Source organism: Lactuca serriola, chromosome 9 (genome assembly GCF_051521515.1).
Source record: "Lactuca serriola cultivar US96UC23 chromosome 9, Lser_US96UC23_V15, whole genome shotgun sequence".
NCBI classification, from domain to species: Eukaryota; Viridiplantae; Streptophyta; class Magnoliopsida; order Asterales; family Asteraceae; genus Lactuca; species Lactuca serriola.
Window position 1 is genome coordinate 26,184,813 of NC_136416.1, and position 72,089 is coordinate 26,256,901.

The 72,089-nt window shown below is 38.9% G+C and overlaps 1 protein-coding gene and 1 long non-coding RNA gene across 2 annotated transcripts; one reads left to right on the forward strand and one right to left on the reverse strand.

Annotated features, from left to right (window-relative positions):
• Nucleotides 1-20,436: 20,436 nt before the first annotated feature.
• On the forward strand, nt 20,437-21,929 carry LOC145074105 (uncharacterized). The gene is made up of 3 exons (XR_013691703.1): nt 20,437-20,571; nt 20,660-20,817; nt 21,346-21,929. It is a non-coding gene; the product is annotated as an uncharacterized LOC145074105 (long non-coding RNA).
• A 1,279-nt stretch (nt 21,930-23,208) lies between these two features.
• Nucleotides 23,209-25,160, reverse strand: LOC145074533 (uncharacterized). Its single transcript, XM_079020889.1, has 3 exons — nt 25,005-25,160; nt 24,039-24,087; nt 23,209-23,896 (listed from the first exon to the last, which is right to left on the reverse strand). The coding sequence occupies exons 2-3, from the start codon at nt 24,068-24,070 to the stop codon at nt 23,446-23,448; spliced, it is 483 nt and encodes a 160-aa protein (XP_078877015.1). The 5' UTR covers nt 24,071-24,087; nt 25,005-25,160; the 3' UTR covers nt 23,209-23,445.
• Nucleotides 25,161-72,089: the final 46,929 nt, after the last annotated feature.

Consider the following 72,089-nt stretch of genomic DNA (forward strand, 5'->3'; position numbering starts at 1 on the left):
TCTGATTTATTCTCTATGAAATACGTGTTATGTGTGTATGCCTCATCTGTTATGTGGATTATGTATTGATTAAAGCATGCTATACAGGTTTTTAAACTATGTATAAAAATGTATATTTTATCTACTAATATGTTGGGTAGAACATGGGTAGATAATTGGTGTGTAATAAACAGATGAGAGGCCTCGGTGTTATTGGTGTTATTCTAGTCATTCAGCAGAGTATGGATGACGACCACAGACTATTCTAGACTGTCCTGTGGAACACTAGCAGGCTCATTACCTGTAGGTGTTGTGAACGACGTGTTCACCGGTGTACTCTATCCCCCACATGGTTGCCTTTAGGACACTTATTGTTGAGGAAGCCCCTCTGCAGTAATGTCCGTCCCGATGAAAATCCTGAATTAGGTTCCTTATAATATAAGTTATTTTAGGGACATAAAGTGAGGATAACGGGAATGGGTAATCGGGTTTATTGTGGATTGTTGAAATTAAATATAATTATTGTGGATTGAAAATCCTATATGCTCACCAGGCTCCCAAGCCTGACCCACTCAGTTGATTTGTTTTACAGGAAGTGGCGCAAGAGCTTAAGATGGGCGAATCATCAAGTTGTTTTGTTTACAAGTCTGTATATATGTATATACTTGTTGAATGACTTATAATGCTATCGTTTATGCTTTATATCGAAACATGACATCCAGACTTTTGATTATGAAATGAAATCATATTTCTTTATGAAATGTTTTGATAAATATCTATTTTATCATGTTTTGTTTTTGGGAACAAATTCCGCATCTCTTTTAAAATTATAAGGATTTACTCTGAAAATGTTTGAAAAGCAGAAATGAAATCGGTCTTTTTTGGCCGAGATTTTGGGGATGTCACACATATGAATATGTTTTGTTATATTCACATCTGAATAGAACATATATAAGTCATTTTTGTTGTATTTACATTTGAATAATGTGTGTATGACAGCAAGTTATGTTTTATATTCATATGTGAATTCAACATACATATTCATGAATGAATATTTTGAATAAAACATATGAATATGTTTTGTTATATTCACATCTGAATAGAACATATATAATTCATTTTTGTTGTATTCACATTTGAATAATGTATGCATGACAGCAAGTTATGTTTATATTCATATGTGAATTCAACATACATATTCATGAATGAATATTTTGAATAAAACATATATATATATATATATATATATATATATATATATATATATATATATATATATATATATATATTCATATGAATATGTGTTCAGAACTAAATAAAACTTATATTATTTACCTTGTTGATATGTTCTTGTTTTTCGTTTATTTGTATGCGTCACCGTTGGTGTTGTTTCTATAAGTTTAAGAAGAAAACATCAGCAAAATGTGAAGTATCGTTCGTATTTTGACAAAATATTTTTTGAATAAAGATGAAAAATGAAGAGACGATGTGAAATCATTTGTATATCAACTAATAATCGATGATTCTTACAAAAATTTCATGTAAATAGAGTAATAACGAAGGAGGGTTACGAGAATGATTGATTATCACAAAAAATTGAAGTAAACAACCTTTTTTGAAGAATGAACAGTATGAAAACAATATTTTTAGTTCTAAATCAACTAATAGTTATCGAAGATTACGAGAAATGGTTAGAAATCGTTAAAAATTGGAGAAAAAACGCCGATGGTTACCTTTCATTGTTAAGAGTGATGTAATGGTCTCGTTCATGTTTTCATTTGAAGACATTTCTCTTCGTTTATCTTATTTGATGCTTCTGTGTAACAGCTCAGATTCCCAGGTATTATTTATTCATATATTTTTGGTGTTTTGTGAGGGGACTCGGCGAGTTGGAGCTCAAACTCGCCGAGTAGGATCGCGGTTTTGGACGCGGGTTCGCGCCTGGACTCGGCGAGTCCAAGGAATGGATTTGGCGAGTCCACGCTGTTTAATGAAACCCTAATTTCCCGGTCCTAAGCCCTATTTAAAGGACCTTATGGCCCTTCATTGCGGCTACCTTCGACCTTGAGAGCACCAGAGCAGCTGAGAGTCCTTGTGAGTGAGATAAGAGGCCATTATTCACCAATTTTGTGTGTGTTTGCAAGAAAGGAAGAGGAAGGTCAAGCTAGGAGAGTTGGGGAGCTTGGATCTACTTCCATTTCGGCAGAGGAAGCTACTTGAGGTAACATTCAGAGCTTATTCTCGTGTTTTTCTTGATATGGTCAAATCTAGGGTTTCTTCATGCCTTGTTTGCCTTGTATTTGGAGTATGAGAGGTCCCATGGGGAAATGGTACCTAGATCTGGACCTTAGTAGGTCCAGAGAGTCCCAAATGCCATGCTTTATGCCTTCCCTCTTGAGTTGGAGTCTTAGGTTACCATTTTAGATGTCATATCATCAAAAGAAGCCTTGTAGGCGTTGCATGGTAGCCAAGATTGTGACTTTACGTGATGAATGTGCTTGGGAGGGCTAGATTCATGAGTTGTTGGAGCGGATTTGACCTCAGAAGCGAGATTGAGTTGATGCATGGCATGGACTCGCCGAGTCCGAAGAACAGACTCGGCGAGTAGCATGAAGATTGTCCTTAACCACTCAGCGAGTGGTCTTGCCGAGTTAAGGGTTGACTCAGTGAGTCAGGGAGAGTTAGAGAGGGTTGACAAGTGGACTGAGTCGAGCTGGAACTCGCCGAGTTGTTCTTGAGACTCGGCGAGTTGAGTCGTGGTGGCCCCGCGATTCATGCCAGGTGGAACTCGTCGAGTCAGGGAAGTACTCAACGTGTCAAAAGGGGATCCTAGGGAGTCAGTGAACACGTATAGACTCGCCGAGTCGCTCTAGTGCACTCGCCGAGTCCGGTCAGAGTTTACCGTTGACCGTTGACCAGAGTTGACTAGTGTTGACTTGATAAGGGTAGTCAACCTTAGTTGAGAAAGTGTTAATTAGAGATATATTGTGTTATAGGAGGATTATAGCTCAGAGGATCGAGCGCGAGTGATTTCCGGGATTTGCGAGTTATCGAGATACGCGAGGTGAGTCTTCTCACTATACTTTACCTTGAGTAGGTAATCAGAGTTATGTGACAGAGTATTTGTATGCTATATGTATGTTATGTGTTGTACTGCATTATTTCTATGTGATTTATGTTGTGCATGTTTATAGAGTTGGAACCGGAAGGTTCCCAGAGTTAGAACCAGTGGGTTCACAGAGTAGGGTCTACGGACCCACAGAGTTATAGCCTCGAGTGGCTAATATGTGTTATGTGTGGTATTTTGGGGAACTCACTAAGGTTTGTGCTTACAGTGTTAGTGTTGTTTGTTTCAGGTACTAGTGATGACCGTGGGAAGGCGCCGGCTTGATCTGTACACACGCATGGGATTTTTATGATATGTGATCTTGGGATTTTTGTATGATATGGATTGGAGTCTTTAAACATTGATGTTTTTATGAAAATTAAATGAAAATGTTTTCATATTATGCAAAAAATTATTTTGAAATTCACGGTGTTACAAGTTGGTATCAGAGCCTTGGTTTGAGGGATTCGAGTACACCTTCGGGCGTATTTGAACTCAAACTGAGGATTTGAGAAGTATTTTCAAGAAGAGTAAAAGATTTTTGGAAAAACGCAGAGCAGAGTGTGTGTACGATCGGTCCGCGCCCGAACGGTGATTTCCCAAAATACCCTCATGTTATGTGATATTGATATTGATATGATGTATTCGCATGCTAGAGTAGGCTAGGTATTCCTATTAGGACTAGAGTGTCCTGATTTGTGATGCCTTAGCCTAGGAAGAGGTGAGCTGCTATGAGATGCTTGAGAGTGAGTAGGTAGCAGCGAGGGGCTTATGAGAGATCTATTAGAGAGTGGCCTATGCATGATAGAGTACTTGGAATTTAGGATCCGAAGAGGAGGACTTGGAGTGTATTCTGATACGGTGCGGACAGTAGTATTGGGCCCGTACTACTGAAAGCACCGGAGCGGTGTACAGCCCAAGTAAGAACCTTTGGAATACCAAGGATCAAGGAGGGATGAGTCGTTGAGTGTGAGTATGCTCGAATGGATTCTAATTTATCGTATGTTGTATTTCAGAGGTAGATCATGGTGAGGACACGTCTGATGCCTGAGAGCAGTGAGACCGGTGATGAGGAGATCCGTCGGATCATCCACGAGGAGGTGGCTGCAGCCATCAGGGCAGAGATACCAGAGATGTTCGGGTCTATTAAGACCATGCTGATTGAGACCTTTGACGAGCGTTATGCCGCTCTTTCTGACGCTGCTGTTGCAGCGGCCACTGCAGCTATTGCTGCCGCGAGGCCGCAAGGTGGTGATGCGTTGCTGTTCCGGGAGTTCAGCAACACAAAACTGCCAGAGTTTGATGGCACCCAGGACCCGGTGGCAGCTATGAGGTGGATTTCTGATATAGAGGGGTGTTTCTTCACTTGCTCATCTCCTGAGCATTTGAAGGTTCGGTTCGCGTTGAACCAGTTTCGCTTGGGAGCGAAGGACTGGTGGAAGTTTGTGACGGCGCACTTTACGCCTGCTGAGCTTGCGGCAGTGAACTGGGAGAGGTTCACTGCCATGTTCCGAGATGAGTACGTTCCCCAGGTGGAGAGGGAGCGTTTGGCCATGGAGTTTCTGACCCTCAAGCAGGGTACTGAGTCTGTTACGGCGATTACCAGGATGTTCCATGAGAGGGCGATGTTCTGCCCTGAGCACGTGTCCACCGAGCAGGCACGTATGAGCCAATATCTGAGTATTTTGAGGAGAGACATTCGGGAGTTCGCGGCGAACTCCTCGTACCGGACATTTGCCGAGCTTCAGGCAAATGCCCGGAAGAGGGAGATTGAGCTAGAGACTCAGGCTAGGGAGGAGGCGGAGTCTCAGGGGAGGGATCGGCGACCGACACAGTCTCAGCCGGCAGCCAAGCAGGCCAAGCCTGCTGATCCCAAACCAGGGAGCCAGAAGGGCCGCACTTGTGGGAAGTGTGGTAAGGGTCATGATGGAGTCTGTAGAGCAGGATCTTGCTACAAGTGTGGCAAGGAGGGGCACATGGCCAAGGACTGCCCCAAGGGGTTTGCGGTGTGTTTTCACTGCAATCAGACCGAACACCGGAAGGTAGAGTGTCTGCAGTTGCAAGGATCATCTCAGGGAGCACCTCAGGGATCTGCCCCTGCCGCCATCAGAGCTACCGAGAGTCGTCCAGTGAAGGCCGAGGCGCCGAGGGCACGAGGGAGAGCTTTTCAGCTGACCGCGGAGGAGGTCCGTGCAGCGCCCGATGTCGTGGCTGGTATGTATTCTTTCGTGTATTTATTTTGATGTTGAGATATTATTCTTATATTATGTTATGCGTAGGTACTTTTCTTGTGAATTCTGTACCTGCCTTGGTGTTATTTGACTCAGGTGCGAGTCGGTCTTTTGTATCTTTGGCTTTTAGTCAGCATATCAGTGTTAGTCGTGAGGCGTTGAGTCGGCCTCTGAGAGTTTCCATAGCTGATGAGAGGGTGATATATGCCACGGAGGTTCTCCGAGGGTGCGTAGTCGAGATTTTCGGTGTTGAGTTCCCGATTGATCTGGTTCCTATTGCGATGGGTGATGTCTGTGTCATTGTGGGCATGGACTGGTTGAGCAGATTCAGCGCGGTTATCGACTGCGAGCGACAGTTGGTGACCATACGAGACCCTAGTGGGGGAGTTCTTTCGGTGTACGGCGAGGGTACACGTTCAGGATCAGCATTTTGTTCGGCCGCTAGGGCGAGGCAGTGTCTACAGCAGGGCTGTAAGGGTTTTATGGCGTATGTGATGGATACGCGGGTGGATTCCGATAGGCCGAGGCTGTGCAACCTGAGATGCGGAAGAGGGAACGGGTTGTTGGTTTGGTTTCAGAGTTCGTTACCGATGGTCGGGGGCTTATGACATTTCAGGGGCGTATCTGGGTGCCGTTTGTGGGAGGAACGCGTACCATTTTGATGGAGGAGGTTCATCGGTCGAAATTTTCGATCCATCCGGGGGCCACTAAGATGTATTTGGATCTGAGAAAGGAGTATTGGTGGCCCTGTATGAAGAGGGATGTCGCGTGGTTTGTTGAGAGGTGCTTGACCTGCCGTAGGGTTAAGGCCAAGCACCAGAGGCCGCATGGTAAGTTGCAGCCATTGGAGGTTCCTTAATGGAAGTGGGAACAGATCACTATGGATTTCATCACCAAATTGCCAAGGACTGCCAGAGGAGTTGATGCAATTTGGGTGATTGTGGACAGGTTGACGAAGAGCGCTCACTTCCTTGCTATCAGCGAGAATTCTTCAGCAGAGAAATTGGCGGAGGTGTATGTGAGGGATGTGGTATCTCGGCATGGGGTGCCGATCTCGATTGTTTCAGACCGTGATGTGTGCTTCACTTCCATATTTTGGAAGAAGTTTCATGAGGAGTTGGGTACTAGACTGCATTTTAGTACCGCATATCATCCCCAGACAGACGGCCAGAGTGAACGGACGATTCAGACGCTCGAGGACATGCTCCGGGCATGTGTGTTGGATTTCGGGGGTAGCTGGGATGCATATTTGCCCTTGGCAGAGTTTTCCTACAACAACAGCTATCATTTGAGCATTGGTATGCCGCCCTTTAAGCTGTTGTATGGGAGGAGGTGTCGGACCCCCATTTGTTGGGGAGAGGTTGGACAGCGGATAATGGGCAGTACAGAGATCATGCTTCAGACGACAGAGCAGATCCAGCAGGTCAGACAGAAGTTGTTGACCGCTCAGAGCCGACAGAAGAGTTATGTAGACAGACACCGGTCCGAGCTTGAGTTTCAGGTCGGCGACCTTCTACTCCTGAAGGTCTCTCCTTGGAAAGGAGTGATTCGATTCAGGAAGAGGGGCAAGTTGGGGCCCCGATATATTGGTCCTTCCCGAGTGATCGCGAGGGTAGGCCGAGTAGCCTATCGTTTGGATTTGCCAGCAGAGTTGGGGCAGATTCACGACACTTTTCATGTGTCGCAGCTGAGGAAGTGTATAGCCGATGAGTCGGCAGTCGTTCCATTAGAGGATATTCAGGTGGATGCGAGCCTTACTTGTTAACACTTATACTTCACGATACGCTTATACTTCACGATACGCTTCTACTTCACCATAAGCTCCTACTTGTTAACACTTATACTTTGGGAAACACTTCTGCTTCGTTAAATACTTAAACTTCGTTAAATGCTTCTACTTAGTTAAATATATGCATGTGCTTGTATATATATATATATATATATATATATATATATATATATATAAGTAATGTTTAAAGGACTTAGGAAGGCTAGTTCGCCCTATTTCCTTTTCTTCGTTGAGATGTGGTCTGGTGGGATCGGATATCCGTCCGAAGGTCGTTCGATCATTAGTTATATATCATGTATACAAGAATAGACATATAGGTTTACATTAGTCAGTTCAGTTGTGAGTCTCTATCATCAGTCCAGTACTTTACATCAGATCTCACTATACGAGATACATCTTCAGTACACGGCCTTCTCCGTTGTCAAGTTAGTAACCAGAGTCTCTTGTAGGGAAAGTGGACATTGTGTGTATAGATCTATACGGGATTGACACCCCCGCGACCTGACTTCTAGCTACAGTCCACGGCCTACCAAGCCAAGGGGTGACAAATGTCACACTTACACAGACGCTTGCAGGGCGTCTAGTTCTCTAGTGTCTATCAGTATGGTTACGAGTATCTCGGGGTTACCTTATAATTCATGGCCTTAAGGTAACAGGTTTTAACACTGTATTCACTGTATACACTGTATTCCCTGTGTTCACTGTATTCACTGTTTTTAGACCTTGCTAGACGTATCATTCATTTGATACTGTCTGGGGTCTGTATTCATTGTTTTTAGACCTTGCTAGATGTATCATTCAGTTGATACTGTATGGGGTCTGTGTTCAATGTTTTTGGACCTTACTAGACGTATCTTTCATTTGATACCGTCTGGGGTCTGTATCTCCTTTTGTTAGACATTGCCAGGCGTATAGTTCATTCGATACTCTCTTGGAGTCTATGATTTCTTTCAGCCTTAGTCAGCAGTCTTCACTGCTGAGGCATATGTTATTTTCCCTGATATTCTCTTACTTCCTTTAAAATCAAACACCGTATTTTGGTAATGATAGTGTTTAAGGGAAAATTACTTTTTACAACATAACTATGTCGGGTCTTGGTAGAAGACTACTTTTATTTAAGAAAATATAGGATTTTCTGGAAAGGACTCTAATACACTGTTGATTCCAAACTACTACTTTTAATTAAGTTATTCGAATAAAATGACACTAAATACTTATGAACTCACCAGCATTTGTAAAAATGCTGATACTCACTTTTCAAATAACTTGCATTCTCAGTTCAGCATTAGACAGGTACATTCCAGGAGCTTCTGTTAAAGACGGTTTGTGCCAAGCTGCATCTATACTAGTTTCTGTAGTACTTTGATGATTCTATAAAATGTAAACCGATGTAAAACTATTACTATTAATTCAATGATTGTTGTACTTTGATTACTATACTGCATATGTTGTGATACTTGACATGACGTCATCCACCCCAGAACGTTTCCGGCGTTCCGATTTTGGGGTGTGACAGATTGGTATCAGAGCCAGGTTTATAGTGAGCTAAGTATATCAATTCATAAAAGATATACAGCCTATAAATACATAGGGATAAAACACTCTAACCAAGAATTATACTTTAAAATATAACCATATTTTACCAAAGTATAAGAACATCTAGAATCTAAACACCCGAACACAAGTATCACAAGAAGAACAAGAATAAAAGTCTTCGGATGTTGAGCATTACCGTCTAACCTGGGCAGTTATGTAATCATAAGCTGGAATAAATGTAACCTGATCAACTACATTTATTCGAGATGCGATGAACGTGTGCTTGGGAGTGATAGTGGTGTTGCAACAGGTCTGAAACTTACCAACTAGGAATGCTAGAGCCAAACATAAAGTTTAAAATACTATAGGAGTATTTTAGAATACTAAAAGACTTACATTAATCCCAGAATCATAATCAGAAGATAAGAAACAAACAAGAATTAAAATACCGTAGGGGTATTTTAGGATCCATAGATAACCTTGTGTGAAGAACTAAAAAGATCCTTATTGATATACCTATAATTACAGAGGGTATACTCCCAAGGTTATATGTAACAAGGATCCCATAGGCTAAGAATGTGTGGTTTCGCCCTACTTCCTTTTCCTCGTTGGGATGTGGATATAGAGTAGTATCACATATTCGAAGGCCTATCGGATCTAAGCTATATATGATTTGTATACTCTGTGTAATCGTAGCAGGACTCGATATGGATCACACAGTGAAATGTTAGTAATCTCTTAGGATTCTTTAGACATTTCCATTCTCGCACGAACCCTGTAGAAAACCCTATCCACTTCAGTACTCGGCAGAAGAGTTGAATTAAGACCCCGAAGAGGTTCATTGAGAAGATTTCCGGTTCGGAAATAAATGAACTAGGTCGAGACTATTGAATTCACCAAGTCCCTATATCTTTTAGGGACAGCGGTGAAGAAATTCGCCTAAACTTCCGAGATTTCCAGTCATCCATCATGAAGTGATGACACCCAGAGTCGGATTCGGAAGTAAGGCGGAGTAGAAATTCAATATGTCTATAGGAGAAGAGAACCCTAGGTAACTACCCGAAGGAAACCAACACCGGTCCAGTCAAAGATACGAGGTAGACAGAGGGAACCAGTACATGGAACCCGAGAAGAGTCTTTTCCTTGTGTTCGTCACGCTAATACACCCATAAAATAATACAATTTAGTGAGTTAGTGGCTACACTACTCACGCTATGTGTTAGGTAAATCGCCTTTTTCCCGTTCCAAGTAATACGCTTAGAGCGGATCCCCACACCTCTATTGAGGTTGTTTAGCCATAAGTCTTCATGAGCTTTTCTTCCGGCGGTCTTCATTCCAAATTGTTCTCAAATCTTTCCAAGTCGGAGAGTGAAACCTTTCCCAGTATAAAGGTAACTTAGTAGGAACGACTCACATCTTATGGCTTTTTCGATACTCACACTCCTACCTTGCATACCAGGACTACATCATAGGGATGTAGGTCGACACTCAGACAACCAATACCCGGATCACGGGAAAAATTTAGGCCTAACCTAGTAAGGATAGATATGTCCAGGGCTAACCATCGTCTCTCATCCGCTTGAGTTCCTTTCCGTATAGGGAAAAACCATGCCTCCGAGCAAGCGTAACCAATCCACTAGCAAGAAACCTACTCTCCTACTCGATGAAGCTACCTACCAGACTGCAGTCTCGGCAGCCGTAGCAGCTGTCATGACTCAACTGAATGCTAACAATGCCAATGTTAGCAAGAGCCCTATCGGAAATTCCGATCCTAGTAATGGACAGCAGCAACAAACCTCTGTATACCCAGCCAACCAAGAACCTCACTCAAATCCACTAAAGAGGAAGATCAAGATCGAGGAGGGAAGTACGTCGACTCAAGGACCTTCCGAAGGGCAACGAGCTGAGACGGTCAAATTCCCTGCCAACCCTTCCATCCCTACACCTAGGAGACCATACCTAGGAAACTTTCCCCACTGCAGCAAGTGTAGCTACCATCATCATGGTGTACGCCGGGAGCTCTATGGTGCTAGGTGCCATATGAAGGGCCATGCCGCTCGTGTCTGCAGAACTCCGGTTGAGTTTATTACATCAACCGCCAATGTGGCAAACAACCCAGTTTACCACCTATGTGGTAAGGATGGACACTTCAAGAAGAGCTATCCAAACTGAAGGAAACAACAAGGACTCAGGAGGAGTCTGAATCTAATGCTTAGGGAGAAGCATCCAGGAACCCGGTAGAATTTTAAGTACGTCTCTCAAATTCAGATAACTAAGTGAGAACATAAAAAGGCTAATTCTAAGTGTAATTATTTTCCATTAAGGCGAAAGTCGCAACACTGTTATAAAATTTAAAATTCATCAGGTAAAACTATAATGGCTAAATATATATGTTATGGCCATGTATGATTGAGATAGATAGACCTAGAGTGAGTGAAGGCCACCTCATTTCCTGTTCCTCGTTTGGTTGTGGATTTAAGGCGGAGTCGCTCAGTCAACAGTCGTCCCCACCTTAATTATACATGACTAGTATATGTGAGGCGATTATAGAAATGCCTCGTGAGAATCCATTCATAAAAAGGTACTCTACTCAGAAACACTCAGGACCCTCTATAGTTTCGCGTCGACTCTATCGGTCCAAGTATCTGCGACAGTGATACACGGGACGAAACCCGAGACGCCTAGAACTTGTGTGCCTGTTCGGCACATGACTCTATCGACCCTCATTCTATATCATGTCAAAGTGTGCCAACTTCGACGCCTCTATCAATCATGGTTCGACTTCGTGCGACCATGTGTAAATCCTTAGTGTTGTGTAAAAAGAACTTTCTCCATAGCCATTCGGCAAATAAAGGTTCTTCAGAACCTAAACAAAATAAAATAATAAAGACTAATGAGACCCGTCAGTCGTCAATCTTATTTCAAACCTTCTGAAGTACCCAGGAGAGGGGTACCGCGCGCTGTTAACCAACCCTCTTTAGACAGATAAAAACCGAAGCGAAAGACACTGCAAGAATTCCAGAAGACGAGAACCACCCGAAGCATACCTCGTAGATCCCTCAGAAAGACCCTTTATCCTATACCATGGAACGGGAGCTAGAGTCAAGAGAACCCCTTGCGGGTTGAGCTACTATAATGACCACATATCCGAAGTTTGTCGTCATCCCGGTTAAGCCAACATAGTAGCTAACACCCTCGGTTGGTAAAGAAATCTGAGTCGTAAGAGTCAAGGACATTGACTACGACCATCCATTCACGCTTAATCCCCCGAATTAGGCATCACGGCGAATATCCCGGAAATCCAAGAGCTGCGATAAATTAAACTCTGAGAAGAGTGGATGAGGAGATTAAAGTTCCGAGTGATGGAACCCTATACTCACTAGATTTGACCTAAACCGAGAAAACTCAAAACCTTCGGAAGAGTAGTTGTCGGAGATGTTCGCACTACTCAGGCACTTCGTCCACCCCGTTACAGACGAGTAGTGCCTAGGATCCTCCGCCCTCTCGCATGGAGGAAGTCACCGTCACCCTATAGACGATAGACTACATTCTCCGAAGTGAACACTAGAATACCGAGAACCACAGGATAACCTTCGCAGCCAAGAATACTTGATCAAAGTGCGAAAGTAGTTGCGTTAAGCCTTATGACCCAGATCCCGAAGAGATTATAGACTTGACACCAGTCTAGGTGTTAGTCGATGGGTTATACAAGAGCAACCGCTTTCCGCACTAGCATAAACTAACGCCTTGGAAATTAGGGCATGTCTTACAAGATTCATTGGACTATCAGGTGTTCCACGAATACTATCTCACGCAGAGATAGTAGAACCACCTCCTGAGATAGTCCAACACTCGTCTGGTGAAACCCTATCTTCCCGACCCTGAGGGTTTCCGTTAGAATTATCTCAAGAATCAGAAGTGCAGGTTCATTTTGCACGAGCTTGAGATAGACACTCTACAACAAATAGATAACCGTAGACACGCAACCCATCCGATGATCTAGAAAGTCCCTAAAAGCCAATTGACAGGAAACACGAAACCAAGGACAACCCGAGCTTCCTAAGAACCAACCTAAAGGACTACACTCCCAGTATGAGAGAGAACGTTAGGAACTTCGGAATGGCGATCACGCCAGTGATGATCTTTCCATAGAAGTACACAACGTTCTAAGTACTAAAAAGATCTACCCTTCCGAGAGCTTAGCACCATCCGAGAATCCTCACGGAGATCGGTCCAACCTTCGTCAGACCACTACTACTTTCGGATATTCCACAAGTTTCACCACAGATCGATCCACTCCTTAGACTTGATAAGTGTTTGCCTGGCGTCACTCTTCATATCCCACTCATCTTGATAGAAACCATTGAGAATCCTAACTTCGTAGACATACCTGTAGGAAATCGCTAACTACACGAGATGGAATCCGCATCCTATAGGTGAAGGCTTGTTGGAATGACAGACACAGGCCAGAGATCACTTGGGAGTGCAAGGCAAACCGAATAGGAAGTACTCTCCTGCCTCTACTCGGTCATTCATACCTACTTCCTTGCCTAAACCTGAATTTCGGGACGAAATTCCCTCTAACGGGGGGATGATGTGACAACCCAAAACTTATTCCGTCATATTTAACCCTTTCTTCCGTTAATAAGCCTCGTTTTAATTAACTGTCTGTTAACTTTAGGAATGGTTAGTTAAATTAGGACTTTTTGAATGACTTGGTAAGGGTTGAAATAAATTAGAAACACTACAAATTTTCCCTTAAAAATTTTTAGTTTCAACCAAGTCAAAATACGACCGTTTAATCGGGTGCGACCAAAAAGCCCCGTTTAACGGCAGTATCGGGTAGATTTCCACTGAGCCACAAGCTCAACCCCTATATAAGGGAGAGTAAACTCCATTTCCACCCTTTTCACTCTCTCTCCACACTCTCTCTACAACTTATTTTTCGAGCCAAAAATCGTCCGTTTCGAGCCCCAAACAAGTAAGCAATCTACCCTAACTTGTTGTATAGCTTATCTAGCATGCAAATTCGAGTTTAAGACATAAATTAGGGGCAAGATTATGTGTTTACGGCCCAAGAACACTCTTGGACCGTGAACACCATTTAATGGGGTTTTTAAGCCCCAAAACCCCTCCAAATTGCCCCTAAGGCTTAGATATGACTTGTAGGCTTACACATTCGGACTTAGAACACCTTGAAACTAGTTTTTGGAGAGTAAACATGAGTTTACTGCCCAAGAGCATGCTTGGGCCGTAAACTCCTCTTCATGGGGAGTAAACTCAATTTTATGTGTTAGAAATGCCCACAAACACTTCCTATGGCCTTGGAAAAATGTCTAGAAGCAAACCCATTGAAGTAAATGATTTAAACATTAAAGAAACCAAGGGAATAGGATTTTACGGCCGTGAACTCCCATAGAATTGGTCCATGGGCCGTAAACTCCCATTAAGTGCCCAAATGATGCCTAAACTCCTTCATTTGACTTGGAAAATGCATATAACTTTATTTCCTACCACTTAAGACCTTAAAACACCAAAAGAATATGTACATAGGAGCTTACGGCCGTAAAATCCTTGTTTAGGGCCGTAAACTCCTATTTGGTCCATTTAGATGCCTTAAATCCACTCATGTGCCTTATATTTGGATCTAGCATAAATCTACAATTGAAATAAGACATTTTGGCATCCTAGAACACCCTCACCATGATTTTACGTCCGTAAACTCATGGGGAGTTAGTCCCAAGGCCGTGATTTCTATATATAGTTTACTCTTGAAGAGTAAACTCCCTATCTAGGCCATACACACCCTTAGATGTTACACGGGACACTCCAAGCACTTAACCAAAGTGTTTTCTGCACTTTAGGATGCGTATACTTGTTTAATTAGTATTATATGTACTAATTGTATGTAAATATATGTTATCATATGTTAATAGGTCACTAAGTGTGTTCGAGTCTTTACTTGACACCGAGCACCCAACCGGTATCTTCGTCGGATCCACTTACATCAGGTGAGTTCATACCCCCGAATTAACCTTTTTAAATGTTTTTACATGTTTTATGGGGGGAATACAAGTTAAACATGTCAGTTATCATATCAATCACATGTGATTGATAACCCGCATGCACAAGGATTTGTTACACTGTCGACTGTTTTACCAAGAATGATACTGTAAATGGTTTTCCTAAAATGTTTTCACTTGTTCAAAGTTCTTCTCAAATTGTTTCTCGCGCTGCATGTTTTATTTCAAATTCCGTTATAGCAGCAATATAAACAAAGGTTTTCTGTACTTATAATGTTTTATCAAAGTTTCATTTAAAACTTAATTTACAAAAGAATACCAAGACGTGATTTTCTCAAATATAAAGGTTTTCCCAAGTTTTTCATCAAAGTTTTCTCCCATGTTTTTATACTCCTACTTGGTTAAGATACTACTGCTTCACTTCTACTTAGTTTAAACTCCTACTTGATAACGCTTTCACTTCGTGATACGCTTATACTTGTTAACGCTTCTACTCCACTTATACTTGTTAATGCTCCTACTTCACGATACGCTTATACTTCATGATACACTTATACTTCATGATACGCTTATACTTCACGATACGCTTATACTTCACGATACGTTTATACTTCACGATATGCTTCTACTTCACGATAAGCTCCTACTTGTTAACACTTATACTTTGGGAAACACTTCTGCTTCGTTAAATACTTAAACTTCGTTAAATGCTTCTACTTAGTTAAATGTATGCCTGTGCTTGTATAGATATATATATATATATATATATATATATATATATAAGTAATGTTTAAAGGACTTAGGAAGGCTAGTTCGCCCTATTTCCTTTTCTTCGTTGAGATGTGGTCTGGTGGGATCGGATATCCGTCCGAAGATCGTTCGATCATTAGTTATATATTATGTATACAAGCATAGACATATAGGTTTACATTATTCAGTTTAGTTGTGAGTCTCTATCATCAGTCCAGTACTTTACATCAGATCTCACTATACGAGATACATCTTCAGTACACGGCCTTCTCCGTTGTCAAGTTAGTAACCAGATTCTCTTGTAGGGAGAGCGGACATTGTGTGTATAGATCTATACGGGATTGACACCTCCGCACCCTGACTGCTAGCTACAATCCACGGCCTACCAAGCCAAGGGGTGACAAATGTCACACTTACACAGACGCTTGCAGGGCGTCTAGTTCTCTAGTGTCTATCAGTATGGTTACGAGTATCTCGGGGTTACCTTATAATTCATGGCCTTAAGGTAACAGGTTTTAACACTGTATTCACTGTATACACTGTATTCCCTGTGTTCACTGTATTCACTGTTTTTAGACCTTGCTAGACGTATCATTCATTTGATACTGTCTGGGGTCTGTATTCATTGTTTTTAGACCTTGCTAGACGTATCATTCAGTTGATACTGTATGGGGTCTGTGTTCAATGTTTTTGGACCTTACTAGATGTATCTTTCATTTGATACCGTCTGGGGTCTGTATCTCCTTTTGTTAGACATTGCCAGACGTATAGTTCATTCGATACTCTCTTGGAGTCTATGATTTCTTTCAGCCTTAGTCAGCAGTCTTCACTGCTGAGGCATATGTTATTTTCCCTGATATTCTCTTACTTCCTTTAAAATCAAACACCGTATTTTGGTAATGATAGTGTTTAAGGGAAAATTACTTTTTACAACATAACTCTGTCGGGTCTTGGTAGAAGACTACTTTTATTTAAGAAAATATAGGATTTTCTGGAAAGGACTCTAATACACTGTTGATTCCAAACTACTACTTTTAATTAAGTTATTCGAATAAAATGACACTAAATACTTATGAACTCACCAACATTTGTAAAAATGTTGATACTCGCTTTTCAGATAACTTGCATTCTCAGGTCAGCATTAGACAGGTACATTCCAGGAGCTTCTGTTGAAGACGGTTTGTGCCAAGCTGCATCTATACTAGTTTCTGTAGTACTTTGATGATTCTATAAAATGTAAACCGATGTAAAACTATTACTATTAATGCAATGATTGTTGTACTTTGATTACTATACTGCATATGCTGTGATACTTGACATGACGTCATCCATCCCAGAACGTTTCCGTCGTTCCGGTTTTGGGGTGTGACACCCTAGACCCCGCCAAAGGGGCGCTGCCCCTTTGGAAACCCCGGACCCCCGACTAGTCGTCGAACCGGCTTCTTAATCGATCTTATACATGCGTGCACTCCGCACAACCCCGTACATATATTAGAGTAGAAATCATGAAGCCTCTTAGCTCACATGTTAGTTGCAGTTACTTAAAATAAAATAACATGGTGTCACCAACAAGTAACACCTTCCTTTCCCACTTACCGCCACCTCCTGCTGGTTTTGTGGACTCTGCTCGCCACCTCCTTCTGTTCAATGTTTCTTCTTTGAATCGTTTATTGTCACCTATTGTAACATCATCGTTTCATCAAGGTATAGTGTTTACCTATTTTCTTTTATTTGTTGAATCAAATTGTCAAAAAAATACAGCCTCTTGCTAATTTGAAGAACACGAAGATGCCTTGTACTGGGGTGACGAATGTGGAAATATGTGCTCCAATCATCGATATATATATATATATATATATATATATATATATATATATATATATATATATATATATATATCACGTCCTTTCTCAGGGACAGTTGGGGTGAAGTTTTCATCTATCGGTTGTATAAGATGTGTGGGATTTCAAATTTTCATGTTGCTAGCTTGGACTTTTGTTTGGTCCACCACATGTTGGATGAAATGCTTAAGAGAACAATATTGGCCTCAACCTGATGACAATGAATCCAATTTTAATTCTTGACTTGAGGTATATCCACATGGTGGAAACTAGAAAGGTGAACGTGGTGTACTGCGTTCAAACATTTCCCCAGCTAAACATTTCCTACCTACTATCCTTCTCTGTTGATTGCAGCTCACATTAGGGGTTTTCATTCAAATTAGTTTTCCAAGTATCATCTGTTATTGAGATTGAGTTTTTATTTGATGGGTCTTGTTGTAGAGTCAACTCAGGGGCTATTGGTGACAATCAATCATTATTACATCGTCACTATAATGGGAGTGTCAGCAGGTCATACAGTACTTGACTTGACTGCTAAAACCACTTGAACACTCACTAAAATCATTTAGTTGACCAATTGGTGTGCTAACTAAAAGAATAAGCGGATTTTTTATACCATGTAGATTAATAGATACCAATCATGAGGAACGTCCCAAATTTGAAGAAAACCCAAAATGGTGATGATTGTTTACACACAAAGCAGTATGTATAATAAATATGCTCTGCTTATTTCTCCCCTCTTTGTTTCAGACATGGTACATTTGCTAAAAGTTTTCCTGTTAATGTACAAAGACTCAAAGAGGTAGGATTATGATATGCAAATAAAAACTTTCATGTATCGATATACGAGTTTAGGCTGGTAATTTCCTCAATGACATCAGTGATTCAAAAGCCTAGCAACTAAGCATCCGTGGTAATAATTTGTAAATAAAGTGTAATTTTTATCTTCTGAAATTAATATGAAATATTCAATTATCTTGGAAAAACCTATTGACTCAGAGAATTAATGTTTATATTGCTGTAGGAATATATTTATATTTGGCTTCATATCAGGTTAGTTTTTTTAATTTGCTTTAGAAATTTTCAAAACTTTTTTGACTTTAGCTTCATTCCATTGGTATGTACAATGGCTATGAAATAGTGCTTACAATCGTTTCTTTGAACCATTAGATTTTATTCAAGTATCGCAAGTGACAAGAATCGACCATTTTTCAAAAGAAATTAGACATTATCACTTAATGAAATAAAGGGTTAAAACAAAGTTGTTCATAGAAAGACAGAACGTTTGTTGGAGGATCTGGATCTAGAACTTGACCTGATAGAAAAAGGTTTTCATTTCTTTAATTTGTACCTACTCTGATAATTTCACCTCAATTTCAAGTTTCATTAGAATACAAGTGGAAGAAGATCTGATCAGTTGATATGTTTTCTCATATGACATTCTTTTATGTTTTGAGAGGAATAAGTACCGAGTTAGATTATGCTTTTTCTCGGTATTTAGTTGTTTAAACAGAAAGTTTGGAACCAATCACTAAACTAAACTGAACATGTTTTTATTTTATAAGTTTCAATGTTTTTCTTGGTTCCAAAAGGTTTATGCACACTCTTCATCATTATGTGCATACTAAAAATCTGAGAAATATTTGAAGTAAATACTATATTCATAAACAAACACACATGTTGTTTAACTACAGGAGGCAAAATGGGTAGGATGGACAAACTGGATAACATGTGCTTGTTCACAACGAGTTACTTTGTCGGGTTGATCCGCAATTGGTGAATTACCCAAACAATGTCGGTTTTCAATTCGGACTCCTATGTTACCCGTAGAGGTGAGAACTGACAACTTCTTTTATCCAAAAGTCTTGATAGGTTAATATTCATGAGTTTCATATATAAAAACCTTTATGTAGGTCCTGATTGGAAGGTCATAAATAATTAAACTCAAACTAACCTAAATTTTCAAGAAAATTAAAATCAAAAGATACTAAAAAGCTATGCATTAATTAGCCCTTTGGATGCTGATTTCTAAAACTTCTCTGTGTAGGTTTGAGATTAATGGCCAAGGATGTGAAGGTTCAATGGAAGACGTAACTCCAGCCTCCCCAAAACTTATTGTTTTTTTTTATGCCTTCATTTTTCTTATGTATGTGTTCTAGACATGGATGTGGATCTACTTGTTTTGAGAATTTTTTTTATTGTTTTATTTTTTTTTTACAATTGCTATGTAGCTATATATGGGGTTTGAAAATTTTATTGACTACAATCATGCAAAACAACGTTTAGTTATGAAGAAATTATTAGGTGCGATCCTCAATAAATGATAAATTCTATCTAAACTAATCTTTTGTTTTGGTTTTTCTTTTATTTTCTCTTCTCACCCAGGCACGGAAGCATATTTTGATCCCCTTGGAAGAGTAACATTAGTATACACAAGGTATAATTTTTTTTCCAGTGATTCCTTAACTTGCTTGGTTTATGATGATTATAAATACTAGTTGTGAAACCCGTATATTATACGGGTTAATTAAAACATAATGTTAAATATGAGCGATTAAATGAGAAATTTATTTGAATTTGAAATATAAAATAAGTCAAAATTATGAAGAAAAAAAAACATGCAAAAAATAAATTAATTAAAATTATATGTTTAATTGTTAGATCCGTGTACTAAACGAGTTATTATAATAAAATGTTAAATACAAATGTTTAAAGTGTAAATTTATTTGAAATTGAAATTGAAATTTCAAATTTCAAATTTGAAATTAATAGTTATTATAGTAGGTTTAATTTATGGAAACTAAATTAATGATATAATGTAAATGAATAATGAAGTAATTGACAAGTGGAAAATAAATATATTTCAAAATTATGACAAAATGACATATGGCCAATTAAATAAGAGAATGACAAGTGGCAATAACATTTTCATTTATTAGGGTAGATTTTTAATTATGTACCTATTATGCTTTCTACAATTTTAGTTCTTATTACTTATTATCTTTTCTAAAAAAAAATAATTTCTTATGGGTTTGTGTAGATTCCGATTTTGAATATTAATATATGGTAATTTTGGCATGCATATGAACTGTTTGAAAAAATGCCTAAAGTAAAAGATAAAGTAATAGCATGGAAAAAAATGAAAAAAATAATAATAATAAAAAATATGATGGCTGGTTCACTATAGTCCACCAAGTAGGCATCTAGATGATTATAAAGGCTTGGAAGAAATCTGATTCGTGTTCTGACTTCTGATACTTTGAAACTGTCATTTTTTTTTTCCTTTTAACATGCATCAAGGGTCTGGGGATGAAGAGTGAGCAAACACATGCTCTTATGTCTATCGATTTTAGGATTCTTTTTATTTGAGTTCTAACGGATTTTTTTTTATTCATTTTGAGCAGATTTGCAGCCTAAACTACCAACATCAAACTTGCAAGAAAGTTGAATCTAATTAAAAAAATCAAAGTTCTTCATTTTCAAGTAATATTATATGTTTCCTTTTGCAGGGAACAAACAGTTATTAAGCTAAAGGAGCAACCGTATGAATTAGCCATGAAGGGTAAACAAATACATCTAATCTAAGTTTTAATAAACAAAGCATAGGTAGTGTTTGGTATGATGTAATCAAGGATCAGATGGAATGGTTCATTCCATTGTATTTTCTGAATTACCCATTCGCCTCCTGTTGATGCCATTGATGACGTATCTATACAACATATACCACCAAGTTAAACCAACTATGTTGCGATATTCCATTAAACATTTTTTTTCTCATATATTAAAGTCTTTTTTCCTGTTTACATAATGATGTAAAGGAAGCATTATATCACGTGTTGATAGGACCAATCCATCATCATATTCATGTAGTCGATTATTTAACTTCAGTGTAATGTCATTAATCAAACATTTTCCTTTTTTTTTTTTACATAGGATAGGCTAATTTACTAATTTAACATGTTCTTTACAGGAAATTCAACAATTATATTTTACTATCGCATCACATATTCTCTTTCATGAAGTTTTGCATTTATTTGAGTTTATGAATATCTGTACGATTTTGATTTGGGTTCTTTTTTGGAATATTTAGGAGTTGCTTTATTAGTAAAGTCAAATTTATGCTCAAGAGGATAACATGAATCAACTACTATCTCTAAATTTAGAAATTGGTGTCACGAATGTAGAATCAGAAAAGAGAACAATATGGAAAATGTATATGATAACAGTTATGATGAGACCAGACACAAAGTTCTTGAAATTCAAGTGCATGAAGGCTTCAAAAATATACTTCTTTCAAAATATGTTTGGCAGCACAAGCAAAGAAGTTAATAAAGACTCGATTGCCCAGAGTATATTGAATTCACTCGGTAATTTCCTTGGTCTTCTATAAATGAAATCAATATGTATCTCTTAGATTTCGTCCAATTCAGAGCATATTTGTAAAAAAGCTAAAAAGTTCATATTTCCATGACTTTCGTTCTCATACCCCTTCCGTACAAACAAAAAGAGCATCAATCTCATAATTTCATGACTTTTCAATTTTATTTAAGGAAAGTGTAAATGCTCTAAGTTTTTTTTAAATTTAATTAGGAAAAGTGTAAATGCTATAAATTTCTTCATATAGTGACCTATCTGCAAATCTACCAAGGAAACGATTACCACTTCAAAGTATTGCTATTTAAATGAAAAAAAAAAAAAAAAAAAAAAAAAAAAACCCAGTTGAAGAAGATTATTAGTCGCATCAATATTTGATTATTCTAATTATGAAATAAAGATAAATTTGGGGGTTATTTTTGTTCATCTGCTATTTGAGGTAGTTAATTTTAGTACTAAGTTCATTAAGTCTAACATTGTTTCCTTTACACTTGGAGTTGGAGACCAGTGTTGTATTTTAGGAAAAATAAATGATTATTCCTCAATTTGGTCGTGTAATCTTTTTTGAACTTCAACATGTAATTGTAATACTTTGGTTATCAGTAGGTGAAAATGTGAAATCATGATTGTGAGGGAGGTTTTACAAGAGACATTTGCTTTAGGCTAAAAGTTGATGATGATGTGTGCATCTACCCTAATAAATAAGAATGATTTTGTCACATGTCATTTTGTCATAATTTAGATATATATTTATTTTCCACTTGTCATTTATTTCATTTTCTATTTCTAATATATTATTAATTAGTTTTCATAAATTAAACCTACCATAATGATATTAATTTTAAATTTTAAATTTCAATTTCAATTTCAAATAAATTTACAGTTTAAACCTTTGTATTTAACATTTTGTTATAATTAACCTGTTTAGTATACGGGTCTGATAACTAAACAATAATTTTAATTTATTTATTTTTTACATGTTTTTTTTCTCATAATTATTATTTATTTCAAATTTCAAATTCAAATAAACTTCTCATTTAATCGTTTCTATTTAACATTTTGTTTTAATCATCCTGTATAATATACGGATTTCACAACTAGTTGTGTGAATATATGTTGATATTAATATACGTTTGAAGATGTTAGAAGTAAGGACTACCAGTTGCTTTTAAGGATAAAATATATGCTTTGATGTCGTGTTTTCCCTCAAACAATAGAACAATATCACGGCCCTTATTATGTTTATGTTTCCTAATGTGTGTGTGTATATATATATATATATATATATATATATATATATATATATATATATATATATATATATATATATATATATATATATATATATATATATATATATATATATATATATATGTTAATTGAAAATCTAAAATTATGGTGAAGTAATTTGAAATGAGATTATCATAAAATCATAAAGTTATATATTACCATTGAAATTTGAACCGAAATAATTGATATATTTTCATTTAGATAATTTGTGTATTTGACTGATCGACCTCTTGGCTCGGTTATCAAATAATCATTACTATTAATTAATGTATTTTGGTATCCGTTGGTGTGTTGTGAATAAATTCTAATTTTTGCATTAAATCTGTTTTTTACAATACCATCGGCCCTTAAAATGTCCCTAGTATACATATAGAGTTGCTTAATCCAACTATTTTCTAGCAAACAACCGATAGGGATTTTAATTTTCCTTAAATTCCAATACATGCAAAATTCCATTTCCTTAGATAAATAAATTTGATAGCCAACACAAGGAAACTTATGGATTTTTCCTTGGCTATAAAACAATCTATGGAGAAAGGAATTTATCCATAAACAACACCTTCATCTCTGCCCACCTAATGGGATTACTTTTATAGACTTCCTCGTTTAGCTTTTGAATATCTTGCCACCATTTAAAAGCCTCTCCTTCCTGTGGCAATGTGCTGACTACAAGTTCTACTTGTTCTGGCCGTGCAACACAATGATACTCAAAATACAATTCTAGTTCCTTTACCCATTTGCAAAAGACATCAAGATTAAACTTCTCAGGGAATGTTGGTAGACCAATGTTTGTGTTGTAATGAGATGGCTTCTTCTCTGTAGGAATCTCAACCACATCATCTTGCGTTGGTGCATATTTATTCAACTCCGCCTCGATATGTTTTAAGCGAGTGCCCAGATCTTCAAGCTTGTTTACCATGGGCCCAATACACCTATTTATTTCGTTGGCCAACGTATTCAAAGAAAAAAAATCTACACTAAAAAATATAAACAAGTAGAATCCAAATTAAAAATTAGTTGATAACAAATATTAAATCCAAATTAATGCAAACTTATTATTCTCTAATGTCCATATTTTTAAATTTATGTCATTCAAAAATAATAAAATTTTCTAGAAACCTGGAGCCATGGTGTCCTTGATCTTGATCCATGTCTTGTGGCTCGTTCCCTGAATCAAAAAATTTAAAGTCAGTATAAAGGTTTATTTTTTTCAACACCATATTCTAATCTTGGAATAAAATTTAATCAAACTCATCCTAATAAAACCTTAATCTCCCAACCAAAGGAGTTACACCTTAATTCTTTCAAGATTTCCAATGGATTAATGGATATTTTTTTAATTATATTAATTTTAATGATCAAATTGTAGAGAGTGTTCCAAAGAGAAAGATATTTAGAAAGAAACTTTTGCAACACAAACTAGCAAATGCATACAATACAATAATATAAGTTCAAAAAGCGAACCCCATTACCAATTCAATGGCCTTGTGATATACATATGCATAATTAAATCACCAAATCCCATTTAAAATTGCCCAATCATTGTTAATTATTGACGCAGACAAAATACATATTACATAAGTCTTTATGTAAGAAAACTAATGTGTTCATCCTCATATTCCTACATAATCATAGCAGCAAACATGTACAAAAGTCAAAGGTACAAAATGAGCTGAATAAAACCAATCAAGAGAGTTAAACAATACCAAACAGACAGCAGATCCATGAATCACGCATATAAAACCATGGGAAAACAAATTTTACATTAATATTCGACTTTTCTTGTCCCCCTTCAAACAAAGCCAAACTAAGATGAAAATGAAACAACTTTGTAAATGCATTTTATCCGATAGTCAACAGCTCCTCCAATTAGGAATAGAAAAAACTAATTTTTCGATCAATTTGAAACCTTTTTACGCCTAAATTTGATGCAAAATAAATAAACTTAATTTCTTCAGAGTCGATGAACCATGGAAACTTATATCAGAATGAAAAAGAAACACAGAAAACAAACCCTAGAATATAACTAAACAAAACCATTGTCCTCGAATCGGGATCGGGATCAGAAGTAATGAAATTGATTACCGTTATTACGTGAAGCAATCCTCCCCTGATTTGCCGGCTTCTCCTCCGCTCTACGCTGTACCGGAACCCAAAGGTGGAGATGGATCAATTTTTATAGGCGTAACATCAAACCCTAAACTTATCCCCTGGGCCGTGGGCCATTGAACTGTGAAACAAATACCCAATCGACCAATAGCATAACTTCGACTTTGGCTCTTTTATTTGAGCCGGATGTGAGTTTATATAATTTTTTCTTGATTCTAAATAAATTCTTTGATAAAACAATAATAATAATAATAATAATAATAATAATAATAAGCACTTAATCACTTTAGTCTTTGCTCCAACTCTCCGGTCTGATTCTCACAGATAATTTAATACTTAAAGTTTGCAACTTTACTTACATACATGGCTTAACGGAATTTTAGAACTTAAAAGAGTCTAATGAAAGGTCTTAACAGAGTCCAACTAAACCATAATGATCACATTTTTATGACTAAGAACAAACCCAAAAGAAGATCTATGAAATGAGAAGACAAGATCATAGCTTTTTACCTCCAATAGATTGCAAAAGATGAGAACTTTCTGGATCTACAAGCTCCCTTCAGGAAATGAGTCATCAACTTTCTTCTAATCTTACACAAATCACCATAAACACTCATCTCCAAGGTCTAAAAGCTTACTCAAAGCACTCTAGGTTTTAATGAACGTCAAAAGAGGTGGTGGCTGACTTAAAATGACCAAAGGGGTGGTATAATGTTGCTTATATAGGGTAGGAACCCCGAAATTAGGGTTTTGCTCTAAATGGGGTACGCCCCGCGTACCCCTTAGTACGCCCGACGTACATACAAACCACTTGCAACCCATATTGCCTTATACGTTGGGCGTACCCAACGAAACACGCGTATGCACCCTCGTATGCATGGGGCTGATCTGACAAATATTTCCATTAGGGGCCACACTTGCCAATATCTTCAAAATGTCATAACTCCCTCATCCTAAGTCCGTTTCTAATGAACCTTATATCCACGTAAAGGTGGCGAGAATCCCTACGCTCCTAACAACATACCCACGCCATAAAACCTCCCAAACAAAACCTGAAATGTATAAAAGACCGAGATATCAATTTACAATTATACCCTTGGTGTCGTAGACCCGTCCTACTAGAGGAAACTCACCTCGAAAGCTAGCTGTGAATCTTGTGTGAGGAATCTCTATCCGCTGCTCCAACGACTCCCCGACTATCAATACACAATAACATTTAATCAAAATCTAATAATCTTCCTTAGGCTAAAATGACCATTTTACCCCTGGTCAAAGTCAACGTCCTGAGTTTACTCAACTCGCCGAGTTGGCTTATCAACTCGTCGAGTCCTATAGCTCATAAATCCTGAAATCGCGATCCAACTCGTCGAGTCATCCCCCTGATTCGCTGAGTTCCCCAGCCAGTCATAGTCGCGATTTAGCGAATCAACTCGTCGAGTCCTAACATAATCAGAACGAGACAACTCGTCTCAACTTGTCGAGTTTAGCTAAGGACTCGACGAGTTACTCTGTCTGTTTGGGCCATCTTAAAGGTTTATGCCCCTACACTTCGAATCTAAGCTTCATACTTTCTTATATACTCTGGAAATGTCATTTTAAGGGTAAAGTTTATAACTTTACCCGTTAATACCTCCTCTTAATGAGTTTAGCTCAAATCCTAATTCCTTGGGACCTAGATCTTGGTCCCCAAGTCATCCATACTCCAAAGTACAACTTACAAACATGGATCTAGGTCCTTAACACTACTTGAATACGTAAAGTTCCTTCCTTTTTCTACATGAATGGCCTTTTTGGGGCTTAAAGGCGAAAAAGGCACCCCATAGCTTGTATGGGAGCTCTTATGGCATAAAGTTTACACCTTTAAGCCATAATAGTCCTTAAGGGTTCCAGATCTGAAATAATTCCCTCTTGGATCGTCCATACTCCTCATGCTCACATACTTGGACCAAAACCCTCATAAAGGTAGGACCATTTTGCCCTATAGCACTTCTGAAATCCAACAACCCAAGCGGCCCTTCAAATCGGATTCTCCGTACTGCGAGTGGTTAAAAAGATATTATAACGACACTTATATAACTCATAATAATAGCCCAAATACTCATTATAAGGTCTTAAAAACATTACTATATTTAAACATAAGCTATACTTAAGGTATGGTAAGTATATCTCACTTATAGTGGGTTTTTCTCAAAACCGGGCTCCGCCGAAGCAGAGTTTCTAAGCCGAAAACTCTTCTTTTCGGAGCCATCGAGAGATTCGGTCTTCCTTCTCGTGCTAGGGAGGTTCCCTAGGCAAAGCCTGGTGCTGACACGTGGCGCCGAACACAGTAGGTAAAACAGTCAATCTTAAAAAATTCATAAATTTCGCATACGAGCTCCGTTTTCGACGTTTTTTATATCCACGTGTAGGTAATTACAAGATCTACAACTTTCCTTTTGACTCCGTCGGCTAATCCTTGACCAATTTTAAATTTAACAGTATGAAGAGATTATATTGTTAAATGACTGCGTAAAATTCATAACTTCCACATACGGACTCCGTTTTCGTCTGTCTTTTTGTCGTTGAGTTTTACAGAGGTCGGTTTCCGTGACACCATTTAATCCACTTGAATGTTAAGATCACAGAATATCCTGATCTTGCCAACGTTTCGTTACTAGTTTGGGGACTTACTGTAACGACCCAAATTTTCACGTCCAAAAAATTCATTTTTAATTAAACACTTTGCAAAACATTTGTAAATAAACAACATTCGATCATCTCATTTCTTAAAACATATTTTGTGTCTGCAAACCAAGCATGAAATCAACTATAATGTTAGAGTATGAATCCCAGAATATCTCATGATGCGGAAAACGGAAGTGTGTGTATGATGTGCCGCTACCGTGCCAACTCCTTAATGTCAGAGTACAAATCCTAGAATATCTCATGATGTTCCCCTTTGCTAAAGAGGTAACGGAAACCAAAACTGTAAACTGTAAGCACGAAGCTTAGTGAGTTCCCCCATCGTACCACATACCATACATATTGCCAGACAATTATGGGGTGCCCGACCTACCCATGCGGCCGTTCTGGGGTGCCATCCTACCCGTGTCAAGCCATTTTGGGGTGCTGACTACCCTTCGGTCCTACGACCGAACCTTGGGGACTATTCCAGCCCCTACTGCTACTACTATCGCATATCATAACATATCAAAATATCAGACACCTCTGGGGTGTCCGAACTACCCTTCGGTCCTAACAACCGAACTCGAGGATTGTTCCCCTCCTACTACCTCTGGATCATATAACAGATCATACTAGCATATAAAACATACCATCACATATTGTCAAACATATATGGGGTGTCTGACTACCCTTCAGTCCTAACAACCGAACTCTACTACTATCACATATAACATATCATGCTAGCATATAACATATCAGGTAGTAACAACCTAGATGAATATCACAAAGACAATCATCTAACACACAACTGCTACTGGTGGGCCGGCATTGTGGCCGTAGACCCACCGCTACTGGAAGGTAACTCACCTCGAAAAGTAGCTGCTGAAAACCTGCTTACAAGACGATTGACTGCTGTACCGGCAATCCTCCGGCTATAAATCCATAAACATAGATTAGTCACTCCTAAATACCCTTAGGTCAAATGACTGACCTACCCCAGGTCCAAGGTCAACTCCTTGGTCAAAGTCAACTTCCAGTTAACTGGACTCGCCGAGTCATGGCACAGACTCACCGAGTCCCTATCCTACTATCCAACACTAACTCATCAAGTCCCTCTTCCCACTCATTGAGTCACCCTTAACTCACTACTTGGGACGATCAGACCGACTCGCGATCCGACTCGCCGAGTCCGAGAACAACTTGTCGAGTTCCAGGCAATCTTCAAAGGAGTCGCCAAGTTGTTCATCCAACTCGTCGAGTCTAAGACCATCTTCAAAGAACTCGCCGAGTCCCTTCAACCCTCCTCCCATACGGACCAAATCTGAGACATGCAACGGTTCCAAACCATAGATCTAAGCTCCTAGGGTATGCTTGTCACGTAAAGTTGCAAACTTTACGTTCATGCATGGCCCTATGAGCTCCAAAAGGCAATTCCAAGCTCTTTATGAGGTCATACACTCAATAGGGACCTCAATCACTTCAAACATAGAGACTTTACACTTCTAAGGTGTCCATAAGGTCCATATCTGAAGTCCTTTCAGAACATAGAGCATAACTACACGAGGATTGAGGTTTTAGGGCTTGAAAACCATCAATTAGGGACAAAAAAGGGATCTAATGAACAAGTGATCAAGGTAGGAACTTTTCTACCTGAATGGAAGCTTCTCACAGTGTAGATTTCGGATGTACTTCCCTCCATACACTCTTCAATGTGCTCCTTCTTCTTCTAAGCTCCAAACTTCCTTCACCAAGCCAAAAATCACTCACAAGAACAATATGGGGGCTAGGGTTTTGCTCTACAACTCTCTGGAAGTGTTAGGGACAAGGGAGGTCGAGTTAGAGTGTTTAAATAGGGTGCAAACACCCGGGTTAGGGTTTTACTCGACCAGCATGGACTCGCCAAGTCTGGGACCCGAATCGCCGAGTCCCTCACTTAAATCCCGCCCAAAACTGCTCCTACTCAACGAGTCAGGCCTCCAACTCGCCGAGTCCAAGGCAAAATGAGAAAAATACATAAACAGGAATCGTACCAGGAATCCGGTGTTACACTTACAACTAGTATCACATTCCATGAGCATAACCTCTAATATCTGAATGGTCCGCTCACCCAAGATAACATAACTGATTATGCCTCGACCATGTTTCTCACCCAATCTAGCATAACCAAACGGGCCTCGCCCACAAGTCTCACCCAAGCTAGCGTGACCAAACTGGGCTAGCATATTGTTTGGCTGTCAAACCAACAAATAATGGGATAAAATAATATTAATAAAGCTCAAGTCATTGCTATTTCTTATACTAAAGATAATATAGAGTAAGCAGGGTCGGTCCACAGGAATACAGGACTTCTTATCTTGCCATATTTTCACACATAATACAAATAATATTAAAATGGGGGATTGTATTTGAACTAAAATTAAAATTCATAAAGAAATAAGATTGAAAACAAAATTTAGTAAAAGAAATACATTTCTGATTCCGATTCCTACATATGTATTATGTTGAAAGATGTAATATAGTTATGACTCAAGTTCTATCTAGGTTGGTAATTTAGATATTAATAAACTCTAATATCTAAGCTGACAAAAGTGTTTTATTTAAAACATGCTCTTCAAATAAAAATTCCTTCAATTGACTCAATTCAAATAAGTTCTTGTATCAAATCATTAAAGGACATTGAGTTCTTGCAACTATTACCAACAATGTTCAACATTCCTCCTAAGCTTGGGATTATGAACATTTAATCTTTGATTACATTTATTTTGATTTAAATTCAACCAATCAAGTGCATGTTACTAACATCAAATCATAAAACATATACGGTTTTTATAATTTGATTAACTAGATTGATAAGAACCCCTAATTCATTGATCAAGTGAAAAAAAGACTCAATCAAACAGATAATTAAGATCAAATCAAAGATTACTAGATATCAAACAGAAGTCAAGTGTAAATTACAACCTAACAACACATACTTAAGAATTCAGAATCAGAAATGAAATAGAAATCAGCCACACATGTCTAAGTTAAACTACAACTCAACAAGTTTAATCCTCAATTCAACTTACAAAGTGCAAATTAAAGTGTTTCCAAGTGTTAATCACTTCCAAGATCTTCCCAAATCCCCTCTCTTCTCCCCAAAATACGACCTCACTTCCCCTGAAACTGGTTGTCTCCCTTATATTAATGATGAAACTGCTTTAAAACTGGCGACACGTTTACACGACCCGTGTAAATTAACACTGACCATTTACACAGCCATGTAAACTCCAAAAGTAAAATGCTCAAATTTTCCAGGCCTTCGAAGTACATTGCTCACAAGTATATGTTTACACGGACCGTGTAAACTATAGGCTTACATTTACACGACCCGTGTAAATCTCTGAAAAGCTAAATTTTCCATTTTTTTCTTATCTCTCTCATCAATGATCCGCAAGTCCCGAAATTTTTGCCCTCAACTCTTTTTAACCTCCTAAAGCAAGATCCAACCTCCAAAAGTCCCTGAAATATCATAAAAGTGTGTGAATGGAATTGCATCATGAAAAATCCCGAAAAATATGCAAAATGCATGAGTTTAAACCTAAATGCAATGCACTTTTATAGAATAAAACTACAAAACGGATGCATGAAATGCATCTAACACATATAGGTCTCACCCAAGCTAGCATAGCCAAATGGGCCTCACCCTTAATCGGAAGCTATACTAGACCAACCAATAATACAACTTTAATAATCCTCCTGCCCGAACACGGATCATCTAAATAACCATAACGAGCTCGACTCAACTCGGTTGAAGGTTGTGATCCCCTCACAGTCTTACAACCATTCCTGAAACGACCAAACTCATCCTAGTGGATACTACTGGCCAATCCATAGTTGTGTCATACATCTACTAAATCCATGGGCCCAAACCATGGTCTTACCAATTATTCACGAAACCAAGCCAAAAATCGATATGATCTGAAACCCCAACCTGCTAAACCCTAAATAGGCATCCGGGTCGTGTTTCGAAACCCAAAGCCTTCATCAGACAACAACAGGAAAATAGGTTCTAACAAAACCCTCAACCTAAACCTAGCCACAAATACATAAAGCGCCACCACCGATGCTTCACTTACTCAGACAAGATAACCCGAATCCTGTAATGTCAGGTCTCCAGATAAAATTCTTACGATGTATGTATTGATGAGTTTATGAGTTGGCCGAGTACATTAGGCGTAATCATGGTATGTTGGGCATACCATGGAGAGATTTGGATACAGGGTTATCCACCTAGTACACTGGGCGTACCTGAGCTAGATGCAAACCCTAAGTTTTAGGGTTTGGACCCTATTTAAGCAACCTTATGCCCCAAGGTTCTCTCATTATCAACCTATATTGTCTCTAAAAGTAATATCTCATACCTTAACCCATTTTTAGAGAGAATTGATCCTTGTGTGCGTTTTGGTGTGTGTTTGGTGCATCTTGAAGAAGAAGAAGTTTGGTGAAGGAGCATTGATCAAGTTGGATCTTGTAAATCTAGAGTTTATTCATCTTTCTCATCTTTCTAGAGGTATAAAGTCTTAACCTTGGTTATTATGTGCTTAGATCTAGGACTATTTGACATTTGAGCATATTTTGGTCCCATCAATGAGTTCTTGTGAGTAAATGTTACTCCTGAAGATTTGAGTTGTCCCTTTTGATGTTTCTAAGGTTCCTAGTTCATAAAGTTTGCATTTTGATGATTGTAGATCAACCATGCATGAGTTAATGATCATTTGATGGAAATAGAATTCTAAATCTAGGGTTTGAGTGTCTTTGAGCCATGAAAATGCATCAAGTTGGTGACTTTATCATTTAGAACATTCCCAAGAGCTAGATCTACAAAATTAGACGTATGGACTTAAAGCATTAAGTGCTTAATAACGATATGGAAAGCTAGAGCGTATGTCGGGCGTACGCAAACGAACGTTGAGCATATGCATCTCAATCCCCGATTCCCTTTGGTAGTGAAGCCATACACCAGACGTACTCAGGTGGTACGCTTAGCGTACTCACTATCCCCTTTTTCGGCCTTTAAGTTTTTGGGACATTTTTGGTCTTGAGGTCTTTGAGCCATTGATGAGCCTTAAGTTTGTGGGACATTGTTGGGATTTAGGTTATGTGGGCCTTGCTAGGCCTTAGGTCTTCTGGGCTTGGGTCATGGGTTGAGGGGCCATTAAGGGAAGGGTAAAATGTTATTTTACCCTAGGAGTCGAGATTAAGGATTTAGACTCTCATTTTCAGTTTATGGCGTAATTGTTAATTAGAGTTTTATTATTTTTGATTTAGTGTGAGGATTTTCTGATTCAACAACCCGAGTGTTATTTGTTTATCACCGAATTGAGGTGATTCTTCTTATAGTATTTAGCGGGTCGAAGGCACTAAATTCGGTTCATGGATTATTGTTATTAAAATGCTAGCTATATGTGTGCCTCTTGCATGTTTTATATGTGTTTGTATGTGTGTCGGGTGGGCCCAATAGCAGGTGAGGCATGATGAGTGTGTTGGGTGGGGCCCATCGCATGTTACTGACAGATCTATACCGGACGGGGCCCGATGGAGGTCGATCGGGGCTTATTGTATGTTTGGTATGTGGTATTTTGGGGGAAACTCACTAAGCTCTGTGGGTGTGGTTTTCAGTTTATGTTTCAGGTGCTTCTGATTTGAAGGGGAAGAGCTCAGGATAATCGTATTGCACACACCATGTTTTCCGTATTATTGACTCTGATGTATTTTGGATATGGATGACATACTCTGATTTTCCATTTTGGTTTTCTATGAACAAGTATTGGTTGGTTGTTTATTGAATATAAAATGAAATTTTTTGGTTATAAATTTCGGCACGTTACAAGTTGGTATCAGAGCCTTGGTTTGAGGGATTCGGGCATACTCTCGAATGTGTCTGAACTCAAACTGACAACCCAAAGTTTATTCCGTTATATTACCCCGTTTCCGTTAACAGAATATTCCATTTTATAAAAGTTCTGTTAATTTGAGGTCGGCAAATAAATAAATGTTTTATTTATTTATTTATATCTTATGTCGTTATCATCGTGATAAAATAAATAAAGACAAGTAACTTACATTTCCATTTAATTGGAAAAAGTTAATTTTTATTACGACCATTTAACCCGGGTAAAAAGTTTAAACCTCGTTAAACACTAGTATCGGGTAGTCGTATACCGGGTGCAACACTTAGGGCATATATATAGGGAGTTGAACACTCCATAGAACCCTTTTACCACCCTAAACCCACTTCCTCTCTCCACTCTCTCTCATCAAGCCCGATTTCGCCTCAAATCCACGAGTTTCCGCCTCCAAATCGTAAGTTCTTGCACCCTAGCTTGTTTTACAACCCATTGCATGTCATTATAGCTCAAAAATCGTCCAAGAAGGCAAGGAGTAAGGAGTTTACGGCCCAAGAACACTCTAGGGCCGTAAACCCCTAAAATGATGCCAAACTTGCCCTAAAACTCCTCCTTAAGGTTGGAAACTAAATTAGGATTAAGCCTAGAAGTGTTTGAACCTCAAAACAACAATTTTTAGAGCATAAAAGAGGGTTTACGGCCCAAGCACATGCTTAGGCCGTAAACACCCTCTAAACTTGTAAAATCAAGTCCAAAACACTTCCAAACCACCCTTGGACTTAATATATGGCTTAGGGACTTGCTATTTCGGGTTAGGAGTAATTAAACACATGCATTTGTGGGGTAAAATAGAGTTCACAGCCCAAGCATGTGCTTAGGCCGTAAACTCCCCTAATTCATACAAAATGGGAGTTTAAGCCCCCTAAAGAGCCTTATACCCTTACTAGAATTTGTTAGAATTAAACCAAAGGCCTAGAAATCAAGGAATGGGGTGTATGAGAGTTTACTACCATAAACCATAGGGTTTACGGCCGTAAACTCCCAAGGAGTGGCCTTTGGGCCGTAAACTCCAAGGGAGTAAACTCTTGGGCCCTTAAACACCCCTATAGCCTTGTACAATTTCTTAAAACCATTTATAGAACCGCATGGGACTTGAAATCATCCAAAAACACTCCTCCCATGAGTTTACGGCCGTAAACTCATGGGGGATGTGGCCTCCCACCCGTGAACTCACATAAAGTGAGTTTTAGGAGAGTAAACTCCTTATCCAAGTTAAACATGTTTTTACATGTTTTATGGGGGGGGGGGGGAATACAAGTTAAACATGCCAATTATCATATCAATCACATGCGATTGATAACCCGCATGCACAAGGATTTATTACACTGTCAACTATTTTGCCAAGTACGATACTGTAAATAGTTTTCCAAAACGACTTTACTTGTTCAAATTTTTACTTATATTGTTTTATCAAAGTTATAACCAAAATGTGTTGATGAAAGGTTTTCAAAGGATTTCTAAAGGCTTTCAAACTTATTTTACAAAAGAATACCAAGTCGTGATTTTCTTAAGTATCAAAGCTTTCTAAAGTTTTCATCAAAGTTTTCTTCCATGTTTTTATACTCCTACTTGGTTAAGATACCACTGCTTCACTTCTACTTAGTTAACGCTCCTACTTGATAACGCTTTTACTTCGTGAAACACTTCTACTTAGTGATACGCTTCTACTTCACTTATACTTGATAACGCTTCTACTTCACTTATACTTACTAACGTTTCCACTTCGTGATACGCTTATACTTATTAACGCTCCTACTGCACGATACGCTTCTACTTCACGATACGCTTCTACTTCACGATACCCTTCTACTTCACGATACGCTTCTACTTCACGATACACTTCTACTTCACGATACGCTTCCACTTAGTTAAATGTATGCTTGTACATGTATAGTTATATAAATAATGATTAAAGGACTTAGGAAGGCTAGTTCGCCCTATTTCCTTTTCTTCGTTGAGATGTGGTCTGGTGGGATCGGATATCCATCCGAAGGTCGTTTGATCATTAGTTATATATCATGTATACATGTATAGACATATGGGTTTTACATCGGTCGGTTCAGTTATGAGTCTCTACTGCTAGTCCAACACTTTCATCAGAATTCACTATTTGGTATACATCTTCAGGACACGGCCTTCTCCGTTGTCTAGTTGGTAACCATAGTCTCTTGTAGGGAGAGCGGACATTGTGCGTATAGATCTATATGGGATTGATACCCCCGCACCCTGACTGCTAGCTACAGTCCATGGCCTACCAAGCCAAGGGGTGACAAATGTCATACTTACACCGACGCTTGTAGGGCGTCAAGTACTCTAGTGTCGATTAGTATGGTTACGAGTATCTCCAGGTTACCTTATAATTCATGGTCTTAAGGTAACGATATTTAACACTGTATGCTGGAAACACACTCTTAGAATTATATTGTTTTAGACCGTGCCAACTGTATCTTTTATTTGATACTGTCTGGGTCTGTATTCACTGTTTTAGACCGTTCCAGTTGTATCTTTCATTTGATACTGTTTGGGGTCTGTATTCACTGTTTTAGACCGTGACAGCTGTATCTTTCATTTGATACTGTTTGGGGTCTGTATTCATTGTTTTGGACCTTGCTGGTTGTATCTTTCATTTGATACCGTCTGGGATCTGTATCTCCTTTTGTTAGACTGTGCCAGGCGTATCGTTCATTCGATTCTCCCCTGGAGTCTATGATTTCTTATGCCTTAGTCAGCAGTCTTCATTGCTGAGGCGTATGCTATTTTCCCTGATATTCTCTTACTTTCTTTAAAATCAAATAGCGTGTTTTGATAATGATAGTGTTTAAGGGAAAATTACTTTTACAAACATAACACTGTCCAGTCTTGGTAGAAGAATGCTTTTAATTAGAAAATATAGGATTTTCTGGAAAGGACTCTAATACACTGTAGACTCTAAAACTACTAATTTTATAAAGTTATTTTGAACTTACATAAATGACACTAAAGACTTATGAACTCACCAGCATTTATAAAAATGCTGATACTCGCTTTCAAAATAACTTGTATTCCCAGGTCAGCAATAGACAGGTACATCTCAGGCGCTTTCGGTGAAGACAAATTAGTACCGAGCTGCACTTACATTATTACTTGTATTACTTTGATGTTCTATGTAATGTAAACCATGTAAAACTATTACTATTAATGCAATGGTTGTTGTACTTTGATTACTATACTACACATGTTGTGATACTTGACATGACGTCATCCACCCCAGAACGTTTCCGCCGTTCCGGTTTTGGGGTGTGACAGATTGGTATCAGAGCATTGTTTATAGTGAGCTAAGTATATCAATTCATAAAAGATATACAACCTATAAATACTTAGGGATAAAACACTCTGACCAAGAATTGTACTTTAAAATATAACCATATTTTACCAAAGTATAAGAACATCTAGAATTTGAACACTCGAACACAAGTATCACAAGAAGAACTAGAATAAAAGTCTTCGAATGATGAGCATTACCGTCAAACCTGGGCAGTTATGTGATCGTAAGATGGAATAAATGTAACCTGATCAACTACATTTATTCGAGATGCGATGAACGTGTGCTTGGGAGTGATAGTGGTGTTGCAACAAGTCTGAAACTTACCAACTAGGAATGCTAGAGCCAAACATAAAGTTTAAAATGCTATGGGAGTATTTTGGAATACTAAAAGACTCACATTAATCCCAGAATCACATTCAGAAGATAAGAACAAACAAGAAATTAAAATACCATAGGGGTATTTTAGGATTCATAGACAACCTTGTGTGAAGAACTAAAAAGATCCTTATTGATATACCTACAATTACAGAGGGTATACTTCCAAGGTTATATATAATAAGGATCCCATAGGCTAAGAATGTGTGGTTTCGCTCTACTTCCTTTTCCTTGTTTGGATGTGGATATAGAATAGTATCACATATTCGAAGACCTATCGGATCTACGTTATATATGATTGGTATACCCTATGTAATCGTAGCAGGACTCGATATGGATTCCCCAGTGAAATGTTAATAATCTCTTAGGATTCTTTAGACATTTCCATTCTCGCACGAACCCTATAGAAAACCCTATCCACTTCAGTGCGCGACAGAAGAATTGATTCAGACCCAGAAGGAGTTCATTGAGAAGATTTCCAGTTCGGAAATGAATGAATTAGGTCGAGACTATTGAAATCACCAAGTGCCTATATCTTTTAGGGACATCGGTGAGAAGTTCGCCTAAACTTCCGAGATTCCCAGTTATCCATCATGAAGTGATGACACCCAGAGTTGGATTCGAAAGTAAGGCGGAGTAGAAATTCAATATGTCTTCACGAGAAAAGAACCCTAGGTAACTATCCGAAGAAAACCAACGCCGGTCCCTGTTAAGGATACGAGGTAGACAGAGGGAGCCAGTACATGGAACCCGAGAAGTGTCTTTTCCTCATAATTCGTTACGCTAATACACCCATAAAATAATACAATTTAGTGAGTTAGTGATTACACTACTCACACTATGTGTTAGGTAAAACGCCTTTTCCCATTGCAAGTAATACGATTAGAGCGGATGCTCGCACCTCTATTGAGAATGTTTAGCCATAAGTCTTCATGAGCCTTTCTTCCCTCGGTCTTCGTTCCGAACTGTTCTCAAATCTTTCCAGGCCGGAGAACGAAACCTTTCCCAGTATAAAGGTAACTTAGTAGGAATGACTCCCATCTCATGGCTTTTTCCGATACTCACACTCCTACCTTGCATACCAGGACTACATAATAGGGATGTAGGTCGACACTCAGACAACCAATATCCGAGGCACGGGAAAAATTTAGGCCTAACATAGTAAGGATAGATATGTCCAGGGTTAACCATCGTCTCTCGTCCGCTTGTGTTCTTTTCCGTATAGGAAAACCATGCCTCCGAAGAAGCGTAACCCATCCACTGACAAGAAACCAGTTCTCCTACTCGATGAAGCTACCTTCCAGACTGCAGTCTCAGCAGCCGTTGCAGCTGTCATGGCTCAACTGAATGCTAACAATGCCAATGTTAGCAAGAGCCCTATCGGGAATTCCGATCCTAGTAGTGGACAGCAGCAGCCAATCTCTGTGTACCCAGCCACCCAAGAGCCTCAGCCAACTCCACTAAAGAGAAAGTTCAAGAAACGAGGAAGGAAGTACCTCGGCTCAAGGACCTTCCGAAAGGTTAGCTAGCTGAGACAGTCAATACCCCTGCCATTCCTGCCATCCCGACTTCAAGAAGACCATACGTAGGAAACCTTCCCCACTGCAGCAAGTGCAGCTACCACCATCATGATAGTTGTCGAGAACTCTTTTGTGCTAGGTGCAATATGAAGGTCCATACTGCTCGCGTCTACAGAATCCTGGTTGAGTTTATTACATCAACCACCAATGTGACAGACAACCCAGTTTGCCGCCTATGTGGTAAGGATGGACACTTCAAGAAGAACTATCCAAACTGAAGGAAACAACAAAGACTCAGGAGGAGTCTGTCACACCCCAAAACCAAGAACGGCGGTAACGTTCCGGGGTGGAGGACGTCATGTGAAGTATCATAACAGTGTAAAATAGTAAACAAGCAACAACAACATCCATTGCATTAAAAGTAAAGTTTTAATACATGTGTGTTCTTTCATAATGTACAACAATAAAATGAATAATCAAAATAAGACGAGTCTTGTCTGTGCTCCGTCTTCTCAAAACCTGGCCATCGTACCTGTCTAACTGATGACTTGAGAATACAAGTAATTTTGAAAGCAAGTATCAGCTTTAAAGCTGGTGAATTCATAAGTATTTAGGCGTTGTTGTCTTGTTTTGGAATGTTGTCATGAATGTCATGTAAATCTTTAAATGAACAGTTGATATAAGTATGAAAAACCCTAGAAAAATCCCATGTTTCCTACTAGTATGAAATGTAGTCTTCTACCAAGACCCGAATGTTTTGTTATGACAATGTAGTCTTCTACCAAGACCCGAATGTTTTGTTATGACAATGTAGTCTTCTACCAAGACCTGAATGTTCTGTTATGATAATGTAGTCTTCTACCAAGACCCTAATGTTCTGTAAGTTAAAATGACGGTTTTTCCTTTCTATTGACTAGTACTAAGAGTACTTTGTCTAACTCTTCGTATATGTGAATATATCACAAAATAAAGTAAATAGGAAAAAGTACTAATGTCAGTGTTATCCCGAGGTACTAGGGCTAACACGCCATCGCGTAAAGCGAAACGTATAACCTATCACAAAATAAAGTAAATAGGAAAATATACTAAAGTAAGTGTTATCCTGAGGTACTATGGGCTAACAAGACATATGTAAATGTTATCCCGAGGTACTAGGGCTAACACGACATATATAACCTAATGAACATCCGAAGATTGTCCAATTGTCCTCTGTAGCAGCAGCAGGGCGGAGGAAGGGTTAGTCCCGTAATTGACTCCTAATATAAGTAATAACCTTAGGCATCCGTAGATGTTCATCACCCACTGGTGCTAACAGTTGGGATCCGGAATGGTTAGTCCCGTCCATATATCCTGAGGTACTAGGGATAGGGTCCCGTCTAGATATCCCGAGGTACTAGGGATAAGGTCCTGTCTAGATATCCCGAGGTACTAGGGATAGGCAGGAAAATTTACACAGAAGGCACTAATAAATCATCCTCGCAATTTTAGATACAAGTATTCATGTTAATATACACAGGTAAATGTATCTACGTAAAGGTACTCATGTAATGTGTTCATGTAAGCGTATTCATGTATCATGTAAGCATATGTAAACGTACTCATGTATCATGTAATCATATGTAAGTGTACTCATGTATCATGTAATGTACTGGTATAGACTCTTGTGTGATTCCTTGTAATAGGAATAATGTTTGATATCTTATAACTATCCCTTTGATAGTTAACTGAAAGGTAATTGGTTGTTCAAGTAGGTTTATACACCCTTACTACCCAAGGGTATTGGAAACTACATGAAGGGTGAAAATTATAATCTCTAACATATATATATATATATATATATATATATATATATATATATATATATATATGAACATATGCGTATAAGTATAGTTTGGTTCAAGAAGGTAAAAATAATGGTTTTGCAAGATATCTAGGAGTTTTGAACAATAATTAAGAGTGACTTGATGTCATTTTAATAAACATTTCAAAACTAATACTTTTGTTATCAAGGTATTTTAAGATAGAAAACCATTTCATGTGTCACCTTTTGAAGTATGAGAAATCTACTGAGTGAAAACACAGTTATAAAATACATAAGATTGATTTAATAACATACTGTTTTCTACTTGTATTCCCCCCCCCCCCCATTAAAGCATTTAAAATATTGATTAAGGGGTATGAACTCACCTGTTGTGAGTGGTTCTAGCGGGTACGCGTATAGGGATGAGAAGTTCCACGAATGAAGTCCCGAGACACAATAAGTCCTAAATGATATTTAAGGACACATAATGACATGAATATAGTGTTTATAACAACTATATGAAAGATAACACCTTCCGGGACTAGGAAACACCTTGACCAAGTGTTCGAATCACATGTGATTCAACATAGGAAGGTATAAGGCACACATATGAGTTTACTACCATGATTTCACGGCCCAAGGGAGTTTACGGCCGTAAACTCATGGTCACTCATGGGTTTGTGTCAGTATGAAAGCTAGGGAATGATTTAGGGACATTAGCTTTAGCCTGGGATGAGAAAGACCACTTCTTTTGGCACTTTTGGGGTGTTCACGGACCAAATGAGTTTACAACCGTAAACTCATGTCCAAATATGTTTATGAGGGTCTTAAAGGTCATAAGGAAACATTCTAAATTCATGCCTAAGCCTTAGGAAGTATTTGTGGCACCAAAACACCCCTATCTTGAGTTTTCGGCCCATAGACCATTTGGTCATGTGTATGCAACCGTAAACACTTGTGGGTGTTGGTATTTTGGTTGTTTTGGGTCTTAGACACATCAAGGTAAAAAGCTATGCTAGTATCTTGGCTTAAGAGTGGCATTTAGGGCATTTTGACACCCTAAAATGGAGTTCACGACCCAAGAACTTCCTTGGCCATGAACTCACTTTCAACCCTTGATTCTATTTGTTTTGGATGTCTAAACATGTCATAGGTAGTCTCAAGGTTCATTTCCAACGCTTTGAGGGACATTGGGACACTTTTGGCCCTTAAAATGGAGTTTACTCTCCAAAAGGAGTTTACTCTTCAAATGGAGTTTACTCTCCAAGATGTTCTTGGGGAGTAAACTCTCAAATGTTGTTGTTTTGCGTTTGTTTTATGTCCCTAAACTCATTTGTGTACAAGCCCAAACTAGTTTCATGGCTTAAGGAAGGACTAGGCACCATTTAGCTTTTGAAAAGGAGTTTACTCTCCAAGATGTTCTTGGGGAGTAAACTCACAGATCTTGTTGTTATGTCGTGATTTTGATGTTATTAAGCACAATCTAAGCTATTTAATACAACTAGATTGAAGTACTCACGATTTGGGTTAAAAACCCGAAGATCCGAGAGAGAGAATTTGGCTTTTCTCTAATTGGAAATGTGACTAATGAATTATTTGGTTCAGATTTCTATATATAGTCCTGAGATTTTTGGGCAGAAAATATTTTATTCTCGGAATGAACTCTAATATCCCAGAGTATTGGAATAACAGTGTTGCACAAAACCCTAGTGCATCCACTCTCCTGATATCTTCTTAAGTGTAAATCCTGAAAAACTGCCAAACTTATACCTGAAGTCTGGAATTTCACTAAAACTGTTATAACTTCTATTGAAGTGATATTGTTTATTTAGAATGGAAATTTCGGGTTGTCACGTCATCCCCCTATTAAAGGGAATTTCGTCCCGAAATTAGAATTTAGGCAAGGAAGTATGTACGAATGATCGAGTCGTTATGTGAACTTCCTAATCGATTGGTTCTCGCACTCCTAAGTGAAATCGGGTTCTCGGTTGGTATCCCAACGAACCTTCACTAACGGCGACGGCGTTGCTTCGTCCGTTTGACCTCTCGGTCGAGGGTCACTCCGGTTCTAATATGATGGCAAGGATCTCGTAAATCTCGATTTCGTCGAGTGGGCTTACGAGAGTCCTAACGGAAAGGTGTTTAAAAATTGAGACGCGAAGGGTAACATGTACGCTACTTAGCTCGCGGAGTAGATCTAGTTGGTGAGGTGCAAAACCGATTCTGGTAAGAATCTCGGAGGTCCCAACTATATTGGATTTAGCTTTCCACGCTTTACGAAGTGTATTAAGTCGTTCCCAGAGTGAGGTTTCCTAAAGAATTTGGTCTCTCACTTGGAATTCCAAAGGTTATTTCTCTCGCTTACTTCCCAGTCAAGGGCCATCCCTTGCTGGGTCAAAGTCGAAAGGGTTTCTGAAGTTTGCGGGGAGTTTCGAATGGACTATGATAGTAGGTTTGTATGACCTAGAATTTGGAAAATTTTCTGTCGGTGACTACGGTGCCGACAAATTCCCAACGGTTTTGGATAATTTGACAGAGTACTCAAGAAATTCCACAACACTAATAATGCGTCTCAGGAAATTTGACTCTTAATTCCAAACTCTTGCTCAGAGAACTTTGCGAAAAGTATCTCCGAGGGTAATGTTTCTATGGGTTCTTTTTTACTACGAGGGTAGATAAGTAAGTCATTACATGGAGAAATGACGAACTGATCCCAGTAAGAGGGCGTACACCACTCATTTAGCTCAGGAATACTATGGGAGTATTGGTCCTATCCGAGGGGTATCACTACGGACTCGAAGTGTCCGTATCGAGTCCGGAGGTTAGTCTTTAGGACATCCTTCCCTAACACTCGAACTGGTGATATTCGGATTTCAGGTCCATTTCTGAAAGTAACACTTTCCCTGTGGTTGCTCAATTAGTTCGTCTATGCGAGGCAGAGACAACGATTTCTAAAGGAATTCTTAATGAAGTCTCCGGTCGTCGAGGTACATAAAATGCACTCCATCGACTTCTGGTAAGAATAAGACCGGAGCTCTCAAGGGTGAGAAGCCTGGTCTTCTAATTCTATTGTTGAGTAGTTCGCTGTGTTGTCCGGGTTGTTCCTTTATCTTCCGTAGGTGTTTAGACTGTAATGCAATCTGGTTATAAGAGTCATACTGGGTTCTACGTTTGTTCCTATGCCAATGCAATTACTCGTACTCCTGGACAGTCTCCGTCCTGAAGTTCATATTAGAATTCATACGTGATTCAATGATCACAATTTTGTGTATACGAGTCGTATATAATTAAGATTGAAAAGGTATTCGAATAACTGATTCTTCCTTAATCTCACATCCCATCGAGGGAAAAGAAGTACTCTCATGTATACATTCTTTAGTGATAGATCAACCGTATGAATCCTGGAATTGAACTTGACGTACTGCACGGGTAATACTGTGGGGATTCCTTCAGAAAGGAAAAGAACTATAAGGTACTCCTTGTATGAGTACTTCGGTGTTCTGATATGACGGCTTCGCTAAAAGGCGATTTCTAAGAAAGAGTATGTACTTATGAAGCTGGTATTGCGAGGATCGAATTTACTCGAGTCATATGGTAAAGTCGGAAACATATGGAAACTAAAGACATTAGATTTGAACATAAGGCGTTACAGACCAAAACACAACAGTGCAACTTTTAACAGAGTTACTGTACTTTTAGATTTACTACAAGACTATTGCTGCGAACAAGGTATACTACAAAAGGCAAGTACACGCAGCACGAACATCCCTAAACGGACGAGATCCTACAAAAGATAAGACTCTGGTTGCACTCTTTTTGGGATGGTTCATAAGTCTGTTACAACGAAACACCTAAATTACATTAACGTGGGTCCGGAGTAGACTCTCCTGTGGCGGTGGTCGGTAGCATACTGCCGTGTGTGCCAACATTTGCTGCCTATGGGCAGTTCCTTTTGTAATGACCTACCTTGCCACAACCGTAGCAAGTTTGGTTTACACTGGTGCTTGGAACTTGGTTGTTCAGCCTTGCTAGGCTCTTGCAGTAACGCTTGGTGTGACCCTTTCTGTTGCAGTGTGAGCAATGCATCTCCCCACAAGGTCCAAAGTGGTGAAAACTGCATTGAACGCATTTTGGGAGGTTGCCAGCATATTGATTGGCTGGTTTAGGGACAATTGGGATGTCCGAAGGGATGGTAGTAGGAGGTACTGATGTCGTGGATGTGAAAGTTGTTACTGGTGGTTGTTTCCTGTTCGCTCTTCGAAGCGACTTGTCCTTAGAATTAGCCCAAGACTTCCTTTTGTTACACTTGGTCTTGGGACTCGGGGTGTCGTGGTAGTTTGTTGTTTGTTGCGGTGCTTGATTGTTACTTGGATTAGAATGATTGTTAACAATCCCGCTAACACTTGCATTGTTAGCGTTCATGTGGGTCAGAATAGCTGACACGGCAGCCGAGACTGCAGCTTGAAAGGTAGCTGCATCAATCTGAAGAGTTGGTGTTTGGTTGATGGGCTGATCGTTTTTCTTGGGTGACATGGTTCTGTTACACCAAAAGAAAATGAATCTTGTGAGCGAAAATGGTTGAACCTAGACGTAGTTCGATCGCTCATGAAAAGAATTGAAGTATGTTTTCTAAGGTTCGACCTACATCCCTATGATGCAGTCCTTGTACGGAATGGAAGTATGTTCACGAAGGTTTGACCTACATCCCTATGATGCAGTCCTAGTAAAGATCGGAAGTAAATTCGTACAATGGCCTCAAGATGTTTGTCGTTCTAGCCGAGGTATCGTTGGTTGGCGAATAACGTGATCCAACCATTTAAAAGAGACTTGGAGATGTCTCCGGAGTTAAATTGCTATAGTCCAATGACTTGACTAGAGCATGTTTCAAATAGACTCTAATGAAAGTATGATAAGAGTATTTAAATAAAGAATGACACAGAAATTAGCCGACTGTCAATATCTTGGATATTCATGACATACAATTTCGGAAAAATGACCTTGTAAAAAGGTCTCACATCATATCCAGAGAAGATAGTTCCTGGCAGTATAAGGACCTAACTAAAGTACTTACAGTACAAGATAGTTTCATAGAAAATGCCACATCGGGCATAGACATGAACACGATTCCTTTCTAACAAGGAATATAAGGTAAAGTATCTACTACTAGCGACGGTCATCCCTCTGGTGAACTCTCAGTTCAACTAGTTGGCGTTCCACATCAAGTAGGTGTCTTTCGTACACTCTCTGGCGTACTCGAAGTTCTATGACTTCGGCTCGTGATTCAACCAGTGCTTGCATCAGGGTTTCATGGTCTCTCTCAGATCTCTCACGAGCATGTTCAAGGCGACTGGTGCGAAGCATATGCATTCCTCCATTTGTATCAACTTCTGCGATACGTTGTAGAGCTGTCCTGCCTTGAATTTCGTTTCGGGCAACTCTTCGGATCAGAATTGGTAGAACTCTGTCTGCTGAGCTCCCTTCACTTACGTTGTAGAAACGTTGGTCTCCATTGAACGACATAGGTTGATCTTGATCTTCGCTCCATGTTTCCAGACATTCTACCCATGGAGGTGTCGGGCCATGAAAAGTCGGACGAGGGTTAGGAATTGGAAAGGGAGCTGCCTGGGGTAGGTTCTCAACCTCAGGTTCGGAGATGGCATCGTCTGAAAGGTCTTCAACATAGTGATCATTTAGAGGGATTGGGTGATCATTATCTGGTTCTTCTCCAAACCATCCAGCAATAACCGCGTTCGGGAGGAACAGGTTGTTGTGGGGATGGAATCCAGCCATGTTATCTACGCGAGAATTTGGGGTAAGAAAATAATTATTAGACGAACTATCTAGATAATTATTTAGGAAATCTTCATTAGTTCCATCGCTATTTGTAAAGTGCATACCAGTTATATGTAATCAACACAGGATAGGCCTTCGAATAAGTGACCTCAACTCCAAATTCACTAGGAATAGGGGTAAAGCAAAAATTTCACCGATTCTAAGTCTATAACGTCCTAGTTACATATAACTTTAGCATATCCACTTAGCAATTTTCAACTTAGGAATGAAGATTCCATTTTAGTTCTCAAGTATAAAGTACTTATAGTAATACAAAACACCCCTATGGTATTTTAGACTTAGGTTCTGTTATAATGTTCTCATTGTGGTAATGTTGGTAAGTTCTTAGACTTGTTGCCATATCACAACCATTCTTGGGCATGTGCTAATCACTCCTCGGAACAGCATAGTTGATCAGGCTATGCCACTCCCAAGACTGACCATACATCCCCGAGCTTACTTGTGATATTCAACAATCGCAATACTTTTTTTCTTGTCATTGTGACACGGATTTTAGTATGAATGCAGGCACGTATATTTTGTTAAATGTTTTATTATTTAAAAGTATAAACTCTTAAACAGAGTGTTTTAATCCTAATGTGTTTATAGTTAGTATATCTTTTATGGGTTGATATACTTAATTCACTATAAACAATGCTCTGATACCAATCTGTCACACCCCAAAACCAAGAACGGCGGAAACGTTCTGGGGTGGAGGACGTCATGTGAAGTATCATAACAGTGTAAAATAGTAAACAAGCAACAACATCATCCATTGCATTAAAAGTAAAGTTTTAATACATGTGTGTTCTTTCATAATGTACAACAATAAAATGAATAATCAAAATAAGACGAGTCTTTTCTGTGCTCCGTCGTCTCAAAACCTGGCCATCGTACCTGTCTAACTGATGACCTGAGAATACAAGTAATTTTGAAAGCGAGTATCAGGTTTAAAGTTGGTGAATTCATAAGTATTTAGGCGTTGTTGTCTTGTTTTGGAATGCTGTCATGAATGTCATGTAAATCTTTAAATGAACAGTTGATATAAGTATGAAAAACCCTAGAAAAATCCCATGTTTCCTACTAGTATGATATGTAGTCTTCTACCAAGACCCAAATGTTTTGTTATGACAATGTAATCTTCTACCAAGACCCGAATGTTTTGTTATGACAATGTAGTCTTTTACCAAGACCCGAATGTTTTGTTATGACAATGTAGTCTTCTACCAAGACCCGAATGTTCTGTTATGATAATGTAGTCTTCTACCAAGACCCTAATGTTCTGTAAGTTAAAATGACGGTTTTTCCTTTCTATTGACTAGTACTAAGAGTACTTAGTCTAACTCTTCGTTTATGTGAATATATCACAAAATAAAGTAAATAGAAAAAAGTACTAATGTAAGTGTTATCCCGAGGTACTAGGGCTAACACGCCATCGCGTAAGCGAAACGTATAACCTATCACAAAATAAAGTAAATAGGAAAATATACTAAAGTAAGTGTTATCCCGAGGTACTACGGGCTAACAAGACATATGTAAATGTTATCCCGAGGTACTAGGGCTAACACGACATATATAACCTAATGAACATCCGAAGATTGTCCAATTGTCCTCTATAGCAGCAGCAGGGCGGATGAAGGGTTAGTACCGTAATTGACTCCTAATATAAGTAATAACCTTAGGCATCCGTAGATGTTCATCACCCACTGGTGCTAACAGTTGGGTTCCGGAATGGTTAGTCCCGTCCATATATCCCGAGGTACTAGGGATAGGGTCCCGTCTAGATATCCCGAGGTACTAGGGATAAGGTCCTATCTAGATATCCCGATGTACTAGGGATAGGCAGGAAAATTTACATAGAATCATCCTCGCAATTCGAGATACAAGTATTCATGTTAATATACACAGGTAAATGTATCTACGTAAAGGTACTCATGTAATGTGTTCATGTAAGCGTATTCATGTATCATGTAAGCATATGTAAACGTACTCATGTATCATGTAATCATATGTAAATGTACTCATGTATCAGGTAATGTACTTGTATAGACTCATGAATGAACTGACTCTTGTGTGATTCCTTGTAATAGGAATAATGTTTGATATCTTCTAACTATCCCTATGATAGTTAACTGAAAGGTAATTGGTTGTTCAAGAAGGTTTATACACCCTTACTACCCAAGGGTATTGGAAACTACATGAAGGGTGAAAACTATAATCTCTAACATATATATATATATATATATATATATATATATATATATATATATATATATATATATATATATATATGAACATATGCGTTATGCGTATAAGTATAGTTTGGTTCAAGAAGGTAAAAATAATGGTTTTGCAAGATATCTAGGAGTTTTGAACAATAATTAAGAGTGACTTGATGTCATTTTAATAAACATTTCAAAACTAATACTTTTGTTATCAAGGTATTTTAAGATAGAAAATCATTTCATGTGTCACCTTTTGAAGTATGTGAAATCTACTGAGTGAAAACACAATTATAAAATACATAAGATTGATTTAATAACATACTGTTTTCTACTTGTATTCCCCCCCATCAAAGCATTTAAAATCGTTTACAATATTGATTAAGGGGTATGAACTCACCTGTTGTGAGTGGTTCTAGCGGGTACGCGTGTAGGGATGAGAAGTTCCACGAATGAAGTCCCGAGACACAATAAGTCCTAAATGATATTTAAGGACACATAATGACATGAATATAGTGTTTATAACAACTATATGAAAGATAACACCTTCCGGGACTAGGAAACACCTTGACCAAGTGTTGGAATCACATGTGATTCAACATAGGAAGGTATAAGGCAAACATATGAGTTTACTACCATGAGTTCACGGCCCAAGGGAGTTTATGATCGTAAACTCATGGTCACTCATGGGTTTGTGTAAGTATGAAAGCTAGGGAATGATTTAGGGACATTAGTTTTAGCATGGGATGAGAAAGACCACTTCTTTTGGCACTTTTGGGGTGTTCACGGCCCAAATGAGTTTACAACCGTAAACTCATGTCCAAATATGTTTATGAGGGTCTTAAAGGTCATAAGGAAGCATTCTAAATTCATGCCTAAGCCTTAGGAAGTGTTTGTGGCACCAAAACACCCCTATCTTGAGTTTTCGGCCCATAGACCATTTGGTCATGTGTTTGCGGCCGTAAACACTTGTGGGTGTTGGTATTTTGGTTGTTTTGGGTCTTAGATACATCAAGGTAAAAAGCTATGCTAGTCTCTTGGCTTAAGGGTGGCATTTAGGGCATTTTGACACCCTAAAATGGAGTTCACGACCCAAGGACTTCCTTGGCTGTGAACTCACTTTAAACCCTTGATTCTATTTGTTTTGGATGTCTAAACATGTCATAGGTAGTCTCAAGGTTCATTTTCAAGGATTTGAGGGACATTGGGACACTTTTGGCCCTTAAAATGGAGTTTACTCTCCAAGATGTTCTTGGGGAGTAAACTCTCAAATCTTGTTGTTTTGAGTTTGTTTTCTGTCCCTAAAATCATTTGTGTACAAGCCCAAACTAGTTTCATGGCTTAAGGAAGGACTAGACACCATTTAGCTTTTGAAAAGGAGTTTACTCTCCAAGATATTCTTGGGGAGTAAACTCGCAGATCTTGCTGTTCTGTCGTGATTTTGATGTTATTAAGCACAATCTAAGCTATATAATACAACTAGATTGAAGTACTCACGATTTGGGATAAAAACCCAAAGATCCGAGAGAGAGAATTTGGCTTTTCTCTAATTGGAAATGTAACTAATGAATTATTTGGTTCAGATTTCTATATATAGTCCTGAGATTTTTGGGCAGAAAATATTTTATTCTCGGAATGAACTCTAATATCCCAGAGTATTGGAATAACAGTGCTGCACAAAACCCTAGTGCATCCACTCTCCTGATATCTTCTTAAGTGTAAATCCTGAAAAACTGCCAAACTTATACCTGAAGTCTGGAATTTCACTGAAACTGTTATAACTTCTATTGAAGTGATATTGTTTGTTCAGAATGGGAATTTCGGGTTGTCACAGAGTCTGACCCTAATGCTTAGGGAGAAGCATCAAGGAACCCGGTAGATTTTTGGTACGTCTCTCAATTTCAGATAACTAACTGAAAACGTTATAAGGCTAATTCTAAATGTAATTATTTCCCCCATTAACGTGAAAGTCGCAGCACGGTTATAAAATTCAAAATTTTCATTAGGTAAAACTATAATGGCTAAGTATATACGTTATGACCATGTATAATTGAGATGGATAGACCTAGTGTGAGTGAATGCCGCCTCATTTCCTGTTCCTCGTTTGGTTGTGGATTTAAGGCGGAGTCACTCAGTCAACAGTCCTCCCCACCTTATTTATACATGACCAGTATATGTTAGGCGATTATAGAAATGCCTCGTGAGAATCCATTCATGAAAAGGTACTCTACTCAGAAACGCTTAGGACTCTATATAGTTCTGCGTCGACTCTATCGGTCCAAGTATCCGCGGCAGGGATACACGGTACGAAACCCGAGACGCCTAGAATTTGTGTGCTCGTGCGGCACATGACTCTATCGACCCTCCTACTGTATCATGTCGAAGTGTGCCAACTTTGACGCCTCTATCAATTATGGTTCGACTTCGTGCAACCATGTGTAAATCCTTAGTGCTGTGTAAAAAGAACTTTCTCCGTGGCCATTTTGGCAAATAAAGGTTCTTCCGAACCTGAAAATAATAATACTAATAATACGTAATGTGATCCGTCAGCCGTCCCTCTTACCTCGAACCTTCTGAAGTACCCTAGAGAAAGGTACCGCGCATTGTTAACCAACCCTTCTTAGACAGATAGAAACCGAAGCGAAAGACATTGCAGGCATTCCAGAAGACGATAACCACTCGAAGCACACCTCGTAGATTCCCCAGAAAGACCCTTCATCCTATTCCGTAGAATAGGAGCTAGAGTCAAGAGAACCACGGTGGGTTGAGCTACTATAATGACCACAAATCCGAAATTTGTTGCCATCCCGGTTAAGCCAGCATAGTAGCTAACTCCCTCGGTTGGTAAGGAAATCTAAGTCGTAAGAGTCAAGGACATTGACTACGACCATCCACTCACACTTAATCCCACGAATTAAGCATCTCAACGGATATCCCGGATATCTTGAATCTGCGATAAGTTAAACTCTGAGAAGAGTGGATGAGGAGATTAAAGTTCCGAGTGATGGAACCCTATACTCACTAGATTTGACCTAAACCGAGAAAACTCAGAACCTTCGGAAGAGTAGTTGCTGAAGATGCTCACACTACTCAGGCACTTCGTCCACCCCGTTACCGACGAGTAGTGCCTAGGACCCTCCACCCTCTCGCGTGGAGGAAATCGCCGTCGCCCTGTAGAAGATAGACTGCATTCTCCGAAGCGAACACTAGAATGCCAAGAACCGCAGGATAACCTTCACAGCCAAGAATACTAGAATAAAATGCGAGAGTAGATTGCGTTAAGCCTTATAACCCAGATCCTGAAAATATCATAGAATGGACACCAGTCTAGGTGTTAGTTGGTGGGTTATACAGGGGCACACGCTTTCCGCACTAGAATGAACTAACGCCTTGGGAATTTGGGCATGTCTTCCAAGATTCATTGGACTATCAGGTGTTCCATGAATACTACCTCACACAAAAATAGTAGAACCACCTCCCGAGATAGTCCAACACTTGTCTAGTGAAACCCTATCTCCTTGGTCCTGAGGGTTTCCGTTAGGAATATCTCAAGATTCTTTAGTGCAGGTTCATTTGGCACAAGATTGAGATAGCCACTCTACAACAAAAAGATACCGTAGACACACAATGTCACACCCCCAAACCAGAATGGCGGAAACATTCGGGGGTGGATGACTTCACGTAGTATCACAACCATTGAATATTGTAAAGAAAGTAACACAACCATCACGTATATAATGAAAACGTATGTTGTTGCGTTATACATATTAGCAAAAGAATATTACAATAAGATGATAAATGTTCAATAATAAAACATCCTTAGTGTTCCCTTCTTCAAAAGCTGATGGTTACCTGTATTACTGATTCCCTGAGAAATACAAGTTGTTTCGAAAAAGTGTCAACAATTAAGTTGGTGAGTTCATAAGTGTTTTGCATTGAAAAGTAGGTCCTTTTTGATAGTAAATCGATAAACGAGGTTTTCAGAAAATCCAATATTTTCTATAAATGATTTGAAAAGTTTCTCGTGTTGGAGTGCGTTAGTGTTTTCCATACTTGAATAATAGTGATAAAATTTGTGTTAACAATAAAATGGAAACTGAAATGCATATATGAATCTCGTAAATCAAACTTGTTTTTATATTTTTATGTGAGTTTTATAACCATACTATTGACACTGACGGCCTGTAACAACATTCTTCAGGTGTTGTAGTGTTATGACATTTGTCACCCCAGGCCTGCCGGTCTAACTATAGCTAATAGTTTAGGTGCGGGGTTGTCAATCCCGTATAGCTCTATACACAAGTATCACGGTCTCTCTCCAAGAGATTATGGTATATAATACAGGACTTGAAATGCATACATACGAGTACGTTGAAGTTTAAATGTCTCACATTACTTGGTATAAACAGATTTACGATAATAAAGACTTTACTTCTTTTGAAAGCATTTCGTTTGTCGAGATGTATATGTAAAATGTATGAATCACTTGAATACTACACTCATTATAGTTTCTCAAAAGTATGTTTCCATTTAGTAAGAACAACTTGGTGATATATTAGCCCTTTAAACATAACGTTATTTTTATATCAAAACCCTATAAGAACGATATTATAATTATGTTTATGAAATGATACTTTGACTTGTAATGTACTTGTATTCCCCCCCTAAAGCGTGAAAAGAATTGAAAAGTAGGGGTATGAACTCACCCGTTAAGTTTGAAGAGAGAGGCTAGAGTTGAGCAGAGTTCCGATCGCGGAAAGTTGCGTCTTCGGGTTCTCGGGAATCTATGCAGCGTAGATCCTTCGTCGGGGGCTCGAGTGCGGAAACCAAGGTAAGAAAATGGTCTCTGGAGCTGGGAGAATGGCTGAGGAATTGTGAAGGTGTGCAAAACTCGAAGCTCATGCCATCTATTTATAGTGCTGGAACTTCCTCGTACGCGGCGCGTCATCTTGGAGTACGCGGGGCGTAATATGGCGTCATGGCTTACGACTCCTGGCTAGCTAAGCGTAGCTTGGGCGGGCCGATGGGACTCGACTCTGGGTCTAGTACGCGGGGCGTACTCCCAGAGAACGCGGGGCGTAATCTGGCCTGTCCTCTTCTAAATTCCGTAACTTTCGCGTACGAGCTCCGTTTTTCGTGTTCTTTATATCCACGCGTAGGTGAGATTATGCTCAACAACTTTCATTTAGACTCCGTCGGCTAGTTTTGACTTTATTTTTAATGATATATTTTTAATAGGCTGGGCCTTCTAAAGTTCGTTAAAAATTCATAGGTTCTTTATTCGACGTCGGTTTTCGTTTGTCTTTTTATTGTTTTATTACCATTGAGGAGATCTTCAACTTCCGTTTAGGTGGCGATAGCTAAATAACACTCGATCTTCAATCCGAGTTTTTAGCCCTTTACTACTGTTACGAAACTTTGAAAATCCGTAACTTCTTCATACGAGGTCCAATTTGGGCGATCTTTTTATGCACGCTCACCTTTCAACGAGATCTACGACTTTTGTTTAGATACTTAAGGCTAAAATGTATTTTATTGAGATTTTTCTTTTTATGTCAAATAATGTTTTAACGTCGTGTCGTAAATATATGAGTGGTTATAATTTCTTCAATATAACTCGGTTTTGAGCGTTCTTTATGTTTTTGGAAACCTTGGCATAATATCTAATATTTGATGCAGCCCAACCTTGATACTTGAACGCTTTATTTTCGAGGTTAATTTCGTTGTACTTAGCTTTCGAGTGTTACAATGCTTTTGGGAAAATATAGGGTTGTCACACACAACCCATCCGATGATCTAGAAATTCTCTAAAAGCCATTTGACAGGAAACGGGAAACCAAGGACAACCCGAGCTTCCTAAGAACCAACCTGAAGGACTACACTTCTAGTATGAGAGAGAACGTTTAGAATTTCGGAATGACGATCATGCCAGTGATGATCTCGCCATAGAAGTACACTTTGTTCCAAGTACTGGAAAGCTCTACCCTTCCGAGAGCTTAGAACCATCCGAGATCCTTTACGGAGATTGGTCCAACCCTCGTCAGACCACTACTACTTTCGAATATTCCACAAACTTCACCACAGATCGATCCACTTCTTAGACTTGATCAGTGTTTTCCCGACGTCACTTCTGTATCCCACACATCTTGATAGAAACGATTGAGAACCCTAATTTCGTAGACATACCTGTAGGAAATCACTAACTGCATGAGACATAATCCACATCCTGTAAGTGATGGTCTGTTTAAATGACAGACACAAGCCAGAGATCACTTGGGAGTGCAAGGCAAACCAAATCGGAAGTACCCTCCTATCTCTACCTGATCATTCATACCTACTTCCTTGCCTAAACCTGAATTTCGGGACATAATTCCCTCTAATGGGGGGATGATGTGACAACCCAAAGTTTATTCCGTTATATTACCCCGTTTCCGTTAACGAAATATTCCATTTTATAAAAGTTCCGTTAATTTGAAGTCGGCAAATAAATAAATGTTTTATTTATTTATTTATATCTTATGTCGTTATCGTAGTGATAAAATAAATAAAGACAAGTAACTTACATTTCCATTTAATTGGAAAAAGTTAATTTTTATTACGACCATTTAACCTGGGTAAAAAGTTTAAACCTCGTTAAACACTAGTATCGGGTAGTCGTATACCGGGTGCAATACTTAGGGCATATATAAAGGGAGTTGAACACACCATAGAACCCTTTTACCACCCTAAACCCACTTCCTCTCTCTACTCTCTCTCATCAAGCCCGATTTCGCCTCAAATCTGCGAGTTTCCGCCTCCAAATCGTAAGTTCTTGCACCCTAGCTTGTTTTACAACCCATTGCGTGTCATTATAGCTCAAAAATCGTCCAAGAAGGAAAGGAGTAAGGAGTTTTCGGCCCAAGAACATTCTAGGGACGTAAACCCCTAAAATGATGCCAAACTTGCCCTAAAACTCCTCCTTAAGGTTGGAAACTAAATTAGGATTAAGCCTAGAAGTGTTTGAACCTCAAAACAACAATTTTAGAGCATAAAAGAGGGTTTACGGCCCAAGCACATGCTTAGGCCGTAAACACCCTCTAAACTTGTAACATCAAGTCCAAAACACTTCCAAACCACCCTTGGACTTAATATATGGCTTAGGGACTTGCTATTTCGGGTTAGGAGTAATTAAACACATGCATTTGTGGGGTAAAATAGAGTTCACGGCCCAAGCATGTGCTTAGGCTGTAAACTCCCCTAATTCATACAGAATGGGAGTTTAAGCCCCCTAAAGAGCCTTATAACCTTACTAGAATTTGTTAGAATTAAACCAAAGGCCTAGAAATCAAGGAATGGGGTGTATAAGAGTTTACTACCATAAACCATAGGGTTTACGGCCGTAAACTCCCAAGGAGTGGCCTTTGGGCCGTAAACTCCAAGGGAGTAAACTCTTGGGCCCTTAAACACCCCTATAGCCTTGTACAATTTCTTAAAACCATTTATAGAACCGCATGGGACTTGAAATCATCCAAAAACACTCCTCCCATGAGTTTACGGCCGTAAACTCATGGGGGATGTGGCCTCCCACCCGTGAACTCACATAAAGTGAGTTTTAGGAGAGTAAACTCCTTATCCAAGTTAAACATGTTTTTACATGTTTTATGGGGGGGGGGGAATACAAGTTAAACATGCCAATTATCATATCAATCACATGCGATTGATAACCCGCATGCACAAGGATTTATTACACTGTCAACTATTTTGCCAAGTACGATACTGTAAATAGTTTTCCAAAACGACTTTACTTGTTCAAATTTTTACTTATATTGTTTTATCAAAGTTATAACCAAAATGTGTTGATGAAAGGTTTTCAAAGGATTTCTAAAGGCTTTCAAACTTATTTTACAAAAGAATACCAAGTCGTGATTTTCTTAAGTATCAAAGCTTTCTAAAGTTTTCATCAAAGTTTTCTTCCATGTTTTTATACTCCTACTTGGTTAAGATACCACTGCTTCACTTCTACTTAGTTAACGCTCCTACTTGATAACGCTTTTACTTCGTGAAACACTTCTACTTAGTGATACGCTTCTACTTCACTTATACTTGATAACGCTTCTACTTCACTTATACTTACTAACGTTTCCACTTCGTGATACGCTTATACTTATTAACGCTCCTACTGCACGATACGCTTCTACTTCACGATACGCTTCTACTTCACGATACCCTTCTACTTCACGATACGCTTCTACTTCACGATACACTTCTACTTCACGATACGCTTCCACTTAGTTAAATGTATGCTTGTACATGTATAGTTATATAAATAATGATTAAAGGACTTAGGAAGGCTAGTTCGCCCTATTTCCTTTTCTTCGTTGAGATGTGGTCTGGTGGGATCGGATATCCATCCGAAGGTCGTTTGATCATTAGTTATATATCATGTATACATGTATAGACATATGGGTTTTACATCGGTCGGTTCAGTTATGAGTCTCTACTGCTAGTCCAACACTTTCATCAGAATTCACTATTTGGTATACATCTTCAGGACACGGCCTTCTCCGTTGTCTAGTTGGTAACCATAGTCTCTTGTAGGGAGAGCGGACATTGTGCGTATAGATCTATATGGGATTGATACCCCCGCACCCTGACTGCTAGCTACAGTCCATGGCCTACCAAGCCAAGGGGTGACAAATGTCATACTTACACCGACGCTTGTAGGGCGTCAAGTACTCTAGTGTCGATTAGTATGGTTACGAGTATCTCCAGGTTACCTTATAATTCATGGTCTTAAGGTAACGATATTTAACACTGTATGCTGGAAACACACTCTTAGAATTATATTGTTTTAGACCGTGCCAACTGTATCTTTTATTTGATACTGTCTGGGTCTGTATTCACTGTTTTAGACCGTTCCAGTTGTATCTTTCATTTGATACTGTTTGGGGTCTGTATTCACTGTTTTAGACCGTGACAGCTGTATCTTTCATTTGATACTGTTTGGGGTCTGTATTCATTGTTTTGGACCTTGCTGGTTGTATCTTTCATTTGATACCGTCTGGGATCTGTATCTCCTTTTGTTAGACTGTGCCAGGCGTATCGTTCATTCGATTCTCCCCTGGAGTCTATGATTTCTTATGCCTTAGTCAGCAGTCTTCATTGCTGAGGCGTATGCTATTTTCCCTGATATTCTCTTACTTTCTTTAAAATCAAATAGCGTGTTTTGATAATGATAGTGTTTAAGGGAAAATTACTTTTACAAACATAACACTGTCCAGTCTTGGTAGAAGAATGCTTTTAATTAGAAAATATAGGATTTTCTGGAAAGGACTCTAATACACTGTAGACTCTAAAACTACTAATTTTATAAAGTTATTTTGAACTTACATAAATGACACTAAAGACTTATGAACTCACCAGCATTTATAAAAATGTTGATACTCGCTTTCAAAATAACTTGTATTCTCAGGTCAACAATAGACAGGTACATCTCAGGCGCTTTCGGTGAAGACAAATTAGTACCGAGCTGCACTTACATTATTACTTGTATTACTTTGATGTTCTATGTAATGTAAACCATGTAAAACTATTACTATTAATGCAATGATTGTTGTACTTTGATTACTATACTGCACATGTTGTGATACTTGACATGACGTCATCCACCCCAGAACGTTTCCGCCGTTCCGGTTTTGGGGTGTGACAGTTTCACAGAGGCCGGTGTCCGTGACACCATTTAATCCACTTGAATGTTAAGATCACAGAATATCCTGATCTTGCCAACGTTTCATTACTGGTTTGGGGACTTACAACTAGTATCACATTCCATGAGCAAAACCTCTAATGTCTGAATGGTTCGCTCACCCAAGATAACATAACTGATTATGCCTCGACCATGTTTCTCACCCAATCTAGCATAACCAAATGGGCCTCGCCCGCAGGTCTCACCCAAGCTAGTGTGGCCAAACTGGGCTAGCATATTGTTTGGCTGTCAAACCAACAAATAATGGGATAAAATAATATTAATAAACCTCAAGTCATTTCTATTTCTTATACTAAAGATAGTATTGAGTAAGCAGGGTCGGTCCACAGGAATACAGGACTTCTTATCTTGCCATATTTTCACACATAATACAAATAATATTAAAATGGGGGGTTGTATTTGAGCTAAAATTAAAATTCATAAAGAAATAAGATTGAAAAAAAAATTTAGTAAAAGAAATACATTTCTGATTTCGATTCCTACATATGTATTATGTTGAAAGATGTAATATAGTTATGACTCAAGTTCTATCTAGGTTGGTAATTTAGATATTAATAAACTCTAATATCTAAGTTGACAAAAGTGTTTTATTTAAAACATGATCTTCAAATAAAAATTCCTTCAATTGACTCAATTCAAATAAGTTCTTGTATCAAATCATTAAAGGACATTGAGTTCTTGCAACTATTACCAACAATGTTCAACATTCCTCTTAAGCTTGGGATTATGAACATTTAATCTTTGATTACACTTATTTTGATTTAAATTCAACCAATCAAGTGCGTGTTACTAACATCAAATCATAAAACATATACGAATTTTATAATTTGATTAACTAGATTGATAAGAACCCCTAATTCATTGGTCAAGTGAAAAAGAGACTCAATCAAACACATAACTAAGATCAAATCAAAGATTACTAGATATCAAACATAAGTCAAGTGTAAATTACAACCTAACAACACATAGTTAAGAATTCAGAATCAGAAATGAAATAGAAATCAGCCACACATGTCTAAGTTAAACTACAACTCAAAAAGTTTAATCCTCAATTCAACTTACAAAGTGCAAATTAAAGTGTTTCCAAGTGTTAATCACTTCCAAGATCTTCCCAAATCCCCTTTCTTCTCTCCAAAATACGACCTCACTTCCCCTGGAACTGGTTGTCTCCTTTTTATTAATGATGAAACTGCTTTAAAACTGGCGACACGTTTACACGGCCCGTGTAAATTAACACTAACCATTTACACGGCTGTGTAAACTCCAAAAGTAAAATGCTCAAATTTGCCAGGCCTTCGAAGTACATTGCTCACAAGTATGCATTTACACGGCCCGTGTAAACTATAGGCTTACATTTACACGGCCCGTGTAAATCTCAGAAAAGCTAAATTTTTTCCATTTTTTTCTTATCTCTCTCCTCAATGATCCGCAAGTCCCGAAATTTATGCCCTCGACTCTTTTTAACCTCCTAAAGCAAGATCCAACCTCCAAAAGTCCCTGAAATATCATAAAAGTGTGTGAATGGAATTGCATCATGAAAAATCCCGAAAAATATGCAAAATGCATTAGTTTAAACCTAAATGCAACGCACTTTTATGGAATAAAACTACAAAATGGATGCATGAAATGCATCTAACACATATAGGTCTCACCCAAACAAGCATAGCCAAATGGGCCTCACCCTCAATCGGAAGCTATACTAGACCAACCAATAATACAACTTTAATAATCCTCCTGCCCGAACACGGATCATCTAAATAACCATAACGAGCTCGACTCAACCCGGTTGAAGGTTGTGATCCCCTCACAGTCTTACAACCATTCCTGAAACGACCAAACTCATCCTAGCGGATACTACTGGCCAATCCATAGTTGTGTCACACATCTACTAAATCCATGGGCCCAAACCATGGTCTTACCAACTATTCACGAAACCAAGCCAATCGATATGATCCGAAACCCTAACCTGCTAAACCCCAAATAGGCATCCGAGTCGTGTTTCGAAACCCAAAGCCTTCATCAGACAACAACAGGAAAATAGGTTCTAACAAAACCCTCAACCTAAACCTAGCCACAAAATACATAAAGCGCCACTACCAATGCTTCACTTACTTAGACAAGATAATATGAATCCTGTAATGTCCGGTCTCCAGATAAAATTCTTACGATGTATGTATTGATGAGTTTATGAGTTGGTCGTGTACATTAGGCGTAATCATGGTATGTTGGGCATACCATGGAGAGCTTTAGATACAGGGTTATCCACCTAGTACGTTGGGCGTACCTGAGCTAGATGCAAACCCTAAGTAATAGGGTTTGGAGCCTATTTAAGCAACCTTATGCCCCAAGGTTCTCTCATTATCAACCTATATTGTCTCTAAAATCAATATCTCATACCTTAACCCATTTTTAGAGAGAATTGATCCTTGTGTGTGTTTTGGTGTGTGTTTGGTGCATCTTGAAGAAGAAGAAGCTTGGTGAAGGAGCATTGATCATGTTGGATCTTGTAAATCTAGAGTTTATTCATCTTTCTCAGCTTTCTAGAGGTATAAAGTCTTAACCTTGGTTATTATGTGCTTAGATCTAGGACTATTTGAGATTTGAGCATATTTTGGTCCCATCAATGAGTTCTTGTGAGTAAATGTTACTCCTGAAGATTTGAGTTGTCCCTTTTGATGTTTCTAAGGTTCCTAGTTCATAAAGTTTGCATTTTGATGATTGTAGATCAACCATGCATGAGTTAATGATCATTTAATGGAAATAGGATTCTAAATCTAGGGTTTGAGTGTCTTTGAGCCATGAAAATGCATCAAGTTGGTGACTTTATCATTTAGAACATTCCCAAGAGCTAGATATACAAAATTAGACATATGGACTTAAAGCATTAAGTGCTTGATAATGATATGGAAAGCTAGAGCGTATATCGGGCGTACGCAAGCGAACATTGAGCGTACGCATCTCAGTCCCCGATTCCCATTGGTAGTGAAGCTATACACCAAACGTACTCAGGTGGTACGCTTAGCGTACTCACTATCCCCTTTTTCGGGCTTTAAGTTTTTGGGATATCTTTGGTCCTGAGGTCTTTGAGCCATTGATGAGCCTTAAGTTTGTGGGCCATTGTTGGGATTTAGGTTATGTGGGCCTTGCTAGGCCTTAGGTCTTCTGGGCTTGGGTCATGGGTTGAGGGGCCATTAAGGGAAGGGTAAAATGGTATTTTACCCTAGGAGTCGAGATTAAGGATTTAGACTCTCATTTTCAGTTTATGGCGTAATTGTTAATTAGAGTTTTATTATTTTTGATTTAGTGTGAGGATTTTCTGATTCAACAACCCGAGTGTTATTTGTTTATCACCGAATTGAGGTGATTCTTCTTATAGTATTTAGCGGGTCGAAGGCACTAAATTCGGTTCATGGATTATTGTTATTAAAATGCTAGCTATATGTGTGCCTCTTGCATGTTTTATATGTGTTTGTATGTGTGTTGGGTGGGCCCAATGGCAGGTGAGGCATGATGAGTGTGTTGGGTGGGGCCCATCGCATGTTACTGACAGATCTATACCGGACGGGGCCCGATGGAGGTCGATCGGGGCTTATTGTATGTTTGGTATGTGGTATTTTGGGGGAAACTCACTAAGATCTGTGGGTGTGGTTTTCAGTTTATGTTTTAGGTGCTTTTGATTTGAAGGGGAAGAGCTCAGGATAATCATATTGCACACACCATGTTTTCCGTATTATTGACTCTGATGTATTTTGGATACAGATGATATACTCTGATTTTCCATTTTGGTTTTCTATGAAGAAGTATTAGTTGGTTGTTTATTGAATATAAAATGAAATTTTTGGTTATAAATTTCGGCACGTTACAAGTTGGTATTAGAGCCTTGGTTTGAGGGATTCGAGCATACTCTCAAATGTGTCTGAACTCAAACTGAGGAATTGGTAAGTTTTTCATAAAAGAAAATGTTTTCTAAAAGGTTTTATAATAAAATAAAGGGGCATGGCGCATGCAATCAACTGAGCTCAAGTAAGTTTTCCTGAAATAGCCATACATGTTATATGTTTTATGTTGTGATCGCATGCTAGATTAGGGATAAGGAATAAGGATCTACTTAGGATTACATGATAGAATGCTAGGGGAGATGCCATTACGTGCCTATTGTATGACCTTGTAGATGTGGATGCTAGTGTTGGATCAATTATCTGATAGAATGGTGTGTTTAGGTTATACTTTGATTCAAATTAATTTATGCTCGAAAGTTGGGTGTTTTGTGCTTTTAAGAGTTCTCATTAATATCGGCTACCTATTAAGAGAATGTGTTTGGCTACACATTAGTACGATTAGATGGTTTTATAAGGTTAGGTTTCACTCTATTGCGCAACTCTATTTTGAGTTCAACCGTTGTAGTGTGAGACCTTTCAATCGAAGAACTATCTAGTATCACTAATAACTAATTGTATTCATGAGGTGGTTAGGTGGTATTACGGGGAATTCCTTTTGTAGCTGATAGTAGAGAGTGGTATGATGGTAGCCCTAGGAGAGCCTAAGAGATGTCTCAGTGTAGTGACTGTTTGCTATGTAAATTGTAAAGCTCGTGTTTATAGGCTATGCATTAATGTTGATGTAATAGTCTAGGTTAACCTTTGTAGCCCTCTTGAAATAATAAAAATGTATTATTTGAGTGTTATGTGTTTTATGCTTAATTGTGTGACTTAAATGATTTGAGGATAAAAATAAGCGATAAAATAAAATGTTAGATAAACCTGATATCTATGAAGGAAGTTGTAGTTGTCGTGACAAGGATTCAGAATATTAAAGAATGACGAAATCCGAGTTATAACGAAGAAGTTATGACCTGTCGAAGTTTCGCGACAGATACCGATACGACACTGCGTGACGTAAACATTGAATTTACGATAGAGCGATATTTAGCCTTAGTAATCTAAACGAAAGTCATAAAATATATTAAACTGAGAGCATGCATAAAAAGAGCATCTAAATCTGACTTCGCATGAGGAAGTCTTGATTTTTCTAAGTTTCAGCTTAGCAGTATGCATCCCAAAGTTCGAATATGAGATCAAGTGATTTCTAGCCGAAACAATCTAAACGAGAATCGAAGATCTCGTCGATAGTAGTGCAACGGTAAAAAGGCAGACGAAAACGGACGTTAGATGAAGAAGTTATAAATGTCTAACAGAGTTTTCCTTCCCGACCTATTAAAAATAATATAATAAAAATAAGTTCAAAATTAGACAACGGAGTCTAAACGAGAGTTGTAGAGCATAATCTCACCTACGCGTGGATATAAAGAACGTCAAAAAACGGAGATCGTATGCGAGAGTTATGATTTTCTGAAGTTCAAGGCACGCATTTCAAAGGGGAACGCCCCGTGTTCGTTTGCTAGGACTAGGTTGGACCACATTGATGTTGAGTCAAGTGGATAACAGATAGGGATCAGACCCCGCTCCTATGCTCAGCGTTCGTAGGAACGCCCATCATTCAAGGAACGCGCAACGTTCTTAGCTGGAACGCACTGCGTTCAAGGGCCAGACTCCTGCTATAAATAGGATGCGAGTCCAGCCGTTTATCATTACTCAAGTCCCTCTTTTCGCTCCCTATACTTTCTTTTTACGTGCAAGTTATACCCTCGAAGCCCCGATATCATCCCGACACCCGAAGCGAGTCCCGAAGCCCCGAAGATCCCGAGAAATAGAGTTGTCGAGCCGAAACTCTGCCCGCGAGAAGCCCGGTGTGTGAAGATATCCCGATATCACCGAAGAATTACTACTTGAAGAGTCGTAGTGTTGTCTGATCATCGTCTTATCAAGTGAGTGCATAGTCTCTTTCACGAACACGATTTTTTATACAAGTATTGTTGAATGTATTAAATATATGTTTGTGTAAGTGTATATTCCCTTTATTCTAACACATAGATATGAAGTATCTCTTCAAAATATGTGCTATGTGTTATATGTATATTATCTGTATATCTGGAATGAGTATTGCATGGATATATTATACAGGTTTTAAAGTTGTATATGAATGTATATATGTATTTTTATCTACAAATATGTTGGGTAGAACATGGGTAGATAGTTGGTGTGTGATGAAATAAAATGTTGAGAGGCCTCAATGTTGTTGTTGATCTAGTCATCTAGTGGAGTATGGATGACGACCACAGAATCTTTCTAGACAGTCCAGTGGAACGCTGGCAGGTTCATAACTTGTAGGTTTTGTGAACGTTGTGTTCACCGGTGTACTCTATCCCCCTCATGGTTGCCTTTAGGACATTCATTACTGAGGAAACCCCTTTGCAGTAGCATCCGCCCCGATGAAAATCCTAGATTAGGTCCCTGGTAATAGTTGTTGTTTTAGGGACGTAAAGTGAGGATAACGAGAATGGGTAATCGGGATATTGTTGGTTGGTGAAATTAAATATAATTATTTATTGTGGGTTGAAATCCCTATATGTTCACCAGGCTCCCAAGCCTGACCCACTCAGTTTTATTTGTATTACAGGTAGTGGCACGAGGGCATAAGATGGATGAATCATCAAGTTATTTTGTTTATAGGCCTGTAGTTGTATATAACTGTTGTAAGGCTTATAATGTGTCGTTTATGCTTTTGGTTTGTATCGGAACATGACATCCCGGGTTTTGATATATAATGAAAATACATTTCTTTAAGAAATGCTTTGGTAAATATTATCGTATCATATTTTTTTTGGGAACAAATTCCGCAACTCTTTTAAATCAAAGGATTACTCTGAAATCATTTTAAAAGCATAAATTAAACCGGTCTTTTCTAGCCGTGAATTTGGGGATGTCACAGTTGGTATCAGAGCATTACTTTTTGCGAACTAGGAATTTGTAGGATTTCTAGACTTAAAATTAGAATGCTAAGTGAAGATTGTGGGATCAATGTTTGTTATATTCTAGACACAAGCACTAGTTTATTTTAGGAAAGATGCCTAAAATGCTTTTATGTGATAAATGCTATATGGTTGCCATATATGAAATTATTTGTTCGGATCTACGGTTTGTTGCCAACCGGATCTGGAAAACTTATGTGTTTAGGATTCTAAGCGTATGACTATGGTGTTAGAACTAGCATGTAAACGTTTCGGAGTGATAGCAATGATTTAAATATCTATCGTGAATGAGGATCTAAATTCACCTTATTCGTTGTATAGATCAGGAATGGCAAGAACAAGAAGCGAAGTTGGAAACGTGAACGAAAATAGGAATCAACCGCCTGTGATTGAACAAGTAGTTGTTGCAACAGCAGCACCTGAGCCAATGACAATGGCTGGCGTACAATTGATGATTCAAACAATGTCGGATCGTCAGATGGAAGAAACTACTAGACGTCTGCTTCGGCAGAATCGTGAAGAACTGTCAATTCAAGTTGAAGAGCCCGAAATGAATGGAGGGAAGTCAGAAGGAGGAAACTTCAGTGGGATTATTGGTCAAGCTGACCCACCGATTGTTAGGCAGAATAACCAGGATGGAGGAAATGATGGAAGAGGATGCAAGTACAAGGATTTCATGGCATCCAAACCACCATGTCTATCTGGAAGCCCGACGCCGGTAGAAGTTATAAACTGGATCTTCGAAATGGAGACAATGTTTGAAAGTTGTGAATGCAACAACAAACAGAAGACCGCTCTCTCAGTTCCTCTGTTAAAATCTAGAGTACTTAGTTGGTGGAAACTTCATGTTGATTCAATGCCCAAGGGAGAATCAAGTAAGATGTCTTGGGAAGACTATGTTGTGTAACTGAAATTGCAATACTGCTCAGAGCAGGACCTTCTGTAAATCAGTAATGAGTTTCATAATCTGAAGAAGGGAGGGATGAGCATTACTAAATACGCTACAAGTTTTACAAAGAAGATGAAGCTTATTCAATATCTAGTTCCAACCGAACTCTCCAAGGTCAACAAGTTTTCTCGTGGATTACCAACGGACTTTGGTCCAATGGTTAAGCAAACAACAACTTTGAAAGCCGCCATCTGGGCTGCCGAAAATATTGAGAGACCTAGACCAGAGAGAAGGGTCTGGAGAGGTCAGAGGTGGGTGAGAAAAGGAAGTTCGATGGACTTAAGTTAACACATCCCTAAACCCAAAACTTGAATGCATTAGGCTTAGAACACTCAAACAGACCCTAAACAATGCTAATAGATAGAAGAAATGAGTCTGACTCTTGATTGATTGGCTAGATTTACAAGACAAAATTTTTGGGTTGTCACATCATCCCCCCGTTAGATGGAATTTCGTCCTGAAATTAGCTTTCTTAGCAATACTCCTGAGGTTGAGCTCCTCTGATTAGCAAGATACCCACTTGTAGACCTGGGCAAATTTGCCCTAATGTCCATGATAGGATTCATACTTGGTCCATCTATCATTACCTCGTGTATACTAGTCGTATATAATTAAGATTAGTAAGACGGTCGGATGTGCGACTCTGCCCCAGGTCCACAACCAAACAAGGAACATGAGATAGGGCGGAAACACACATACTAAGTTTGCATAATCATAATTATATACTCCTCTCACTTATACACTTAATAATGATAGGTGGGCTGTATTCTCCCTTAGCCTTTGTGCTTGAACTTGATCTGTTGGACGAGTGGTAGTTCGGGAAGGTCTGCTGAGTATACGGTGGCAAGGTTTTGGAGGGAAAAGTACTCCTCACATGAGTACTTTGGATTTTAGAAGACAAGAGACAATACTGAGGTCTAGGTCGGGCTGTCGTTACGTGTGACATCCCTAAAATCTCGGCCAGAAAAGACCGATATCATTTATGCTTTTTAAAACATTTTCAGAGTAAATCCATTTGATTTTTTTTAAAAGAGATGCGGAATTTGTTCCCAAAAACAAAACATGATAAGATAGATATTTATCAAAACATTTCATATAGAAATATGATTTCATTTCATAACCAAAAGTCGGGATGTCATGTTCCGATACAGATCACAAAGCATAAACGATAACATTACAAGTCGTTCAACAAATATATACATATACAGACTTGTAAACAAAAATAACTTGATGATTCGCCCATCTTAAGCTCTTGCGCCACTTCCTGTAATACAATTAAATTGAGTGGGTCAGGCTTGGGAGCCTGGTGAGCATATAGGGTTTTCAAACCCACAATAATTATATTTAATTTTCAACATTTAACAATAAACCCGATTACCCATTCCCGTTATCCTCACCTTACGTTCCTAAAAATAACGTCTATTATAAGGAACTTATTTCAGGATTTTCATCGGGACGGACATTACTGCAGAGGGGCTTCCTCAACAATAAGTGTCCTAAAGGCAACCATGTGGGGGATAGAGTACACCAGTGAACACGTCGTTCACAACACCTACAGGTAATGAGCCTGCTAGTGTTCCACAGGACAGTCTAGAATAGTCCGTGGTCGTCATCCATACTCTGCTGAATGACTAGAATAACACCAATAACACCGAGGCCTCTCATCTGTTTATTTCACACCAATTATCTACCCGTGTTCTACCCAACATATTAGTAGATAAAAATATACATTTTTATACATTGTTTAAGAACCTATATAGCATGCTCTAATCAATACATATTCCACATAACAGATGAGGCATACACACATAACACGTATTTCATAGAGAATATACATTCACACATATAACCACAAAATATATACACGTAGCACGTATTTTATATTAAATACTTCATAATATTGCGTTGGAGAGAAAATAACTACACACTCACATCCCGTATTCTTAAATACGTTTAAAAATTACTTGTATAATATCGCGTATTGAAAAGGGACTATACACTCACTTGATCAGAAGATGATCCGACAGTACTACGGCTTATAGAAGTAGCGTCTCTCCGTAGATCTGGAAGATCGTCACAAAAACAGGCTCCTCGCGGGCAGGGCTTCGGCTCGGGAATAACGCTCTTCGGGATTCTCGGGGCTTCGGATCTCGCTTCGGGGCTCGGGAATATTACCGGGGCTTCGGGGTATAATCGGCACGCAAATCGAGGCAAAAGATGAGAGAAGACGAAGAATTTGTAAAAGAAAAATCGGCTGCTTCGGACCTCCTTTTATAGGTACTGAACCCACGCACGTACGTGGGGCGTACGAGGCTACGCGGGTCGTACGCCTCGGTGGTCGTCAGCGCTTACGTCATCGGTCCATCTACGTCATTGCATACGACTCACTACTCCGTAGAACTCAAGTGCCCTACGTTGTACGCGGGGCGTACAGCAGTACGCGCTGCGTACTTCGGATAGACCGCCTCGCTTCTCTTCGGATAATATCGGGGTTAAATTAAAATAAATATTAAATATTTATTAAAACTTCAAAAATTCATATCTCCTTCATACGAACTCCGTTTCCGACGTTCTTTATATCCACGCGAAGGTGAGACTACGCTCTACAACTTTCGTTTAGACTCCGTCGGCTAATTTTGACTTTTATTTTTATTATTTATTTTTAGAAGGCCGGGACAGAAAAACTTCGTTATAAATTCATAACTTCTTTGTCTATTCATAACTTCTTTGTCTGACGTCCGTTCTCGCCTAACTTTTCATCGTTTCGCTACTAACAACGAGATCTTCGATTCTCATTTAGATTGTTTCGGCTAAAAACCGCTCGATCTCAAATCGAGTATTTGGGCTGCATACCGCTAAGTCGAAACTTAGAAAAATCATAACTTCCTCATACGAAGTCATATTTGGGCGTTCCTTTTATGCACGCTCTCGGTTTAACGAAATCTACGACTTTCGTTTAGATCGCTAAGGCTAAATATCGCTCTATCTTAAATTCATATTTTTACGTCACTCGACGTCGTGCCGGTTCTGTCGCGAAACTTCGACAGGTCATAACTTCTTAGTTATAACTCGGATTTTGGCATTCCTTATATCTCCGGAATCCTTGTTTCAACCACTACAACTTTATGCAAAGATATCGGGCTTATCTCACACTTTAATTTTGACGCTTATTTTATTCTTAATTCATTAAATTATAATAAGTAAGAAAATAAACACATAAATCACATAATTCACATAATTCACAAATAATACATTTTTATTATTTCAAATTGGGGTTACAAAGGTTAACCTAGACTATTACATTGCAAAAAATGGCAATCCCAGAAACACGGGCGTTACAATTCTCTCCACCTTAGAATGATTCCGTCCCCGGAATCACACACCAGCAAACAAATGCCGATAGCGACTCATCATGTCACTCTCCGTCTCCCAAGTGAGATTCGGCCCATTCGTGTGTTTCCATTGGACAAGCACTAACTCAACCATCTTACGTCGCAATTTCTTAGTCTTTCGGTCAACGATTGTCTCCGGTTCCTCAATCAACCTTTTGTTCTCATCGATCCTCAACTCCGAAAGTGGAATTAGGTCGGGAACTTCTCCCGTGAACTTCCTCAAGTAACACACATGAAAAATGTTATGAATTCCATTCAGTTCTTCTGGTAGTTCGAGTTTGTAAGCTTGGTTCCCAATCCTCTGAAGAACTTTAAACGGTCCAATAAACCTTGGACTTAACTTTCCCCTTTTACCAAATCTTATCAGTCCCTTCCACGGCGAGACTTTAAGTAAAACCGAATCTCCAACTTCAAAAGTCATCGGTCTTTGCTTTTTGTCAGCATAACTCTTTTGACGATCCTGAGCTGCTAACATTCTTTCCCTAATAATTTTCAACTTTTCAGCCGTTTGATGGACTATCTCCGGTCCCATAAACTGCTTTTCCCCAGCCTCAAGCCAACAAGACGGCGTACGACACTTCTGTCCATACAATGCTTGATAAGGTGCCATCTTTATGCTCGAGTGAAAACTATTATTATAGGAAAATTCTACCAAAGGTAAATGTTCATCCCAATTACCTAGGAATTCCAAGGTACACGCTCTCAACATATCTTCAAGTGTTTGTATTGTCCGTTCGCTCTGACCATGAGTCTGCGGATGGTAAGCTGTACTTAAACATAACTTGGTACCCAATTCCTCTTGTAGACTTTTCCAAAATCGCGAGGTGAAACGACTATCACGATCCGACACAATTGTTAAAGGAACACCGTGAAGCCTCACAATTTCCTTCATGTAAGAATTCGCAAGCTTTTCCATAGACCATTTCTCCTTTGCTGCTATGAAATGCGCACTCTTAGTGAATCGATCGACAACCACCCAAATCATGTCGTGACCACTTTTTGTTCTGGGCAGTTTAGTGACAAAATCCATAGCAATGTCTTCCCACTTACCCATAGGCACAGGTAATGGTTCTAAACTCCCGTATGGTTTCTGATGTTGTGCCTTGACTCTTGCACAAGTCACACACTCGGCCACATACTTTTCAATGTCGAGCTTCATCGTCGGCCACCAATAATAAGGTTTCAGGTCCCTATACATTTTTGTGCTACCGGGATGAATCGAGTACATGGTTTTGTGAGCTTCTTCCATCAGAAGATCTCTGACTCCTCCTATCTTAGGTATCCAAATCCGATCTTGGAACACCTTCAGTCCGTGACTGTTTACACCGAACACCAACGTTTTGCCCAAACGTTCCTCCTTTCGGTCATTTTTCTCAGAAGCTTCGCTTTGAGCTTTCTTGATACTTTCCAAAATAGTCGAGACAACTTCAATTCTCAACGCTCTTGGCCTTTTCTTTTCAAGATTGACCTTCCGACTGAGAGCATCAGCAACAACATTGGCTTTACCGGGGTGGTAAAGTATCTCACAGTCGTAGTCCTTAAGTAATTCCAGCCAGCGTCGTTGCCTCATATTCAATTCTTTCTGACTAAAGAGATATTGGAGACTCTTATGATCAGTGAAAAGTTTGCACTTCGTGCCATAGAGGTAATGCCTCCATATTTTCAGTGTGAAAACTACCGCTACCAACTCCAAATCATGAGTCGGGTAGTTCTTTTCATGCTCTTTCAGCTGTCGAGACGCATATGCGATCACCTTCTCCCTTTGGGTCAAAACGCAACCCAATCCAACCCCAGACGCATCGCTATAAACAGCGAAGTCTTCAACCCCATCGGGTAGAGAAAGTATCGGTGCCTCGCATAGTTTCTTCTTTAGTCTCTCGAATGCTTCTTTATGCTTATCACTCCAAGCATAAGTAGCTCCTTTGTGGGTCAAAGCTGTTAATGGACTAGCGATCGAAGAAAAGCCTTGGATAAACCTTTGGTAATATCCGACTAATCCCAAAAAGCTTCGGATCTCCGTGGGACTTTTCGGTTGTTCCCACTTCATCACAGCTTCGATCTTCGCTGGATCAACCATTATCCCTTCTTGGTTGACCACGTGACCCAAGAATTGGAATTCACGAATCCAGAAATCACATTTGGAGAACTTCGCATACAACTTCTCCTTCTTCAAGACTTCCAAAACTTCTCGCAAGTGTCTGCCATGCTCCTCTTGGCTTTTCGAATAAATCAGAATGTCATCAATGAACACTATCACAGATTTATCATGGAACGGATTACAAACTCTGTTCATTAAATCCATGAATGCTGCTGGAGCATTGGTTAGTCCAAACGACATAACCAAGAACTCATAGTGTCCATATCGCGTTCTGAATGCAGTCTTCTCTATATCCTGCTCTCTTACTTTTAACTGATGATATCCTGACCTCAGGTCGATCTTT

Excerpts from the sequence above, each read along its gene's own strand:
- LOC145074533 (XM_079020889.1), bottom strand. The coding sequence starts at position 24,070 with ATGGATCAAGATCAAGGACACCATGGCTCCAG. Across the intron at positions 23,897-24,038 it reads CAAGGACACCATGGCTCCAG|TGTAGATTTTTTTTCTTTGA; the intron begins GTTTCTAGAAAA and ends TATATTTTTTAG.